This window comes from Perognathus longimembris, chromosome 12 (genome assembly GCF_023159225.1).
Source record: "Perognathus longimembris pacificus isolate PPM17 chromosome 12, ASM2315922v1, whole genome shotgun sequence".
Lineage (NCBI taxonomy): Eukaryota > Metazoa > Chordata > Mammalia > Rodentia > Heteromyidae > Perognathus > Perognathus longimembris.
The window spans coordinates 46911271-46983359 of NC_063172.1; the positions used below are offsets into that span (position 1 = coordinate 46911271).

General features: G+C 35.6%; 1 long non-coding RNA gene and 1 other non-coding gene across 2 annotated transcripts; both read left to right on the forward strand.

The window, feature by feature from the left end:
• The first annotated feature begins 28069 nt into the window (after positions 1-28069).
• LOC125360689 lies at positions 28070-44083 on the forward strand. Its single transcript, XR_007212791.1, has 3 exons — positions 28070-28081; positions 42048-42052; positions 43238-44083. It is a non-coding gene; the product is annotated as an uncharacterized LOC125360689 (long non-coding RNA).
• Positions 44084-51989: 7906 nt separating this feature from the next.
• On the forward strand, positions 51990-52092 carry LOC125361108. Its single transcript, XR_007212895.1, has one exon. It is a non-coding gene; the product is annotated as a U6 spliceosomal RNA (small nuclear RNA).
• Positions 52093-72089: the final 19997 nt, after the last annotated feature.

The following is a 72089-nucleotide window of genomic DNA, read 5'->3' on the forward strand; positions in this document are numbered from 1 at the left end:
CTGTTACATCTATCCTGGACCTTTTTATGTTTGTTTGGTAATTGTTTGGTTTTACATACACAATGTAAACTCGCTGACCCAAACGTGGAAATACCATTCTAAAAGAAGTTTGTTATTTTGCAGACCTGGTCTCTACTGTTCCCCACCTCCCCCCAACAATTATATATCAAGGAGACCATGTGCCTTTGTTCTCCATACTTTATTTTTAAACTGTTCATGTCAATATCATTAAACAATCATTCCCTTATGCTGTTATAATATGATACTGCTTCTTGAAGCTCATTCTATTCCATTATGAATTTAACAGTCTCATATCTGTCATGATTTCCCCCATCCACCCAAACTCCTCACATTTGTTGAAAATACATGTATTTAGATAACAATTTCTCTACTCATAAGCATTCCTGCCAGCATCCTGGGGGATTTTAAAAGCCACACTGACAGTTTATCCCAATATTGATTTCTCAAATTTCTCAGCGTCTCACTTCTGGTGACTTAGTCTTTGGCCATTTGTTCTCCAAAACACAGGTTTATCCCTGACCCTTTTCCACATGATTGCAGTTATTTGAAGAATTCTGCTTCCTGTTGACTACCACTTTTGTTATTTTTATTACTATTTAACTACAGTAACTCTAAAACTCTAACAACTAAAAACACCATATTTTGATCCCTCTAATAGCTCCCTATGGTAAGTACCACTAGAACTTCACTTCCATTCTTACTCAGTTAAATTTGTATTGGACTTTGTTGAGTCCATTGCACCTAAATTATCTAACCAATGTTCTTCTTTGTGATTACATCTTATTCAATTAAAAGATAACAAAGTTGAGTGGGCCCAATTGTCGTTTCTCCTCAAACCTGAGTTCTAACACCTGGGTCTGCTGAAGATAAAAAGACACCAAGGACACCAAGAAACTTTTATGTAAGCTAATCATCAGTCTTCATAGGATGCCTAATATTTCTGGGCAATTGTATCATATTTTTCGTGAAGTAACTTTCTTGCTCTCCCCAAAATATATCATACCTTCTTCAAAGTCTTCAAGCCACCATCACACTCACAGAAATCTCATTCCCAGCATATTTGTTTCACTTCTGACTGCACTGAATAAAGGACATGGTGAGATGCTAACACCATCAATGATAGGAACAAAATTAAATGCATGAACGTACTGCTCTTGGTCTACTGTTCTTTTAATTTCTTGTTTAAGTAGGAGGCTTATTCTGCCTAAGTTAGACTCATTTCCCTCCAACTTTCTAAGATATCCCAAGGTCATTAACACGTCTCTAGTTTTAGCAATGTTCTAGAACATTATTCCAACTCCTAACTTGACAAACTTTTATCATCCTTTGTCTGGTCGTACGTTTCTTCCTCACTCAAGATACATCCCCTCCACAAAAATCTTTCCATTGTCATCTTTATTTTTTAATCAACTGAATTCCTTCATTCTCTATATTGCTTATCTTAATTATGAAACAAAATATATACATATATATAATTCTGTACATATAGTTTTATGTATATATATATATATAATATATACTAGGTTCTAAACTTTTGTATTATTAAATGAGTATTGAATTACTATGTATCCACAAAAATGGCTCTAGGTCACCATTACATCATACAGGAGCTCAATAAATCACTGAAAATGAGTAAATAAGAAAAGTATTATACTCCTATATAATATCTACATGTGCTAAGTACCACACTATTAATTCAATTCTGATAAGAATCTTATCTCCATTGTATAGAGGAGAAATCTCAGGTAACCTAGAAATTCACAGAGTTTGGTTCCAGAGTTCCTAAAGACTATACGCAATCATTGCAGAGTGAAAACTGAAGAATGTTATCAAAAACAGTTATTTCACCCAGAGAACTACGGAAAAGAAGGGGAGGGAGACTTCCCTGGACAAAGCCTTAGTCTCTTAAATCCAGGTCCCCAGGTCTCATTACAAAGATAGAGCAGATGTCGGGGCTGGGGATATATAGCCTAGTGGCAAGAGTGCCTGCCTCGGATACACGAGGCCCTAGGTTCGATTCCTCAGCACCACATATACAGAAAACGGCCAGAAGCGGCGCTGTGGCTCAAGTGGCAGAGTGCTAGCCTTGAGCGGGAAGAAGCCAGGGACAGTGCTCAGGCCCTGAGTCCAAGGCCCAGGACTGGCCAAAAAAAAAAAAAAAAAAAAAAAAGATAGAGCAGATGTCAATGGTACACAGGAGTGACTGACAGAAGACAAGCTAGAAAGAGACCCCCATAGTTTGGCTACTTCAGGACACAGAGGAGGTTCCAGTGGCTGCCATTCCCTTTCCTCTTTACACAACTGTAGATGAGTCCCCAAGGCTTCTGGCTAAAAATAATAACAAGGAACAGTATGGTGGACACTGATTTGGATGTTTTCTGTCAGTAACCTTGGGAGGCTGACATTATTGTTGCTATTCACCAGATAAGGCCTCTAGCCTGTGGGATTAGAGAAAGTGAGCATTTTAACAGCCTCTGGATTTATTTGTTCATAAAATATGGAGTTCTGAGAGATGTGTCTTAACAAATCATGTTTTGTTTTTATACTTATTTATTGTCAAAGTGATGTACAGAGAGGTTACAGTTTCATATGTTAGGCCTTGGATACATTTCTTGTACTGTTTGTTACCTTCTCCCTCCCCTGTCCCCCTTTCGCTCTCTCCCCATGAGTTGTTCAGTTGGTTTACACCAAATGGTTTTGCAAGTATTGCTTTTGGGGTCATTTGTCTTTTTATCCTTTGCCTCTCGATTTTGATATTCCCTTTCACTTCCCTAGTTCTAATATCAGTATATATAGTATCCGGTGTACTCAGATGAGATACAGTGATAGTGCGGGTACAACCACAGGAAGGGTATACAAAAGGATCATCAACAAAAGAAGCTACAGTTTCACATGGCATGTTGAAAGCAATTACAACAGTGATATAACACTCATTTCCATAACATGGAGTTGATTTCACTTAGCATAATATTATGCATTCATAAGAGCATAGTTATTAGGCTCTTGTGATCCTCTACTGTGACTAGCCTAAACCTGTGCTAATTATTCCCTATGAGGAAAACCAAGAATACAGGGTTTACAGGTGGTTTAAAATAGAATATCCGATTCCTCTGAAAGTGTTTCCTACTTTTGCGGTTAAAAGGCTCCGTTGAGCTAAAGAGAGACTTCACAGAAGAAGAGATAAAAACGGCAAAGAAATATATGAGTAAATGTTCAACATCCCTGGCAGTAAAGGATACGCAAATAAAAACAACCCTGAGATACCACCTCACTCCAGTTAGAATGGCCTATGCTCTGAACTCAGGCAACAACAAATACTGGATGGGATGCAAGGAAAGAGGAACCCTTCTCCACTGTTGGTGGTAGTGCAAACTAGTACAACCACTTTGGAGAACAGTATGGAGGTTCCTCAAACAGCTCAGCATAGAGATACCCCATGACCCTGCCATACCACTCCTAGGCCTCTATCCTGAACAATTGGTCTCAGGACACCATAAAGACATCGGCACATCCATGTTTATCACTGCACAATTCACAATAGTCAAAATACAGATACAGCCCAGATGCCCCACTACAGACGAATGGATCCAAAAATATGTGGTACCTGTACACAATGGAATACTACATAGTGATTAGAAATGATAAAATATTGGTATTCGCAGGGAAATGGTCAGAGCTTAAACAAATAATGTTGAGTGCAGTCACTCATCATAAAACAGAAGCAAAATTGAGAATAATCCATAGGACAAAATATTATAACAGCTACAATGAGATTTAGACTATACTTTTATAATGCACAGTATAATTCTGAAATAAAACATTTAAGAACGTTTTAATTTTTTGATAGTTAGAAGTTGAATTGTGGAAATGGCTCTATATTCACCTAAATTAGATCCTTTAATTCGTCCTAGATCCTTCTAAACAGATACATGGCAATCTGAAGACAGATTGATATTAATGGTGAAAAAAGAAGAAAAAAGCAAATGTATTGTAGAATACAGGATATTAGTCTATTTGGAAATTATAGTGAATAATCTTTGGTTTAATATCTACTATGCTGAAACAAAGAAGATATGGGAATTCTGGTGGCTGACTCTCTCTATTGACTTCTAGAGAAGCTGGAAAGGAAGAATATCATCAAATCTGAGGTAGTGTGTTGGGGAACAGTTATATAGAGAAAAGTTAGTTAAATAACATCTGTCTTCCAATCCTAGCTTAGCCTCACTGCATTCTTTAGAACTGAATCTACATAGCCTTCAGAGTATAAGAAACACAGTCATTAAATTTCATTTTTAACCAACATGCTAAAGTACTGTAGAAGTTAATATAGTATCTAATTCAATAATCAATAGAAGAGGAAACAATTTTCAACAAAGCCATCCTCCATGGGAAAAGAAACACACTTGAGAAAGTATAAGAAGGCTTTCAACTCAGTGGGAAGGAAATGTGAAAGCACTTCATTGAAGCTCATTGTAGCCTGTGCACAGTTTGTTTGCCAAGAAGTTCTCATACAAAATAGAGAAGCAAATTCTCATTCACTAATAAACACAGTCAAATTCTAAGTTGCTTTAGCAAATCAAGCTCTACAAATATTTCCTAAGTGTCTTATGGTCTTAAAATAGTGTTTCTAAATTAGATTTCACAACTTTTAAACTTATTCTCTCTCTATATATATATAAAATATGTGTATATTTCAAATACATATACATAGTTCAAATATATATATATATGTACATATATATGTGTTTCAGATGTTCTTGGAACAATCATATACCCCTTAACTTAATAAAATTTCAGGCAAGAAAATACTAATTCCCTATTCACTGAGATCCTTCAGTGTGGAATGCTTAATTTTGGAGGTTTTATTCATATGGATAAATGAGAAACAAGAAGATCAATTAGTAAACAGTGCTAGTCATCAGCACCCAATGCCCCTGTCAACCAAGGCTTAAGTGTAGTCTCTTGACTTGAACCTTGACCCAAGAGTCAGGAAAATAGCCCAGGGCTTATATTTTTCCAATAATGTACTGGAGACCTAGGACAAGTTCACAGCCAAGTAGTAAAGCACTCCTTAACTCACAGGACCATCAAACAGGATTAAGTGCTTTGAAATCTATGGATAACAGGTGCTCCAAGGACTGAAGAGCTCACCAGGTCTCCTCTTTCCCTCGGGGTCTCGCATCTTCTTGGCCCCACGTTAGGAGAATATTGATGAGAGGGTTCACAGAAGAGACCCATAGCAACCAAAAGGGAGGCAGGAAAAGCTATTAATTTCTCATATAGAGATGGGATACTATGAGGATAAAAAAATCCATAGTGATCTTTAAAAGCATTAATATGTTTAATCATTTTTACAATTTCCAAAATCCCAAGAAAATTCTCATTACACATATCCGGTTTTATGACGTATACCTTTTCTTTTTGCATGTTTACTTGTCGCTTCCAGTCACATGTCATTAACTACTGTTAGGAGGGTTTTTTTAATGGTTTGATGCAGAAGTGAAACAATCCAATAAGCACATTCAAATAAATACTTAAATACTGAACGTGACTTCAAAATAGTATTTCCACAAGTATATAAAAGTTAATTTGGACCTTAGTAAGTGAAATTTTAATTAATAGAATCCCTCTGATTCACAAAACTCAGAAATCCACAGTTATTCTGAAATAATCTAATTTTAATTTAAATATGATAACCAATATTTTAAATAAACCAAGGTCATAAGTTATAATTAAACATTCAGAAAATACTTTACTTATTTTAGAAATTCACACTCAATTTGGCATTGTGAAATGAAATGTATCTGTCATACAATGTATTTATCTTCTTATCTGCACGAGCTTCTAAGTCAATGGCTCTCCAAATTTCCCTTTTAATCCTATGTTTCTTACAGAATGTGTTTAGATGTACCTCTTCTCTGACTGCCTCTACAATCCCCAAAGTGTGGATTCAAATCTCAACACCACAAAGTAACTATGCTGTGCTGACTTTTAACTCTTATTGTCTTAGTCTAGTAGTCTTAAGTTTGGGTGAAATATTGACTTATTGGATATTTGTTTTCCCCATAGGCACAATACAGGAGAAAGAGAAAATTAAAATGTTATATGCATGTGGGCTAACTTATTTCTTCTTAAACAAATGTAAAGATTTTACAATACAACAAAACAGCTTTCACAATGTTAGATTATTTTTAGGCATGTTAAAAATCATGGCAAATCTTTTCTTTAAATAGCATGTTGACCTTTCTATCTCATTATAAAATTAATTTATACTGTATGTATGGAAAAAAATGCAAGAGCAGAAATCACCTTAAAAAACATTTAACTTCAGGAATAAATATCTTTAAATGTTAGCCAAACTAATGTACATATTTTTCTCTGACTTTAGCTGAAAGGTAAATTATATAATTCCAAGTTGGCCTTGAAGCACGTATATAAGAAGCAATGGACAACTCTGAACTGATAAACTTTGATCTAAAAGGTATAGAAATGTTGTATCATATAGCAAGCATAACTGAAAGCTAAGGAGCTTCACATATGGACAGAACCAGGTTTTTCTGTTGCTGAATTTCATTTTCTTTGAATATTCGCTGGACTCTGGCCCATTAAGTTAAATACTCTTCAGCCTTTATGCATAAGCTTATAGAAAAGAAAGGGAGAAGCTCAGGTTTATTTTGCAGACTAGTCCAACTCTATCTTCAGTCATGACAACTGAAAATGCTAATGACAGAAAAAGCAATAATTTTAGTTCAAGTGACTATAGGAAATAGGGTGATTTAATATATAATTATGGAAATTATTTTTCTGAACATTTGGCCAAACTGATTTATATATTTTTTCTAAAAATGTATGTAAAATGCATATTCATTTATTTTACTATAAATCTGAGACATGATATAGAATGGGCAGTAAAAGCAAATTAAGAAGTCAGTGCCAAACAGACAAAGGAATAAAAGTCTACAATGACATTGAAACCATCAATCTTATCAAAATTAGAAAATCAACATATAGGAAAACATACAGAAAAAAGGAAAGAAAAATAAAACTTCATCTTGTTTTAAATGAAAAAACAAACTAACAAAGATCAAAATAAGATTTTGATTCCTAAAATCCCTTCAATCATTTTGTAACTGTTTTATGTTTATCTCTATACATATTGTATGACTGTCTAGTTCATTCTTAAAAAATAATAGATTGTATACAAAGAAATCTCATCTATTAAAAAATAACAACAACCTCTATTAAGAATACCCTCATAATGGCAGATAGAGAAAAATGCAGGGATAAAGTCTCAGATGACATTGAAAGTCTGACAACTAACATTTACAACAATGTTAATGATGCACACTTTGCAGTTTTACACCATCATGAGAGCCTCCAGTGATGCCACCCTCTGCATGATTTATATGCTGTCTTCCCTAGAATTGCAGACAAAAGTGGAACTTGAAATTGTTGGAAAAATGGGGAACACTTAGTTTAGCTAATCTCTTGTGAATGATCACTACTTATGAAAAATAAATAAACATCATATATAATATAAATATATATATGAATGTCCTCAATGGTACTTGTACTATAGATGCACAGGATTATGAGAAGGACTGAAATGGGCTATTATTTTCTCTTTATTTTTTTGCCAGTCCTGGGCCTTGTACTCAGGGGCTGAGCACTGTCCCTGGCTTCCTTTTGCTCAAGACTAGCACTCTGCCACTTGAGCCACAGCACCACTTCTGGCCATTTTCTGTATATGTGGTGCTGGGGAATCGAACACAGGGCTTCATGTATACGAGGCGAGTACTCTTGTCACTAGGCCATATCCCCAGCTCATCCTTCCATCCTTCTTTGCCCTCAACTAATGAAAACAATTTCTAAATAGATCTGCCTAAGGGTATATGGCTGATTCTATACCCCTCTTTCTCAAAGCACATTCACCAGACACTAGGCACTACCCTTCTAAGTTTGTATATATAAGCTACTTCACTCTTTATAAGAGTTCCAGCAGGTCACATTAGCACAGTTGACCCTCGTATGTGGAAAAAATATTTGCAATAGATATTTATACCAATTAGCCAATTAAGAAGATACTTATTCCAATTAACATCAGCTTAATATCTGAAATATGTTTTAAGGTTAAAATGCACACGCATAACCTATGAAACATTCATCTAAAACAACATAGCAAGTTATACATTATAGTAAAATAAAACAAATGAGCAAGTGGGATGAAATATTAATGATGATGGTAAAAGTAGTAGAGATTTATTTGCACCTGTTTTTAGCTTATTTTTGAATTACCATACATTTGAGGTTGTTTCCTTGTAATGTTCCTACATATCTAATTTATAATTTAAAAGTAAGCCTAATTAAAGGGAGAATCCAAATGCAAAATTCAGTAAAGAGATATGGAAAGACAGGGCTGAAAAAGTATTCAACAGATGTGAAGATCAAAAGGTGAAGCATGATCTTTACAATTCACCAGTAATGGCAAAACCAGTCTATAGTATTTTAAGATAGGAATGAGGAGAAAGAAAATGAAGATGAGTACTAGCTTTCTAAAAATAACATAAATAATCCATAATAAGAATAATATAATAGTAACTAAAGCTGGATACTGACTCAGTTGCACCAAGGTAAGGTTTATCCTTGAGCAAAAGAGTGACAAGAATGTCTTAATTATTAAACTAATAAGTGAAGGAGGATATTGGTCATGCATTATTTGAAGGTATTCAATAATATCAGAACAAAAATAAGAGGTAGTGTCTAACATTAGGTGAAGAAGAAGTTATCTACTTTGAGCTTTGTGACGATTTAGAAAATGTCGTCTGCACCCTTATTTCAGTCATGTACAGTTAAACATTATATAAGTAAATTAAACATTGCCATTGTGCCCTTAAATATTCATAGTCTACAAGGAAAATTGAAAATAGCTAAAGTACAATTTACCATTCCTTTTTCAACATTCACATATTATTATGCTGTTTTATTTTTTCATACTTTTAAGTACATACACTGTTCTAGAATCCAATTCTTGCTATTTCTCTAAATATTGGAAACATGAAAACAACAATATTTACCAAATATTAACACTAAGCTTAAGTTTCCTCTTACTATATAACACCAGGAATCTTAGCTACTTATCCAGACTGTGATACGGTTTGGACTAATGCATAAATATGGTCAGAAGAAGGATAAAACACTTACATCATTTTACTTTTCTTGTCATAATCAAATATACTTTACTTGACGGAAAAACACTATCCCTATTCAATAATGTGAAATTAATATTTGTCAAATAGTCAAAATATTTATAAATGGACAAATTTCAATCTTGATGATCATTTTTAAAAATACATTCTTTAAGTATATGATATTAAGATTATGACTATTATTTAGTTCAGAGGTTTGTTTGCTTATCTTTTGTTTGGTTGTCCTGTCCTTTGGTGAAAGCTGAGTATTAAAATCTCCTACTACTATTGTGCTTGGGTCTATCCTGTTTTGTAGGTCCAAAAGTATTTGTTTAACTTATTTAGGTGCTCCATTGTTTGGTGCATAGATATTGACCACTGTGATTTCCTTTTCATAGGCCTTTCCCTTTATTAATGTGTAATGCCCTCCCTTGTATCTTCATACTGAGTTTAATGAAAAGTCTATTTTATCAGATACCAATATAGCTAGTTCTGCCTTCCTGCAGGGTGCATTTTAATGGAATATTTTTTGCCATCCCTTCTCCTGGAGTATGGAAACAACCCACATGTTCCACAATTGGTGCGTGGATCCAGAAAATGCGGTACCTATATATGATGGAATTTTACACAGCTATTAGAAGGAATAAAATAATGTCATTTTCAGGGAAATGAATGGAACTAGAACAAATCATGTTAAATGAGGTAAGCCAAGATCAGAAGACAAGTGGTGCATGTTTTCAGAAATTAGATCTAAAAGGCACTGGGATATGACAAACTATATAGAATTCTAGATACCCACTTACTGTTGGACCAGAAGGGGATAGCCTTAGAAGAGAATCACAAAGGTACAATACCCAAGTGCCTCTCCACATGTATATAAAATTATACACATGTACATATGCTGAAACAAACAAAATTATCTATATGCATACATATAATATATATACATATATATATCCTGAAACAAACTCCAACGGTATGAAAACAAAGGATTTTTTTCTTAATGTGTTTCTTTTTTTGTTGCTGTTGGTTTTGTATTCTTTAACTTATATATAGTGTATTCACATCCACATGTAAGGGAGGGTAGGGGGAAGGGCACAGAAGTTAAAAAAAAAAGGAATTACAAACACACAGAACAACTGGCAGAACTCAGGAAAAAATAAAAATATTATTTTAGAATTAAAAACTAAACTAGAGTGAAAAATATGACTGAAGAAAGTGAACATTTGAGTCTTATATTCTTCAACTATGTGACTGGTTATTTTAATAAAAATACATTGGTTGCAAGTTACATTTTGAAATGTATTTGAAATACTCTAACAATCAATGGTAGATATTCAAGTAATAAATCAATACCAAACATAATTAGAAAAATGTGTATTTTTAGAAGGCAGCCATGTTTTTCAAGTAAATATAACACCAATTCCATGATTTTTTAATTTTAATTTATAGGACTAAAATCATTAGTCCAGGAGTCTTTAACTCACATTTGCTGTGTGAGGAGCAGGAATTACTGCTCTCTTTTCAGTTTCTCCCTACTTTAACTCTATTAAGCCAAAATAAATTCTTGCTAAAACTTTTTATAAAGGCTAAATTAATAAATCAGAATATTGTAACAAAATAATAGTTCCAGCCATCAAAGAAATTATAGTATATTTGAGGTTAATTTTAAACAATTGTTTCTATATTTTATTCTGTTTTCTTCTAGAGATTCAAGAATTGTTCCTTCCATTTTTATGAGAATGACTTCAATATGTTGTTCACATTTTCCCTTTCAAGCACTGTGGAAACAGAGAGTATGATACCTTCTACTTCTGGGCTTCTCAGTAACAAACAGTATAAACTCAGTTGGCTGCTCAAAATGACAACACTTTCTCTGAAACTAACAATTAACAAATCCACAACTATATAAATTAAAGTTATTTATAAAATACCAATGAACATTAGATACAGAAGTGAAGACCAAGAGGAAAAGTCAACCAAAGCCTTTTAATATTGAGACCCTGCTAACCTAGTCTCTTTAGAAAAATATTTGATTTGTATAATAACATCAATAGGCAGAGCTATGCTAACTGGCCAAGCTTCTAACAAAATAACCAACCTATGAGTACACACATTCTGGCAAGCAGTAGCAAGCCAAACCCAGTACCAATCTGTAGTCTTTGAATAAAAGTCTTATTAGACATCTTTTAAATGACTTTACCTTATTAATATTTAGTTTTCAGTCTCTTGTTTTCTCAAAAAATTTAAGGATACTGAAAAGCACCTTTACAATTATTTAATAGTTTGAATGCCAATAACTTTATACTAAAACAGAGAAAACTATAATGACCAGAAAAGTAAAGCCATCCACCTGGACAATAGCCCAAGTCAAACCATTTTGGCACTGTTTCATTAATAAGGATATAGATTCAGCAAAAAAATTCATGGCTTGAAATCATCTAATGGTAAATTTGACCCAAACACACTTAAAGTTCCTAGATTATTCAGGTGGACATTTTTATTAATTTATTCAAAACCAGTTAGAGCTACATTCTCTAGTCTTCATTTTTACCAAGAAAAAAGCAGCAGAATAATAAGAGTATATTGATAGCAAGTAGTGACTTAAATGGGAGGATGGAATTAATCAAAGTAAGAAAATTGAAGTAGCCATTTATTTATAGCTATCAATCATATGCCACTGTCAAGTATTGTCTGGAAATAAGGTTGAAACTGTTTTTCAATTGATGCTGTTCAGAGATAATGAGCTTTCTTCTTCACCTCAAGTACAGGAAAGGCCCCATTTTACTGTTCCTTAGAAGCTAAAGAAAATGAGAAAACTGCATTTATAATGCTTTCCTTTCCCTTGGTCTTTAGTTATAAGTATTTCTTTTAATTTCCTGTGCTCTTTATCATAAATAAGAGATGTGACATCTATTCTATAACCTCATGTGATTTGTAGTTATCTCAACAAGATAACCAACACACACACACACACACACACACACACACACACACACACACACACACACACACATTTCTTTAGTGGGTACCTAAAATTTTTGTTATCTTAGATGGGTGGGAAACATTATTTGTACTCAGAAAATTTGTACCTAATGGTAGTTTCCATTCCACATGCAGACTGAAAGAATTGAAAACTCACATGCTGGAAAATCCACAAATTAGATGTCAGTCTGTTTTTTAAAAATCAAGTAAGTGATCATCACAATTTCTAAACCATATTAGCATCATGCTAAGGCTTGTGGAAAAATATGAAACACAAAAAGTATAATGTCAATATACTGCAAATTAATTAGAAAATACATTTCTATTAAAACAAAATAATAATATTCTTCAAAAAGAATGAGTTATAAGCAGCAATTAGTGTTATAAACACACTACTACTGAAATACAGAGAAGGCAGGTTCAACAACAAATCATAGTCAAATAGTAGTAACAGTCTCAAAACCCAATCCATATGCACTTAGCCAGAGCCTGTATTTTATCAAATATTCACAACTTGTGATTTACATACATATTCAAGTTTGAGATATTTTAAAAGTTATCCTAATCTTAGAAGTTATACTGATGAGTAGGCCAAAAATGGTAGAGACAAAGTGGTCAGAGAATTCTAGAAAATTAGACAGGAAGGAGTAAACGCATAGAGGTCCTAAACCATATTCCAGGAAGAATTTTGGTTTCCAGATTAAATAGGGAAAATATTTTTTCAGGAAAGGGCAAAAATCATGGAAACATAGAAGGAGTTTAGGTGAGATAAATTTAGTTGATTAAGTTGAAGGGAACCACAGAAAACTGCTTCTGTAATATATATGATAGGATGTTCAAATTCCTCCCACTTTGAAGCTTAAAAATTTACTTACTAGCTGTTGACAGCAATATATTAGAGAGTCAATAGAGTCTGTCTCTAAGAATTGCTTCAGTCAGTTTCATCTCTTCTTTTCCACATCCAGAGATGAAATGATACAGGGTTAAAAAGCCTTGGCTTCCTGGCCTTAGTGAGAGACTCAAAATAATCCAGCCAGTCCAGCTTCAGAGTTCCTTGTGGCACCCCAGAACTCAGAGAAGTTCCTTTCCTGTTTTGTTTTGTTTCTGTTTTTACTAAATCTTTCCCTTTTCTTTCTTTCACAGTGTTCTTCCATGAGGGTGTCTCAATTAATTTCCTGTGCCAATTCTCTGAGTCTATTTTCAGAAAACCTGACCCAATACCACTTTCCACTCTTACTAAAAAATGTTAAAAATGGGTTCAATGTATGATTTTGTTATTATCAATACCTTGGCTTCATGGACTCAAATACATACATTCTTTAAGGTAGAGAATATATCATATTTTTAAAAAATATCTCACTAACACAAATACAGATTTAAGTATATTATAAACATTTAACTCATGCTACCTGAATTGAAATTATTTTTGAAGTTAAACCACATTAAAATTTATCTAATGTATATGAAGAGGAAAAGTACACCCTACAGGAACCATTTATAAACTAAAAAATAACAATATCAACTACATCAACTCAACTACATATCCCTGTTACAGCACTTAAAACATAGTAGATACTCAATAAATGTCAGCTGACAATGAAAAAATTCAATCACAGCACCTAAATCGTATTGGCATCTCACAAAGTATTTACATAGACCTCTTATTTAATCTTCCTCTTAGCTTTCAACAAATGAGGCATAAGTTTTAAGTGGGAGCTACACATATACAAAAATACCTAAGTCCTCATTAGAATGTGAGGAGGAATTGGATTATATCAGGCTTCTTCTCTGTAGTGCCTAGAGGGCTTTGGGCCTGCATTTCCCAAGGACAGGTTCAGCTATGATATTCATGTAATCTTGAGTCCTGAATCAGAATCTCTGCACTTTCATTTTCTCAAACTTAAATTTGTATTATCTTCTAACAGATTCCCATATGATGATGATAATAAATGGTCCAGTGTAGCAATTATTCATTGTATAATTCATGCTGTTACAAAGATTCTAAGAACATTCTAATGTGCTGTTGCTCAATTTTTTCTTTCTTTCTTTTTTTTTTTCTCAAAATTTGCTCAGGTTCTACTCCCAATGAGTTACAGGAGGGCAAAGTTTGCTTACTGACATTTTTCTAACATGTAGTCAGGATTGAGACTTCTGTTACCAGATAATGTTCAGGAATCCAATAATGTAGCCGAATTAGGACTACAGAAGGATAATTGAGCACCCATGTATCTTTCTCAAACCCATGGTACCTCCTTGGGGACAAAATGTCTTGTCTAAATTTCTTCATTACAACCCAAATTAGGTTGGACACTAGCAATCATCTGAAATACACGAGGACCATCACCTATGTTTCTAAAACTTGTGTAGTTAAGAACAGATGTTTGAATCAGAAAATATAAGTGGATAAACCTGAGGTTTTATCTCTTAGGATTCACTAGTATTATTCTGGAGTTGTTGACATATCATTCTCCTGGAGATTCTAGAAAGTTCTTCCACATCTTCTTTGAGCAACCATCTCCTCATGTCTGGAAGCTGCATCTTTTCAACTTCCTTCTGAATTTGGAGTATAAATGATAACCCAACTGTGCAACAAAATTATTGAATAGGAATACTAGTAAAATAACTCCTGTACTACACTCTTATGCCATTTGGGAACCAAAACCTATAAATACTTTTCTGAAAAATTATGGACACCCATCATGAGGAGTGATAAATATTGGCATCGTTAGCCACATGTGCATAACATTAGTTTTTCAACGTCACATATCAGGCTATAAAGCGCACAAATTTCATCTGAGGTGATTGCCACTAGATGCCGCTGATGTGTCTGGAGGCCTAGAAACTGAATTCTACAGAACTATAAAGGCATACATCTTGGAAAATAAAATGCTGTTACTATGGCGACCAGCTGAGATTATGGATAATGAGAGTACCATGTTTAACACTCTCTGAGGAGCTATTGTTCTCCACATATTGCTCTGTGCTGAACATTACTGACCTTCAAAATGTACCAAAATCATTGGTATTTTCCTTTATAAAATAAAGGCTATTTCATTCAGTACTTTGGGTGAGTGAGAAGTTGTACATATCAGTTATTCACACATACATACAACATGGAAAGAAACCACCAAATGATTCAGCTTTGTTATTTTGGTGCAGAAAAGTGATTGATGACCTTAACAACTCATGAGGTCATAGTTTCTACAAATCCATAGGATTCACCAGTTTTAAAGTTCTCCCTCTTTCAAGATAGAAGAAATGGTTTAAAAAAAGTTCCATGTATTTCATTTGCATGATAGTATTATACATATTTATATACATTTTATATTTATTATAACATGTTATATATGGTATGAATTATAGCTATATTTCACAGATACATATTATATTTATATACAAATGATTGTGTCTAATTAATAATTGCCCAAAAGTGTGTTTTCATTAAGAAAAGGCTACAAAAATTTCCAATTGAGTTAAAGAAAATCATGAAATAAGCAAATGTACTTTTGTCTAGAGCTAACAGTGGAAATTATTTTTAATCCAAATGGAAATAGAAATATTTTACATTGAAAAGTTTAGAACAATGAAGATGAGAAATGTATATTATATATACTTATTCAAATTTCATAATGATGCCCATTATAAATACCTTAGGATAGGTGCTAAAAATGCTAGAAAAATAAAAATACGGTATATTTATTTTTTATCATCTAGTTGTTAACTTTCAATGAATTTTTAATTTATCATATTCACAAGAAAACTGCAGAAGTAAGGTTCATACTTTTATGTTTATAAAAATTAAATGTATTGATAATTTGCAAAAGATATAGTGATGTTCCACAAGATTAAACCACAAAAAAATTCCCTGAAAATAATTTCTTGAACTTGCATAGCACAATAAAAATAAGTTAATATATCTCAAACTTCAAGCAAGACAAAAATTAATGAACAGATTTTTCATGCCAAAAGACCTTATATAATAACAAATGAGTAATGAACGTGCCACTTTTAATAATATATGATGGGTGTTTATTATCCTGGAAGGGTAGACCTAGTCCTACCTTTCAAAACCTATGAATGAGATGAGGCCTTACCAAAACAAAACCGCAAAGAACCAATATCCCCCTCATCAAGTGGGCTAAAGACTTACAAAGAAACTTCTCTGATGAGGAAATGAGAATGGCCAAGAGACATATGAAAAAATGCTCTACATCACTGGCCATAAAGGAAATGCAAATCAAAACAACATTGAGATTCCATCTCACCCCAGCAAGAATGTCATATATCAAGAAAACTAATAATAACAACTGTTGGAGGGGATGTGGCCAAAAGGGAACCCTATTTCATTGTTGGTGGGAATGTAAACTGGTTCAGCCACTCTGGCAAGGAGTATGGAGATTCCTCAGAAGGCTCAATGTAGAACTCCCCTATGACCCAGCAGCCCCACTTTTGGGTATCTATCCAAAAGCCCACAAACAAAATCACAGTAATGCCACCAGCACAACAATGTTCATCGCAGCACAATTTGTCATAGCGAGAAGCTGGAACCAACCCAGATGCCCCTCCATAGACGAATGGATCAGGAAAATATGGTACATATACACAATGGAATTTTATGCCTCTATCAGAAAGAATAACATTGTTCCATTTGTAAGGAAATGGAAGGACTTGGAAAAAGTTATACTAAGTGAAGTGAGCCAGACCCAAAGAAACATGGACTCTATGGCGTCCCTTATTGGGAATAATTAGTACAGGTTTAGGCAAGCCATAGCAGAGCATCACAAGGCCCAATAGCTATACCCTTATGAACACATAAGATGATGCTAAGTGAAATGAACTCCATGTTATGGAAACAATTGTTATATCACAGTTGTAACTACTTTCAACGTCCTATGTGTATGTGTAGTTTCTATTATTGATGATGTTCTTGTATCACCTTCCTGTGGTTGTACCTACACTATCTCTGTAATCTTATCTGAGTATATTGGAAACCGTGTTTACTGGTATTGGAAGTAGGAAATTGAAAGGGAATACCAAAATTGAGAGACACAGGGTAAAAAAAGAGAAACAACTACAAAAGCAATACTTGCAAAACTGTTTGGTGTAAGTGAACTGAACACCTCGGGGTGGGGGGGGGAAAGGAAAAGGGAGGAGAGAGGGGGGCATGAGGGACAAGGTAACAAACAGTACAAGAAATGTATCCAATGCCTAACGTATGAAACTGTAACCTCTCTGTACATCAGTTTGACAATAAAAATTTGAAAAAAAAACCTATGAATGATCTATTAAAATCTAAAATAAAATTGACCTACAATCTCTTTGAGCCTTGTATTAAACGATTCACAGATAAACTAGGCACTCACAGATAAGCTAGGCTCACACCACTCATCCTAGCTACTTGGGAAATTGATATGTGAGAATTGTGATTCAAAGCCAACCAGAGCAGAGAAATCCCTGAAACACGTATCCCCAGTTAATCACCCAAAATGTCAGAAGTTGAACCATGTCTCAAGTAGTAGCAGACTGCTAGCTTTTAGTAAAAAAGATGAAGGACAATGCTCAGGCCCAGAGTTCAAGACCCAGGACTGGAACAAAAAAAAAAAAAGATTTAAGGTGTCATTAGATATCATGACATGCTTCTTAACAGTAGATACACTTTTTCAAACAACAAAATGACAAGAATATATGGAAATAAGGGATATCATTAACATAGTAACCTATTATTTGTGACATAGGTTTCACACTACAAGACATTCTAAAAGTAGAAATCTGTGGCTATCCCTACTTAGCTATCACACTCATAAAAATGTAACGAAGACATCCAGGAACTATAAACACTGGTGTTACATACTCCTACAGTGTGTTCTACTCTCTACTTTCTATAACTGTGGTTACAAAGTACCACAAACTAGAATGCTCAAAGGAGCAGAAATATATTGTTCCAGAGTTTAAGAGGCTAGGGATCTGAGATCAAGTATCAGCAAGGCCAAGGTTTCTTTAATTCCTACTGTGAAATTTCTTCTTCTATTTTGGTAACTTTTGATAGTTTTATGGCAATCTTTGACCCAACTGGGTTTGCAATGTAGCTCTTATACTTAACCCCATTATCATATTCTTCTTGTGTACATCTGCCTTTACATGGATATTTGTAAGGACAACAAACAAGAGTGTACTGAAGGACCTTCTTTCTTCAGTACAACCTCATCCTAACCATTTATATCTACAAATAATTTTGATTTTCTAATTTTGCTAGAAATGAAGCTAATAAACTTATACCATTCCTCTGTATATACATATATAGAGAAATAGCTATAGCTTTATGCATATATACACACCTATGTATATATTACATACACACAAACACACATACACACAGACAGAAATGTTCAGATTAAACATAGAAGCCTCTAGTAAATATGCTACCTAACCAAAGTTATTGTAAATGGAGTTAAGCAATGTAATTTTCTCAAGTTTTCAGCATATATTTCTAGCATTTTCTTCCCAAACTACATCAAAGATGAAACACTAATGACCTTCAACATTTCCAAAGTTCAAAGATTTTTTTCACTCATTAATTCATTCATTCTTCATCCTAAGCTTCGTTTCATTGCTAGGTCTGGGTTGTAAATCAAGCACCCATCACAAGATTTTGAATTCAGTAGGCCTTTATAGATGGAGGTTGACCTGCTCCATCCTAACTAGATATTGAGGTAGACCAAATAGTTATTGAATATAAAAGACCCATTTTATTAAAGTTTATAAAGAATGCAAAGGGCATTGAAAAATACATCGTTTGAAAATTACATTTTGATTAGTTCTCCCAACCCTGATATTAATGCAACCCTTTCATCAGTTTTTCAAGGTAAGCTTTGGATTGCCATTACAGATGTTTATATAAAGAAACAACTGTGCAGCCACATCTCTAGCAGCCTATTGGCAATCGCTCATGTCTTGCCAAACCACAGTTAAACATATCCAACACTAAACAGCTTATCATCTTTATTCTCTTACAATACTTTGGATACTTTGTATGCTACGGATTTATCTTGTCTAAACCATTGCTTTTCCATCACCCTGGCTCAAAAATCAATCTTTTCTCCTTTTTTTGAAACATTTCTTTTGTGAGGCTTCTCATTTACTCATTTTTAACTCCATGACATTTTTCTATCTATTCCCTACTCTTTATTCCCACAGAAACCAGTCTGATTACCATTCTTAGAACATTTGCTTTCTAAACAGTATCCTGAATTGCTTTTCCAGCATATTTATTTTATTGAAGCACAAATCTGATCATGATATACCCTTAAATTAAAATCTTGTCTTTCTATGCATGAGCTAGAGAATAAAGCTCTTTGTTTAGAATTCAAGGTCTTTCATTGGTCTATTATCTCCATTTCCTATCTTCCTAATGCCCATCACAAACAGAACACTATTTTCCAACTAAAATAACTGCTGTTCAACTGAGTATTCCCAATCCTCAATGTCATTTTATTTGAATCTTAAGAAAAAAACCCTTTATCTCCCAGATAAACTCTATTATTCAGTCATAATAATTACTGTTTCTACTGGTTACATGAAAGAAGCAACTGAATTGACTTACTGCAATTAAATTATATAGTTTGAAATTTTTCAAAATTCATACCAGTACTACATCCCAGATGTTAAGATACATACAGTCTTTTTCCATAAACTCAGTGATTATTGGAATATTTAATGCCTGTATTATTTATGACTTAGGTTTTGTTGTGAAGGTGATATACAGAGGAGTTACAGTTACATAAGTCAGGTATTGAGTAGAATTCTTTTTGAACAATGTCACCTTCTCCTTTATTTTGTACCAGTTTTTCCCCCCAACCCTCAACTTCTCAAGTTGTATAGTTCATTTCTAACATAGTGTCTCATGAGTATCACTACTGAATTGGTTCACACTTTGTCCAACTGATTCTGTGCTTTCCCCTCCCCATCCCAAATCAGATAAACATACACAACACAAAGAGATTCCTCCATTATTAGAGAAAAGTATGAATATAAACTTTAATATTTTTAAAACTAAGTATTCCTTCTCATATAAGATAAATTATAAAGTTTCATAATACTGCTTGCTATTTTGAAGTATTTCATGACAGAATTCATTTAAAAAAATATAGCCAAAAGTAAACAACATCTGCTTAACAATCAGATTTCCAGTTATTTTTCTAACCGAACTTTATGAAGTATACATAATATTTTCATATTTACTATAGTTATTGGATTACAAAAGGAATATGTGTTCTATGTGAAGCAACAGAAAAAATAAACTTCCAGTTATATACTCTTAAGAAATATTATGCTTTAGCTTGAATACAAACATAATTTTTGCTATTCAAAAATATTTTACAAGGGGAGACTTCCGGGAAGACCACAGAGGAGCAGCAGATCGCTAGCTAAGCTTCCTTCTATATCCCAGTTTTACCACTCCAGAGAAACTTTTACCCATAGAAATACAGCCCAAGTAAATTATAACAGTATAGGGATTCTGACCAGAAAGAAAAAATCCACTTTGCTGGCCTGAAAACAGATTTGAGTTCCAGGGGGTTTCAGCCACCACACCAGTGCCGGTGATAGCACAGTACCTGGCTCTCCATGCACTTAAAGCACACAGTGGTGACCAGGAAGAAATCCTCCAGACGGCAGCACACAGACACAGATTGCAAGCAGAGCACAGATAAACCAAAATTGCAGAGAAAGCATGAATGCCAAAGAAAAGACATTCTCACTGGCACCCACAGAGCAGCATCTAGAAGGTAGCCCTTCCCCAACCACCAGAGTGAAGTGGCAGTTTTGATTCTGGCATAGACCTAGCGAGAGCAGACTGGAAATAAAGCAGTAAACCAGGCCCGAGGCCTCCCCGCACTGTTGAGTTTACAGCCTACTCAGAGGCAGGTGTTAAAGGCAGTGGCCCCACAACAGATGGGAGGAGCCACAGTTCCTGAGACCATTCAATGTCCCCCAACTACAGAAAACACCCAACTCCTAACTGCAAGCAGTGCGAACCACAAAGCTCCAGGATTTATCTAATAGGGAGGAGTGTCAGCACCCTCCAAGCTGATCCACCCCCTCCAAGCTGAAAGCAAATCAAACCAGCCAAGCAGAGGACAGTAGACTGTACACCATCGCAAGGAAACCAGAGACTGGAAAGAGCCTACCCAAACAAGGAAGACTCCCTTTCACTTCACATGTTTGTCTGTTCTTGTTTCTTATCCATTTTTTGAAACTTTTTTATTTTTGATCTTTCATTTTTGAGTTGTTGTTTTGTTTTTGGTTATATTTTTGTATTGTTTTATGTGTTTGTCTTTCTGTATTTTTTCTTTGTTTCTCTGTTCACATTTTTTTCTTTAAAATTGCTTTCCTTTGACTAATACCTTTACTCTTTTCTGCTGACTCTCCATTGTTTATCATTTTATTCTTGTTCTTTCTACTGATTGTACTCTTTTTCATCTTTCCAATTCACTGAAACTAAACCAAAATCATCATTCCCCCACTCCTGTTACTCCATTCTCTTCACTACTCCTAACTTATCCTCTTGAATTTACTTCCAAGACCTACAGACTCCATTGACCCCTAGTTATCAGCAGACTAGATAGAAGGTATCCCTGTTCAATCTGAGAAAGTCAAAGGGGTTCACAGAGAAATCCCACCAGTTGAAAAAGAAAAAAATGTAAGAGCAAATTTGCTGATAAGTTTATAATGGTAAATAAGTAACTACTGAATACAGGGCTCAGGGTTGATTGTTCTATTAAAATTTTATTCTGAGGGGACACCAAATCTGCTTTCATGTATAAAGAAGACAGGGAACGTATCTGTATATGATTGTGAACTTCTAAGATTTATACAACAGGGCTTGGTAAGGTCTGCTTTGGGTCTTCAGTGGTGCTCACAGGTGCTTGTAGATTAACATTTCCAATCCAAATGGGCAGAAGAAGCACAAGAACGAAGTCAAGTCAAGGAATCCCATCTCACACTCAAAATAAGCAGTAAGCAGAGCAATCAAAGATCTAGAAGAGAACCCTCAAAATGCTCTACAAACTCTACTGATAAAAATGTTAAATGAAAAGTTTGAATCTCTTCAGACAACTATTCTAGAGTGTGAGGAGGTGAGCCAAAGATTAATACATCAATCTGCCCATAAATGAATAGAGGATTTCATAGCCTCCACAAATAGAAAGATAAATGAATTTCAAGAGTCCAGTGAGAAGACAGATACCCAGCTAAAAGATTTTAGAGACAGCACTCAAAACCAAATTAATGAATTAAAGAAGTCCATACAGGACCTATGAGAAAATTATAGCAAAGACATGGAAGCCATCAAGAAAGACCAGTGAGAAGGAAGAGAGATACGAAATCATGTAGCGAAATCATGTAGCTACCTACAGAGCAGATTAGATAACGCAGAGGATCGAATCTCAGGAACTGAAGATTCCTTAAACTCTATGGAGAAAAAACAAAACAAAACAAATCCAAACAGCAAAACAGATTACTTCAGGAGCTCCAAGATACACACAGGAAGCCCAATTTAAGGCTAATAGGTCTCGAGGAAAACCTAGAGAAAGAAGTTAATGGAATAGGCAATATGTTCAACAGAATAATAGCAGAGAACGTCTCAAATATCCAGAAGGATAGGCCTATCCAGATACAAGAAGCATTTAGAACCCCAAACAGACCAGACCAGAGTAGGACATCCCACCAACACATTGTGATCAAAACAGGATCAATAGAGACCAAGAAAAGGATCCTTAGATCCGCTAGGGAGAAGAAAACAATCACATATAAGAGAAAAACAATCAGAATGACTCCAGACTTCTCAGCAGAGAGCATGAAAGCAAGAAGAGCCTGGAATGAGGTATTCCACACCCTAAAGAAAAATAACTACCAACCAAGAATACTGTATCCAGCTAAACTGTCTTTCATAGCCAAAGGTCAAATAAAAGTCTTCCACAGTAAGGAAAAACTGAAACAATACATCTCCACCAAACCAGCATTACAGAAAATCTTCAAGGATGTCCTACACAGGTTAAAAAAAAAAAAAAAAAAAAAAAAAGATTACAAGACAGACATAGAAATGAATCCTAAATAGAAAACTAGGATATTGGGACAAGAATAGGGAAGACACAGTCTTTAAAAAGATAGCTATAATGAAAGGAATAAATGATCGTCTATCAATCCTCTCAAATTAATGGATTTAACTCTCCAATTAAACTACATAGACTCATAAGTTGGATCAAAAATCAAGAGACAACTTTCTGCTGCCTCCAAGAGACACATCTACCCAGAAAAAGCAAATATTTTCTAAAAGTGAATAACATCTACAAAGCAAATGGTCCCTATAAGGAGGCTGGAGTTGCAATCCTAATATCAGATAAAATTGACTTCAAATTAAAAATGGTAAGAAGTGACAAAGAAAGTTACTACATACTAATAAAGGGATCTGTTCTAAAGGAGGATATAACCATTCTAAATATCTACACCCCAAATACAGGAGCATTGACTTTCATCAAACAAACACTACTGACTCTAAAAACACACATAGATCCAAACACATTGGTAATTGGTGACTTTAACACTCCTCTGGACAGACCAACACATGAAAAAATGATCAAAGAAACCTCAGAACTAAACAACTGCATAGACCAACTAGACCTTACTGACATCTACAGAATATTCCATCCAGCAACAACCAGAATATATATTCTCTTCTGCAGCACATGGAACATTCTCCAAAATAGATCACATCTCAGGGCACAAAGCAAGTCTGTACAAATTCAGAAGTATCAAAATCATTCCCTGTATTCTCTCAGACCACAATGAAATAAAATTAGAGCACAACTCAAAAAGCCACCACAGAAAACCCTACAACTCATGTCAACTAAACAACACATTGTTGAACCACCAGTGGGTCACTGAAGAAATTAGAACAGAAATTCAAATGTTTATGGACAAGATGAGAACACAAAGTATCAGCTCCCTTGGACACAGCAAAGGCAGTACTCAGAGGAAAATTTGTAACTCTAAATGCCTACATCAAAAAAACTGGAGAAACAGCAATTCAACAACTCAAAGAAGAATCTTAATCTCCTTGAAAGAGAACAACAAGACAAACCCCAAGCCAATAGACGGAAGCAAATAATTAAAATTAAATCAGAATTAAATGACTTAGAGTCAAAAAAAGAAAAAAAGTCCATAGAAAGAATCAACAAAATGAAGAGTTGGTTCTTTGTAAAAATTAACAAGATAGAGAGACCCCTAACAAATCTGACAAAAAACAATGGTAGCACACCCAAATAAACAAGAACAGAGATGAAACAGGTAACATCACCATAGAAACAACCAAAATTAAGAACACAATAAGGGAATATTTTGCAAACCTTAACACCAACAAATTCGAGAAGCTGAAAGAAATGGATGAATTCCTAGTCAAAATTGATATGCTCAAACTTAACTATGAAGATTTAAACATTCTAAAGAGACCCATATCCAGCACTTAAATAGAACCAAAATAAGAGGTCTCCCATGCAAGAAAAGCCCAGGTCCAGATGGATTCACAGCAGAATTCTACTAGGCCTTCAAAACAGAACTCACACCAATATTTCTCAAACTCTTCAATGAAATTGTATGTGAAAGACCACTATCAAACATATTCTATAATGCCAGTCTATTCCTTATCCCAAAACCAGGTAGGGACTCATCAAGCAAAGAGAAATATAGACTAATTTCACTGATGAACATCGATGCAATAATTCTCAACAAAATTCTGGCCAATAGACTTCAACAGGTAATCAAAAAAATAATACACTATGACCAAACTGGATTCATCTCCAGTATGCAGAGCTGGTTCAATATAAGCAATTCAATCAACATAATCCAGCACATCAACAGGAGCAAGGTCAAGAATCACATGATTATATCACTAGATGGGGAAAAAACATTTGATAAAATCCAGCACCCATTTTTGATAAAAAACTTTGGAGAAACTACGATTACAGGGAACATTCCTGAATATAATTAAGACTGTCTACAACAAACCCACAGCAAACATTACTCTTAATGAGGAAAAGTTAAAACCATTTCCTCTACAATCAGAAGCAAGACAAGGTTGTCTACCCTCCCCTCTCCTCTTCAACATAGTACTAGAATTCCTAGCCAGAGCAGTAAGGCAAGAGGAAGACATAAAGGGGATCCAAATAGGAAAAGAAGTCAAACTCTCTTTGCAGATGACATGATCCTGTATCTAAAGAGCCCCGTAGAATTTACTCCCAAGTTAATTGAGCTGATCCAAAACTTTGCCAAAGTAGCAGGATATAAAATAAACCCTCAAAATTCAATGGCCTTTCTATATGCCAACGACCTGAAGACTGAGGCCGAAATCAGGAAAGCAACTCATCTTGCAATACCCTCAAAAAACATAAAAAACCTAGGAATAACCTTAACCAAAGAAGTGAAAGACCTCTATGATGAGAACTTTAAAAACATGAAAAATGAAATTAATGCAGAAGTAAGGTAATGGAAAAACCTCTCATGCTCCTGGATTGGGAGGATTAATATAGTCAAAAATGGCAATATTGCCAAAGGCTATCTACAAATTCAATGCGATTCCCATTATTATCCCAACACCATTTTTTAATAAAATAGGGGAAGCAATCCAGAAATTCATATGGAACAATAAAAACCCAGAATAGCAAAAACAATCCTAAGCAGAAGAACAGTGCTGGAGGAATTACAATAACAAACTTCAAGCTGTATTATAAAACTATAGAAATAAAAACAGCCTGGTATTGGCACCGGAACAGGCCTGAAGACCAATGGAACAGAATTGAAGACCCAGAATTGTACCTAAAGAACTATGCCCACTTAATCTTTGATAAAGGAGCTAAAAAAAATAGGATGGAAGAAAGATAGCCTCTTTAACAAATGGTGCTGGCAAAACTGGTTTAAGACCTGCAACAAATTAAAAGTAGATCCTTATATATCACCCTGCACCAAATCAATTCCAAATGGATCAAAGACCTCGAAATAAAAGATATCCTGACACTCTACAAGAAGGAGTAGGAAAAAACCTTGGGTCCTTGGCACAGGACGAAACTTCCTGAACAAAGACCCAGAAAAGCAACAAATCAAAGAATGGTTGGAAAAATGGGACTGCATCAAACTGCAGAGTTTCTGCAGGGCAAAGCACATAGCTTGCAAATTAAACAGAAAGCTCATAGATTGAGAGAAGATCTTTACAGGCCATACAACGTAAAAAGGCCTCATATCCAAAATATATGCAGAACTAAAAACGATTAAATTCCTTCAAAACATAACCCCAAAGAACCAACAGCCCCCTCAACAAGTGGGCTAAAGACCTAAAACTCTGAAGAGGAAATGAGAATGGCCAAGGAACAAATGAACATCACTGGCCAAAAAAAAATGCAAATCAATACAACATTGAGATTCTACCTCTCCAGTAAGAATGTCCATTATCAGGAAAACTAACAATAACAAAGGCTGGAGGGGATGTGGCCAAAAAGGAACCCTACTTCATTGTTGGGGGGAATGTAAACTTGTTCAGCCATTCTGGAAAGAGTTATGGAGATTCCTCAGAAGGCTAAACATTGAGCTCCCCTGCGACTCAGCAGCCCCACCCTTGGGCATCTACTCAAAAGTCTACAAACAAGAAAACACTAAAGCCACCAGCACAACAATGTTCATCACAGTGCAATTTGTCCTTGCTAAAATATGGAACCAACCCAGATGCCCCACAGTAGACGAATGGATGAGGAAAATGTGGTACATATACACATGGAATTTTATGCCTGTATCAGAAAGAATGACATTCCCCCATTTGTAAGGAAATGGATGGACTTGGAAAAAAATTATACTAAGTGAAATGAGGCAGAGCCAAAGAAACATGGACGTTATGGTTTCCCTCATATGGAATAATTAGCACAGGTTTAGGCTAGTCACAGTAGAGGATCACAAGAGCCCAATAGCTATGCCCTTATGAACACATAAAATGATGCTAAGTGAAATGAACTCCATGTTATGGAAATGAGTGTTATATTACCATTGTAATTACTTTCAACATGCCATGTAAAACCGTAGCTTTTTTTTTGTTATGATCCTTTTGTATACCCTTCCTGTGGTTGTCCCTGTGCTATCAGTATATCTCATCTGAGTACTCTGGATACTGTATATACTGTATATACTGGTATTAGAACTAGGGAAGGGAAAGGGAATATCAAAATCGTCAGACAAAGGATAAAAAGACAAGTGACTCCAAAAGCAATACTTACAAAATCATTTGGTGTAAACCAACTGATCCATTCATCGGGGTAGAGAGACAGGGATGAGGGAAGAGGGGAAATGAGGGAGGAGGTAACAAATTGTACAAGAAATGTACCCACTGCCTTAGGTATGTAACTGCAACCCCTCTGTACATTACTTTGACAATAAATAACTATTTTTTTTTAAAAAAGGAAGATTCTTGGGTATGTCTAACTCTCTAACCTCTCAATACCTTATAAGAATTTAGATTTTCCTCTTCAACTCAGAAGGACAGCTGAACAAATTTATATTATCTATGAATGTTATATTTGTGTTTATACAAAAATATAAAATTGTCTAATGATCATCAAATAGTGCAGACTAATTCTTCCCTTGAGGGCAGAAAACTATGATGCAAACAGTCACACCACGGTGCCTTCAGTAGGCTTCATTTTACTAGGTAATGGTGTAAAGTGGCGTTTGGGGAGGGAATGGGACTTTCTTTTTTCTTTCTTTTTTATTTTTAAGGATTCCTTAACAGGACTAAAGATTTAAGTGTGAACAACCATGGACGTGTACAATATATTTGAGCAGTGACCTTTCCAGTATATGTCCTTTTCTCCCCTCTTCTTCTTCTTTTTAAAACAAGACTTTGGAAATTCATTATGTACTCTTAACCCTCTGAATAAATAACTGAGAGAAAAGTGTTAAATTCTATCAAAATTGCAATTTTATTAAGAATATTACAAATACTGGTTTCTCACCTCAGCATCCAAACAGTGGCCCTTGATTTTACAAACAATTAAATTTCCTATTCTAAACAAGTAGTTTAAAATTCAATTCACTTTGAAAACTGCTGACTCTTGACTACTTTGTCCTTTAATATAGTTTAAATACATAAGAATATAATAAAATAGCCTATAATAAATAAAGAGTAGGCTGGGAATATGGCCTAGTGGTAAAAGTGCTTGCCTCATATACATGAAGCTCTGGGTGTGATTCCTCACCACTACATATATAGAAAAAGCAAGAACTGGTTCTGTGGCTCAAGTAGTAGAGTGCTATCCTTGAGCAAAATAAGCCAAGTACAGTGCCCAGGCCCTGAGTTCAAGCCCCAGGACTGACAATCAATCAAACAATCAAAAAAATGTAATTATATGACAAATATACAATGGTGTAGAACTCTCAGTTCCTTTGTAAAAAAAATTTGCTCCTCTTTATAATCCTTAACTGTGGCTCTCCTATGCCAAATCATCTATGTTCTATATTTTTAATTCCAACAAACTCTTCCAGCTGTGGCCTTCTCTTCAATCTTCCATTTGTCATTGGGCCTAAGAAAATGATGCCCAGTGTCCTCTCCCAAGTTTCCTTGAAGAGGATGGGGTTCCAAGAGAATGCCCTTGTATGGCATAAGATCGGCTCCCATCGTTTTAGTAATCATGAGAAACTTGTCAGCTGACACAAAAAGAATATGGGAGCTATTCTTGAAAATAGCACACCCTAATCGTCATCTCCAGCACCATTTGACCAAAAAATGGTATGCACGCTATTGAAGGGAGGAGTGCTTAGCCACATTAAGCTCTCACCTGGCCAGTAGGCCATTCAGTTCTCTCTCACCTGGCCTTTTTCATGGAAAATGCCATGAGGCGCGAGAGGGTAGGGAATAAAAATGTGGCCCAATTGTTCATGGCCTGAGTGCTTCTAAATTGTGAATAGGTCCCTGGAACAAACAGAAGAAGCTGATCACTGCACAATGATTTTGTGACCCTGACTCTTCTTCATAACAGCAGTAAATAAAGCCAGTCTCACTTCCTGCCAAGATGACACAGGTTCTGTTTATGCTACACAAAGAGTCAGATCTGCTGCTGTAGAGGTCCTAGGGGAACTAGGAATGAATGGCAATACAGTAGCAGAAACAGGGGTGGAAAAATTGGGGGTGACAGGTCTGTGATGGGGCACAGCCACAGCCCTCTTTTTCCAAGGTTATTTAATCATATTTTTAGATGACCAAGATATCTATCTGGTCACCATTAACAGCTGGTTAGAAAAAAAGATACACAGTGGCTTTCCAAGCATGAATGATCCTCTTGTGTTTTTTGGAAAACAGGCAACATTGTCTAAGTTCAATGTGCAGTGGGGTTTTTGCGGCATCAAGCCACCCACATCCCTCCTCATGGATGGTTCTTACCTTTATTCAAGTTTATTATTTTCAAATTCATGCACACAGCCAGGCTCAGATTTCTGGGGGAGTCTTAGGGACTGAGGTTGGCTCTACAGTTGTGCTCTGAGAGGCTGCGTGGAACTTTTCCCTGCTCTTGAAAAAGCTGTAAAAGTAATTACTGCAGCTTCAGCCCCATCCTTTCTGTATGCTTTTACAGCTGAGTGATGTATTCTTCCTTTGCTCTCTGTTGCTCTTTCATTATCGACATGTACAGTCATCACTAACTGTTCACTTGTCCTGCATGAACAGTATTTCAGGGTCTTCCACTTTGTCCTTCAAAAATATTTTAACCTGCAGTTCCTTATTGAAGAGCATTTGCAGTTTCTTAATAGATTCCATATTTGCTTGTAAAAGTCGAGCCATTTAATTCTTCAAAGTACAAAAAGATTGACTAGTTGGTTCAAAAGGCAAGATCCAACTAAATGTTGTCTACAAGAGACATATAACTAACAAAATGAAAATATTAAAAAATACAAATATCTCCTCAAGGTGAAAGGCTAGAATAAAGTTTTCAGAGAAAATGATCCTCAGAAACATGCTGGAGATTAATTCTAATATCTAATAACACAGTTTTCTAATTGAAATTACTTAGAAGACACAAAGAAAGTCATTTCCTGTTGATAAGGGAAACTCTACTTGTAAGACCTATCAATTTTAACATCTGTACACCACATACTGGAGGATCCAACTTTGTGAAACACCAGTAGAGACCTTGAAAACACAAATATATCCAAGCATAATGATTTTGCAAGACTTCAACAAACTATTGTTACCAATGAATAGATCATCCAGTCAAAAACTTAGCAAAGAAACCTAAGAGTGAAACTAACAGATTTCTGTAGTATATTTTACCCAGCAATACTATAATGTACATTGGTGTTGGAAGCCCATGAAACACTGTCCAAAATCGATTATACACTAGATTATAAAGCATATTCCAGCAAATTTATAAGAACTGAAATTACCCCATGTAGCCTATCATATAATACCATAATAAATTTGGAGTATAACAGCTAAAGAACCCACAGAAAATATCCAAACTCATGGAGAATAAAACATTACTGAATAATCAGTGGGCCCAAGAAAAAGGAAGGAAAACCTAAAAGTTCCTAGAACATGGTGTACATAAACATAGAACTTAAAAGAAACTTTTGGACATGTATAAGACAGTACTAAGAAAATTTGTTGCTATCAGTGCCTACATCAAAAATTAGTGAAATCTCAAATTATGTTTTTTCTTATTTATTGTCAAAGTGGTGTACAGAGAGGTTACAGTTTCATATATTAAGCCTTGGGTACATTTCTTGAACTGTTTGTTACCTCCTCCTTCATTCCCCCTCCCCCCTCCCCTTTTCCCTCTCCCCCCATGAGTTGTTCACTGGTTTACACCAAACTGTTTTGCAAGTATTGCTTTTGTAGTCATTTGTCTTTTTATCCTTTGTCTCTCGATTTTGATATTCCCTGTCATGTCCCTAGTTCTAATATAAGTATATATAGTATCTAATGTATTCAGATGATACAGTGATACTGCAGGTACAATCACAGGAAGGGATTCAAGAGGATCATTAACAAAAGAAGCTACAGTTTCACATAGCATGTTGAAAGTAATTACAACAGTGATATAACACTTGTTTCCATAGCATGGAGTTCATGAAATCTCAAATTATTAGTCCAATACTATGCCTCAATCTCTTAGACAAGAAAAAGCCAAACCCCAAACAAGGTGATGAAAGAAATAATAAAGATTAGATCATAGATAAATTGGAGACTAAATGAAGTATATGAAGAATCAGATAGAAGTAAAAAGTTGTTCTCATAAAACATAAAATTGATAAGCCCTTAGTAAATATGACCAAAACAAGAAGCAAAGTATTCAAATACATAAAATAGAGATGAAAGGAGGAATATCACAATAGTAAAATTAAGAGTGTTATTAGGCCATTCTCATTTTCTCATCACAGAAGTCTCTTTCTAAGGCTTCAGCCCACTTGTTGAGGGGGCAATTACTTCTTTGCACTTTTGTTGCCAGAATGTAATTTTTTCAGTTTTGAATATATATTGGATATGAGACCGTTGTCCGTTTTATGGCTGGTAAAGAACTTTATCCAATTTGTAGGCTTTCTGTTTATCTTGCAAGCTATGTCCTTTGCCCTGCAGAAACTCTGCAGTTTGATGCATTCCCATTTGTCCATCCTTTCTATGATTTGTAGCATTTCTGGGTCTTGGTTAAGGAAGTTTCATCCCGTGCCAAGGAGCCCAAGTGTTTCTCCTACTACTTCACTTAGAATTTTCAGGGTATCTGTTTTAATTTCGAGGTCTTTGATCCATTTGGAAATGATTTTGGGGCAGGGTGATATGTATGGATCTAGTGTTAGTTTGTTGGATGTGTTTAACCAGTTTTGCCAGCACCATTTGTTAAAAAGGCAATCTTTCTTACATCCTATTTTTTAGGTCCTTTATCAAAGATTTAGTAGGCATAGTTGTGTGGGTCCACCATCTTTGTTTAAAGAAGTGAACTCGCCTGTTTTAGGTTGGGTGGGTCACCTAGCCTGCCTTAAACCATCCTCGGGATCTTTTTCAGAGCAACGCTGAAGGCCCTGTAATAGGTTGGTCAGAATGAGACCCCCTCGTACCCTTCTCTGGCTGTGGTTCCTCTCAGGGGAAAATTCATTCACGTGGAACTTGACCTTATGCAGCTGGCAGGCTAACCTCATGAAAGAGTTTTGCAATATGCATACAATCCAAGGAAGGCATAGAAAAACCATCAGCAAAAGTATCTCTGGGCCGAGCAATGTCATTAGCAGCCCCTTAACAATAGTCAAGGAAGGGATATACTGTTGAAGTTGTTCAAACAGTTCTTTTGCTGTTTCTGCCACTTCAGAGTCCAGAGGCGGAGCTTGTTCTAGTCCAGCTATTTGCCTAGGGAGTTGAAAGTGATCTAAGGACAAATTATTATGTTGCCAAATACCATCAAGATGTGCTACAACTTGTTCCCAAGGATAGCTCAACCCATTATATTTATGGAGGGTGACACAGATAAAGTCAAACCCAGCATGACAGTGCACCAGTTGCAAAGTTTGTAAAGCATGAATTTGTTCTCTGAGAGACAACACAGATTCATACAATGCTTCTAATTTTTGTTCTACCTTATCATCAATCCTGCCTTGAAAGTGCAGGGCTTGCATAGTATTATGAGCAAGCAGATTGACATAATGAGTTGGCTGCACACTTTGTGCTAAAGCCACAGTAGCTGCTGTAGAAGAGGTAGAGAAAGAAATAAAGGCTACAATGCCTGCTATCAATAGCCCTATAAATCGTCTATGGCGCATGAGCTCTTTTAAATGTTTTAACACTTGAATACCTGTTTCTTCATAACAAGCTTCAGATATGTTCACAGGAAGCATGACAAATGGAGGCTGCTTAATAACAATTACATATGAAAATTTTCCCTAAATCACTGGCCATAAAAGAAATGCAAATCAAAACAACATTGAGATTCCATCTCATACCTGTAAGAATGTCCTACTACAAGAAAACTAACAATAACAAATGTTGGAAGGGATATGGCTAAAAGGGAACCCTACTTCATTGTTGGTGGGAATGTAAACTGGTTCAGCCACTCTGGGAAGTGGTATGGAAATTCTTCAGAAGGCTAAGCAAAGAGCTCCCCTATGACCCAGCTGCCCCATTTTGAGGCATCTACCCAAAAGACCACAAACAAGAACACACTAAAGCCACCAGTACAACAATGTTTATCACAGCACAATTTGTCATAGCTAAAATATGGAACAAAACCAGATGCCCCTCAGTAAAATCACGATCAGGAAAATGTGGTACATATACACAATGGAATTTTATGCCTCTATCAGAATGAATGAAATTGCCCCATTCGTAAGGAAATGGAAGGACTTGAAAAAAATTATACTAAGTGAAATCAGCCAGATGAAAAGAAATTTGGACTCTATGATCTTCCTCATAGGGAGTAATTAGCACAGGTTTAGGCTAGTCACAGCGGAGGATTACAAGATCCCAGTAGTTATACCCTGATGAACACATAAGATGAAGCTCAGTGAAATAAACTCCGTGTTATGGAAATGAGTGTTATATCACTGTTGTAATTATTTTCAACATGCCATAGGAAACCATAGCTTCCATTGTTGATTATCCTCTTGTATCTCCTTCCTGTGGATGTACCTGCACTACCACTGTATCTTATCTGAGTACATTGGAAACTGTGTATACTGGTATTAGAACTAGGAAAGTGAAAGTGAATACTAAAATCAAGAGACACAATATAAAAGGACAAACGACTGCAAAAGCAATGCTTGCCCAACTGGTGTAAACCAACTGAACACTCATGAGGGAGAGGGAAAGAGGAAGAGGGGAGAGGGGAAGGAGGGAGGAGGTAACAAACTGTACAAGAAATGTATCCAATGCCTAACGTATGAAGTTGTAGCCACTCTGTACATCATTTTGACAATAAAAAAATTTTTTTAAAAAGAGTGTTATTAGGGAATATAAAATTTCATGCCAACAAACTAAATAAGTTTATAGAAAAGGATGCATTCATAGATAAAATCCATGTACCCAAACCAAGTGAAAAAGATATAAATCACTTAAACAGAGTCATAGCAGGTAGTGAAATTAAAATAGTAATGAAAGACCTCCCAACCGAGAAAATCCGGGTTCTGATGGTATCAAAACTGAGTTCTGTATGGCTTTTAAGGTAGAACTAACATCAACACTTCTTCAATTCTTTGGTGAGGACAAAGAAAGGATCACTACAAAAATATATTTTATGAAGACAGCATTATACTTATCTCAAAACCAAACAGGGACTCAACAAAAAGTGAAATATAGACCAAGCTCTTTGATAAACATAGATACAGAATTCCTTAAAAAAATTCATGCCAACAAAATTCAATAACTAATAAAAAATCGTATTCTACACGCAATCAGGATTTATCCTAGAGATGTAAAACTGATTCAATACACATATATCAATAAATATGATATAACAGATATTAAGAGAACCAAAGCATATATGATCATCTCAATAAATGCAGAAAATGACTTTGAAAATGAATGCAACATCCTCTTATGGTAAAAGCACTGGAGATCTTCAGAACTATTAGAACATTCCAAAACATAATGAAGACTTTTTAAGAAAAATCTACAGTCAACATTATACTCAATGGTCAAAATTAAAATCATTTCTTCTTAATCGGGAATAAGAAAGGATTTGTACTTTCTCTGCTCCACTTCAATATAGTACTGGAATTCTTAACCAGAACAAGACAAGAGAGAAACAAATGGAATTCAAGTAGGAAAAGAAGTAACACCAGGGAAAGGATGATGGTGCTAACACAATAGGGGGCACCCCAACTTGCTCCAACCAAATAGTGAGCTGGGAACTCCAACAACTAATGCCCCATCAAGAGAGCGGCAAACTCAACAACCAGAACAAACAGAGAAACACAGGAAACAAAAAAGAACAACAAAAAAAAAGAAAAGTCTATAATCTGCACGGAGCCAGAAAATTTGGGGGGTACCCCTCCACCATAGCCTGAACAGGGCCAGGCTGGGAAAGCGGCTCGGTCGCTGGCAAATGGGACCACAGATCATCAGCGACCACAGAAGCAACAGAGGAAAAGTCCACTGCGAGTGCAGAAACCAGACAGTAGGAGCTCCACGGGACACAGACCATGCACAGACCGGACCAAGCCAGATGGCAGCGTGGGTCTGGCCATGTGTGACCAAATGGCTGGGACCAGACAACAGCAAGGGAGCCTGGTGCCACAGACATGGAGAGCCGGGGCTGGCGCTGCCACCAAATGATTGCCACACCCTAGCCCGGAAAATCCCACAGTATTGTGGGACACACACACAATCCAGGACCAGTAAGTTCCCCATTGCTGCCCCTCCCCCAATGGGAGATTAGCTCTGACAGAGGCCCAAAACCTGACATAGAGCTCATCACAAGGGGTCAAAGAAACTAGAGCTCCTTCCTTCCCCCTCTCTGCCCCGAGGGAACAAAGAACCCCATATCTGGCGGCTTTAGGACCCTATAGCTCTTGGGAGAACACAGGAGCTAGCAGCAAGCGGAGCACCTCCAAACAAAGTGGCCAAGAGACACCTTAGGTCAGTGTCCCCCAAACCCCCAGCTAGGGAGCCTGAGTCTGCATGCACCAGTCCCACCAGCAGGGACCCAGGGACTGGTAGGCATTTTACCTCAACTTGAGGCACCCTGGTTTGTGCAGACCTTTTGAACAACAGCTGCAGGCTTGCTGGTGTGCAATACCAGCCCAGCAGGGGCACGTGGGCCTGAGCACATGGTCCCCTCACAGCAGAGGCGTAGAGAGGCCATGGGCACCAACCCACACCCAGACATTTGAACCTGCTAGGAGCCACGCATACTGCCCTCACAGCAGGTTCACAAGAGGGCACAAGCACCCTCCAACAAATCCAGGGCAGCACACGCCCCAAAAGAAACACAAGAGCTCACAGCTATGTGCCCCCCAGAGAGCCCATGTGGGTCAGCGTTCTATCCCTCCAGCAGGAGGGTCCTACACTCATTCCCCTGCGGGAAAGCACAGGAGGGAAAGTGCCCCCCCCCCCCCGCGGTAACACCCGCTCTGGTATGCACACTCTGCACAGGTGGCTGGGCCACCCCTCAACAGCAATAGCTATTCTGACAGGAGCACTCCACAGAGGTGGCTGGGCCACCCATCAGTGGCAATATTCAGACTGAGAGGCGAGCTCTCTTGACCCACAGAAACTAGTGGAAAAGGAATTTTAAAAAGAGAAAAGTCTCCACACCACGCTGAATCAGCAACCTGCAAACCTCCAACAGGGACCTACAAGGGACAGCACAGTACAGTGGCAGAGCAAAGTCCCACAGAGAAAGCCACAGAACGAACCCACCCCTAACTGCTGTGAGGATAAGCACATTGGCAACAACCAAGATAGTCACACTCACCCATAGGGCATAAGGTTCAAAAGCTGAACTCAAACCCAGAGCCATGATACAAACAAATCCCTGCTGGTGAACCAGCAGGAACCAGCACAAAGCCAAGCCAAGGCAGCCACATACCAGTCCCCAAAACGAAGTGAAGGAATTAATCCATAACTGATTCACTCCAAATGTGTAAATCACAAAGAAATATTACAAATTTTATGAAAGGTCAAGCCAACTACAAAAAGCAGTACTACCGAAGAGGAGATGGAGAATAAAGAAAACAACTGAGGGTAAGACAGCAGAAATGATCGAATGCCTCAGGAACAAATTAAAAAAACAAATCCAGGAATGTAGAATGGAAGTCTCAAAGGATCTTCAGGAAGTCAAGAAAGAAATGGAAGCAAAAATAGATACAGTCTACTCCTCCGTTAAGGAAAAGCTTAGAATCATGAGAAACAAAATGCATGAAAAAATATATTCAAAATACAACTCATTAAAAGAAGAAATTACCACAATGAGAGCTGATGTGGCAACCATAAACAGCTCACTTGCAAACCACACTCGAAGCCACATCACAGAGAATTGATCTTTTTTTTTTTTTTTTTTTTTTTTGGCCAGTCCTGGGGCTTGGACTCTGGGCCTGAGCACTGTCCCTGGCTTCTTTTTGCTCAAGGCTAGCACTCTTCCACTTGAGCCACAGCACCACTTCTGGCCATTTTCTATATATGTGGTGCTGGGTAATCGAACCCAGGGCCTCATGTACATGAGGCAGACACTCTTGCCACTAGGCCATATCCCCAGCCCAGAATTGATCATCTTGAATCTCAAGTTTCTCTTTTGGATGATAAGGATCAGATGATTATCGCACCCCAAGAAACTGTCAAACTCCAGGGCAAACTAATCCAGGAGATAGTGGACAGGGAAAAAAGATATAATTTGCATATTATCAGAATAGATGAAGGAGAGGAGTACCAGAGCAGAGGTATACAGCACATATTCAATAGAATTATTAAAGAGAATTTCCCCAATATCAAAATGGAAAACCTCACCCAAATAACAGAAGCATATAGAATACCTAGGAGACCGAACCATGGAAGAAACATCCTCAGACACATCATAGGCAAGCCCTCAGATTTCAACAAGAAGGAACACATTCAGAATGCAGTCAAAACAAAGAAAGAACTATACTACACAGAAAAAAAGACCAGAATCATGGCAGACATCTCCACAAAAACTTACAATGCACAAAGAACACCATCCAAGTCCTGCAGTCCAACAATTGCCAATCCAGACTTAGAGACCCAGCAAAATTAAAATTTACTTTGGAGGGAAAAGCCAGAACTTTCCATAGCAAAGGCAAACTAAAGGAATATGTGAATAAAACCCAGCCTTACAATGAATTCAAAGAGGGGAGCCCCACCCAACAGAAAACGTACAGGACCTCCAGACAGAAACAGAAAGAAACTACAATAGCCAGAGCCCAACAGGAAGAGCAGCCCAAAAAAGACAAGAAAGAAGAGAGATGAAACACAGCCTAACAGGAAAATGGAAGGGGAAAAAAAAAACCTATCCATGATCTCTATGAATATTAATGGATTAAATTCCTCAATAAAGAGGAGACGACTAGCACAGTGGATGTGCAAGCAAAATATTGCTATCTGTTTTCTTCAAGAGACCCATCTTACAGCAAGGGACAAAAACAGGCTCCGAATGAAAGGATCCAGCAAGATCTTCCAAGAAAACGCACCTACCAAAATGACAGGGGTAGCCATCATGATTTCAGACAAGCTATACATCTCATTAAAATCAGTTCAAAAATATAAAGGAGGACACTGCATTTTAATATAAGGAAAAATCCAGAACCAAGATATCATCGTGGTAAATTTATACTCATCAAACAAAAGAGGCCCTAAATATGTCAAACAAATTCTTTCAGAACTACCGAACTAGATAGACCCAAATACAATCATAGTGGGAGATTTTAATACTCCACTCTCTCCAAGAGACAGATCCAACACACAGTGGATTAGCAAAACATCCAAAGACCTAAGTAAGACCATATCCCACATGGATCTGATAGATCTGTACAGAGTGTTTCACCCTACAGACACCCAAAATACATTCTTCTCAGCAGCCCATGGAAAATCTCCAAAATTAATCATGTCATAGTCCACACAAAGTATCTCAGCAAATACAAGAGTCTTGACATTATTCCATGTATTCTATCTGATCACAGTGGAATCAAGGTAGCCCTCAACAACAAAGGATACCACAGAAACTACACAAATACTTGGAGGCTAAACCCCTCACTGTTATCTAATACTTGGGTAACAGAGAAAATTAAGGACGAAATCAACAAGTTCATAAGCCACCACAACAATGAAAATACATCACAAAGAAACCTATGGGACACAGCAAAAGCATTAAAAGAATAGAATCAGAACAGGTAAATAATCTCATGATGCAGTTAAAACGATTGGAGGAACAAGAAAAATTTGAATCTAAAACGACTAGGGGGAGCAAGACCACAAAGATCAAAGGAGAGATAAATCTAACGGAGAATTGAAAGATCATTAAACAAATAAATAAAACTAAAGGCTGGTTCTTTGAGAAAATAAATAAAATTGACAGACCCCTCGCAAGACTTACAAAAAAAAAAAAAAAAGACTCATATCCGTAAAATCAGGGACTCCACCGGAAAAATTACAACAAATACAAACGATATTCAAACAATCATAAGGAACTATTTCCAGAACCTCTACTCACTAAAGAACAAAAATTTTACAGAAATCGATCAATTCTTAGAGAAGTATAAACTTCCCAAACTGAATCAAGAAGAAATAAATCAACTAAATAAACCAATAACTTACAGCGAGATACAGGGGGTAATCAAGAGCGTCCCAACAAAGAAAAGCCCAGGCCCAGATGGATTCATCAATGAATTCCATAAAACCTTTAGTGAGGAGCTAATACCAATGCTCCTCAAACTCTTCCCCAAAATAGAAACAGAGGGAGAAATCCCAAACTCATTCTATGAAGCTAATATTATACTCATCCCCAAACCAGGCAAAGACCCAACAAAAAAAAAGAGAACTACAGACCAATATCACTAATGAACACAGACGCAAAGCTCCTCAATAAAATATTAGCTAACAGGATCCAGAAACTGATCAAGAAAATTATACATCATGATCAAGTAGGCTTCATCCCACAGTCACAAGGATGGTTCAACATCCTTTAATCAATTAATGTAATTCACCACATAAACAGAACTAAAATCTTTTTATCTTTGTCGATGCCCAAAAAGCCTTTGACAAAATACAACATCCATACTTATTAAAAGCTCTGGAGAGAACAGTTATAGATGGAAAATTCCTTAAAACAATAAAAGCCATGTATAAGAGACCAACTGTTAATATCGTATTAAATGGAGAGAAACTAAAATCATTCCCCCTAAACTCAGGAACAAGGCAAGGATGCCCAATCTCCTCACGTCTTTTCAACATAGTGCTGGAATCCCTAGCCATACCAATAAGGCAAGAGGAGGACATCAAAGAGATCCACATTGGCAAAGAAGAAATCAAACTATCCCTATTCACAGATGACATGATCTTGTATCTGAAGGACCCAAAAAACTCAGTCCCCAAACTCCTATACCTAATAAACCATTTTGGCAAAGTAGCAGGATACAAAATCAATCCACAAAAGTATGCAGCTTTTCTGTACACCAGCAATGTACAAGCAGAAAAGGAAATTATGGAAATAATACCATTTACAATAGCCAAAAAAAGAATAAAGTACCTAGGGATCAACCAAACCAATGTAATGAGAACCTATTTAATGAGAACTACAAAAATCTAATAAGGGAAATCAAAGAAGACACAAGGAGTTGGAAAGACCTCCCATGCTCATGGGTAGGCAGAATCAATATAGTGAAAATGGCCATATTGCCCAAATTGTTACACAAATCCAATGCAATCCCCATCAAGATCCCAGCTACATTCCTCACTGAAATAGAGAAAACAACCCATAAATTCATATGGAACAGCAAAAGACCTAGAAGAGCCAAAGCAATCTTAGGCACAAGAAGCAGTGCAGGAGGAATCACAATACCACACTTCAAGCTCTATTATAGCAGCATCATAACAAAAAAAAAAAGGAAAACAACCTGGTATTGGTATAAAAACAGACTTGAAGACCAATGGAATAGAATAGATGACCCAGAAATAAAGCCGCGTTCTTACAGTCAGCTGATACTTGACAAAGGAGCTAAAAACATTCAATGGGAAAAACATAGCCTCTTCAACTACTGGTGCTGGAAAAACTGGGCAGCCACATATAGAAAACTCTAAGTAGACCCTAGCTTATCATTATGCACCAAGATCAACTCAAAATGGATTAAGGACCTCAACATCAGACCTGAATCCTTGAAACTATTGAAGGACAGAGTAGGAGAAATGCAAGAACTTATAGGCACAGGTAAGACCTTCCTGACCATAGTCCTAGGGGCACAACAGATAGGGGAGAGTCTCGACAAATGGGACTACTACAAAATAAAAAATTCCTGCACAGCTAAAGACAGAGCCACCAAACTAGAAAGACAGCCAACCATATGGGAAAGAATCTTCACCAACAAAGCAACAGACAAAGGCCTAATATCCATCATCTACAGAGAACTCAAAAAACTAATCCCTCCAAACCCAGTAAACCAATTAAATGGGCAAAGAAGCTAAAGAGCGACTTCACAGGAGAAGAGATAAAAATGGTAAAGAAACATATGAGGAAATATCCAACATCCCTGGCAGTAAAGGAAATGCAAATAAATACAACCCTGAGATAACACCTCACTCCAGTTAGAATGGCCTATACTCTGAACTCAGGCAACAACAAATGCTGGAGGGGGTGCGGGGAAAGAGGAACCCTTCTCCACTATTGGTGGGAGTGCAAATAGTACAACTACTTTTGGAGAACAGTATGGAGGTTCCTCAAAATGCTCAGCATAGACATACCCTATGACCCACCCATACCAATCCCAGGCATCTATCCTGAACAAAAGGTCTCAGGATATCATAAAGACATCTATACATCCATGATTATCGCTGCACAATTCACAATAGCCAAAATATGGAAACAACCCAAATGCCCCACTACAGATGAATGGATACAAAATATGTGGTACCTGTACACAAATGAATAATACATAGCGATTAGAAATGATAAAATATTGGTATTTTCAGGGAAATGATCAGAACTTGAACAAATAATGTTGAGCGAGACAAGGCTAAAATACAGAAAACAAAGGGGCATGGTCTTCTTGATATATGACTGCTGTGGGGAGGGATCAGTATAGACCAGGTCTGCAAACCAACAAACTTATTTCAAATGGCATTTCCACAAGTTCAGGTCAGTGATCTTACATTATGTATCTAACACCAAAAAACTACTAAACATAAAAAGGTCTAGAATAGACCTATCAGTGGATCACAATAGCTCAACATCTATGTGCACATGATTATATAAGTTGAGGATAAGCAAAAACAACTCCAAGATAAGGACACAGGAGGATTCAATTGTTGTCGTTACGTTTAATGTTCTAAGTGAATGTCCTTTGGTGTACCCTTAAGTGGTTAGTGTATATGAGTTTGGTACACTGGATATTGCATATATGCCTATCTGATCTAAGGAAGGGAAAGAAAAATGAGAGTGTAAGATATCACAAGAAATGTACTCACTGCCTTATTATGTAACTGTACCCCTTTTGCACAACACCTTGTCAACAAAATTTAATCAATATTTTAAAAAAGAAGTACAACCATCCCTTGCAGACTATATGATATTATATCTAAAGTATCCCCTAGTCACCTCCAAACTCTGAGATATGATAAATAATTTTGGTAAAGTAGTAGACTAGATAATCAATCTACAAATTTCAATAGCCTTTCTACATATCAACAATGAGATCTAGAATAAACTCAGGAAAGCAAATTAATTCGCAATTATTTCAGAAGAAAACAAAAGAAAATATCCTTGGAGCCAACTTAGCCAAGGCAACAAAGGACCTCTACAATAAATTGTTGAACATAGACATTGTAGAAGACATTAAGAAGTGGAAATGACTACCATGTTCCTCAATTGGAAGGATCAACATTGTGAAAACAGCAATATGGCCTATAGGAATCTACAAATGAAATGCAATACCCATCAAAACACCAATGTCGTTTTCCCCTGGAATAACGAAGAACATACAAAAATAAATCATATGGAACCACTAAAAATCTTCCATAGCAAAAACAATCCTGTTCAAAATAAGTGTTACTGGAAGTATAACAATTCTAGAATTCAAACTCTACTGTAGGAATATAGTAATAGAAACAGCTTGGTACTGGCAAAAAGAAAAGTAAAAGCCCAAGACTAATAAATCAGATCTTAAAATTAACCCAGAAACTTATTACATATGATAAAAATAAGACAACCTCTTCAATAAATGGTGTTGAGAAAACTGGATAACCACACACAGAAAACAAACTTCATCCCTATCTATTACCCTGCACTAATATCAATTCAAAATAGATCAATGAAGTAATTGAGGATAACACTGGATAATGGCTTTTTGAAATTGAAAAAAAAATTTTGGAGCAACTGTAAACAGAAATGCCAAATTATTGATGGTTATTTTTGCTGCTTCATATAGGTATAAAATTAATGCATAAGGAAGCCCATTCTTTCATGTTAAACATGGGGTGGAGGAGGGGAGAAAGGGAACTTTTTCTTAAAATGACAATAATTACTTCTATTTTAAAATTTCCTGATGATTGAATGTGAGGCCCTTCTAACATGATTTGAGAAGCTGTAAAAGTATAGGCAAGTTATTTTCCTGTTTATATTTCTTGTTTGTTTGGAGAACAATTGGTAGGTGTCTAATGACTGTTTACTTCATTGTTATATTGCAGTAAAAGATTTAAAACAACCATTGTATGTTTGCTTTTGATGTAACCCTTTGTGAAATTAGCACTTTGGGGGCCAATGAAGAAATGCAGTGTTCACTCTCTTCCTCTCTGCCTTTCCTTAGCAGAAATGTGCTTATTAGCAAGCTATAAGTCAAACTGCTGCCTTTAAAGAAAAAATTCACAAAACTGAGTTCAAAATTAAAGCAAGTGTTCCAAAACTTGGTCTCTGATATTTGTAAAACTTTTTCTTCCTCTATTAAATAAGAATATGTTACCATTAAAGTCGTTAGTATTATATTGTTTTCAGAAAGACACAATGGACAACTATAATCCAGCATCTTAATGCATTGAAACTTTTTAGAAGGGTTGGGAAATGTGGCTGGAAAGGTTCTTTGGAAAATATATAATCAAGGTACTTCATGGCATTTTAAAAAAGGAACGTCTTAATAACAGTGTTGACCTCTATTTGGATATTTTGATCCTAGTTTTTTCTTCAGAATCTCCTTTATTGGAATTGTTATTTGATCATAAAAAGAGGAGGTGTTGATATCTACTTGTTGAGTTTATAAGATGTTTTCCTGGATATAAACAAGACTATTTAAAGAAAAATATTTTTTCTACCATCTGGTACTAAAAATATGAATTTTTACAGATTCCCCTGCGTAATCTCTTGAAATATCCTTGGCAGAGTTTGATGATGACTCCTAAGCTTTTTCGTCATGCACTCATAATCTGTCTCATAAAAATAAATGAAACCATGATTTTCCTCCACAATGTACCATGTCTAATTTCCATGGGTTTATTCCATCAATGGATAGATATTTGGACTTTGTATTGCTTGTATGTTTTATATTGGATCATCCATAATGTCTCCGGAGAATAAAATAAGGATTGTTAAGTACATCTTTCAAGGCAGAGCATTGAGTTGGGAAGGGGGGGGATGACATTTCAGGTCAGAAAATGGCAATATTCTATTTGGTACCTTAATGCTCAGAACATAGTGAAAACTGGAAATAGAGGGAACAAGTAGATAGCACTGTTCTTTTTCTCTGGACAGTGGCAGCACAAGTTGGTGGTATGGAGCTTTACTTCTAGGACAGCAAAACTGCAGATAATAGGATGGATAATTATCAGAAGACAGCTCAGGCGAAGGTCTGATCATTCTTTAATAATACTTTGTTACTTGAATTAAGGATCGGAGACATCATAAATGGGATGGATTTCTGTGCCTTTTGCTGTTATTGTTTAAGTTACAAATAGTTCTGGTACATCTCTTAATGTAAGTGGCTATTTGACTTTGGAATTTTGCATTTGAGCTATACCGTCATCTATTTCTTTTGTTTAGCTGCTCTAGAAAATGAGGTAGCCTGAATTTACATTTGTATAATTCTTTACCACCTCTAGTTAAATATTTCCTTTCATTGTTTAAAAATAATTGATGTGTTCCACCATATACTTTTTTCATATATTAGATGGTTAGAATTCTAGAGAATTGATTATAAAATATTTTCAATACAAATAAAATAGATCAATGACCTCAATGTAAGATCTGAAACCTTGAAACTTCTATAGGAAGGAGCAGGAGAAACATTTAACTTTTCATCACAGGCGGAAACTTCCTAAGAAATGTTTCAGAGGCTCAACAAATAAAAAAGAAAATTTATAAATTAGACTGCAAACTAAGTTGTTTCTGATAGATAACAAGATACAAAGACAGCTTGAAGGGTGGGTAAAAATCTTTGCCAGCTGTATTTCAAACAATGGTCTTTTATGCAGAATATACAAACAGCTCAAGAAACTAAACTATTTAAGAATCAACAACTCAATTTAAAAAATGTGCAAATAAACTAGAGACTTATGAAAAGAAACATAAATGGCTGACACATGAAAAAATGCTCAATATCTCTGGTCATAAAGAAAGGACAAATGAAAACGACACTAAGATTCTACCCCACCTTCAGTTAAAATCATCAAGAATACAAACAATAACAGATGCTGATGAGGACATAGGTAAAGGAACCATAATACACTGTGGGTGGGAATGTGAACTTGTTCAACCACTCTAGAAAGGAGTTTGAATATTTCTCAAAAACCTAAACATAGGACTCACCTATGATCCATCACACCACTCTTGGACATATATTCAAAGATTACAAATCAGTATGGAGTAAAACAAAAACTACTTGCACAATTATTTTCATTGTGCACTAGTCACCATTGCTAAGGTATGTAAACTAGTCACCATTGCCAAGGTATGAAAAGAGCTCAGAGACCCCACAATAAATGAATGGATAAAATATGTGGTATAAATATATGATGGAATTTTAACTCATACATTAGGAAAAATGATACTCTGTCATTTGCAAATAAAGAATGGATGTGAATAAATTATATTAAGTAAGTCAGGCCCAGAGAAATAGATTGCGTATTTTCTCTCATATGTTTAAGTTGGATCTAGTCTCTAAATGTACAAGTTAACAAAGATGAGGTTGTACTAACTGAAGCATGGAATTGTTAGGAGAGAATTCACGTGGTGTAATTCCTTAGAAAACTGTCCAACAAAGTGAATACAGGAAACTGTCATTTGAAAGCTGTGAGTAGTGAGGTCAAGCAGAATAGAAGAAGGGAGGATGCAGTCACAATATTCAATGCATATCTAATGAAACTAGGAAACTTGAGGAGAATGGTTGAGATTGGAAGGATAGTGGATAATGTTTAAAAGGATGATAACAATCAAGGTGCATTGTACTTACAAAACTGATTTGTTGAATGGTATCTCTTTTGTATAACTACTTAAAGATAATAAAATATTATTTAAAAAAGTAACTACAGGTAATATGCTTCTATATGAATTGCAACTATATTTACACCTGTTACTTGTTTAAAAGCATCATATAATTAGCTAATATTAGCAGAAAGTTGATTATGAATTCTTTTTTATATTTATTTATTTTATTGTCAAGTGATGTACAGAGGAGTTACAGTTTCATGCGTAATAGAGTGAGTACATTTCATATCCAACTTGTTTTCTTCCTCATTTCCCCCTCAACTCCCCTCTCCCCATTTCCCTCTCCCTCCATGAGTTGTACAGTTGGTTAACACCATAAGGTTTTATAAGTATTGTTGTTGCATTGGTTGTTACAGTGCTGTCAGGGATAAAGCCACATGAAGGGAATACAGAAAAGGAGGGGGGAAGGGGAGTGGGAGGGGGAGGGGGAGGGGGAGAGGGAGAGGGGAGGGGGGGAAGAGGAGGAGGAGGAGGAGGAGGTGGAGGAGGAGGAGGAGGAGGAGGAGGAGGAAGAGGAGGAAAGAAGGGCACAGTTTCACGTGGCATGTTGAGAATAACTCCAACAGTAACATACACTTGTTTTTATAACTTTAAGTTCATTTCGCTTACCATCATCTTATGTGTTCATACTGGTATAGCTCTTAAGCTATTGTACTCTTCTGCTAGGACTATTCTAGGTGTGTAATAATTATTCCCTATGAGGGGAACCATAGAGTCCATGTTTCTTTGGGTCTCAGAGACATAGCAACATGTAGACATCAATATGCTGTATCAGAAATTTAGGCTGAGGTTTCCAATGTAGTAAAAAATATTTTAGTAATATCTCAATAAGAATAATTATATAGCTCTCTCTCCCTTCTCTCCGGCCATGGATCATCTCAGCCACAGGCCAGCAGTTCGGTAATAAACTTTCTTTCCTGCCTGAATATGGTGTGGTGTTCTCTTTTACCGGCTACCTACTTTTTTTTTTTTTTTTTTTTTTTTTTTTTGGCCAGTCCTGGGCCTTGGACTCGGCCTGAGCACTGTCCCTGGCTTCTTCCCGCTCAAGGCTAGCACCCTGCCACTTGAGCCACAGCGCCGCTTCTGGCCGTTTTCTGTATATGTGGTGCTGGGGAATCGAACCTAGGGCCTCGTGTATCCGAGGCAGGCACTCTTGCCACTAGGCTATATCCCCAGCCCCCCGGCTACCTACTTTAAAAACCTAACACATATGGTGCCGTGACTTGGATGGGGCTTAAGAGTCAGGACAGGCTGAATTCCCATCTATTTTTCTTCTTTTTCTGGGAGTATCCCCAGTCCTGACAGCCCTTTTTCCGCGAACCGAACTGCTGCAAGTCGCCACGCGGCACTTTTCACTAATACCATTGCTGGCCTCCACATCCACCTCCACTTCCACACCACTTGTCTACCCTGGTGAGTGAAACTGCTGCTGCTCCAGTTCTCTGCTGCTCCATCTGCCACTTCTGCCACTTCTGCCCTCTGCCGCTTCTGCCCGGTAAGCTCTCATCCACTCACCAGGCGCCTCCCTCCCATGCTTTTTGGGTTTTGCATCACAGTCACACCCAAGCCGGGAAACTGCCAGCACACCTCTTGACAGTGCAATGAGGCCTGCTTGAAATACTTGCACAGATACAGTTTTTGCCACTGCAATGCTAAATGGTCAGAAGTCACTTATATTCAAGCTCTCTTTCTCTCTTTTCCTCTCTTTCTCTTTCTTTTTCTCCCACTCTCTCATCTTCCTGCTTACTTGCTTACTTTATAAAATTCCCAAGTTGTACCACCGTTGTGTGCCTTGCTCACAAAGCTGCCTCTTTTCACAGACCTCTGAAACTGAGGCTTGACCACCAATGTGCTTTATCAGCAAAGATATCTAAAAGTTCTTTTCTCTAGCATTGACCAAGTGGTGGATATTGGGTTTAACAGGCACAAGCTCAGGCGCCATTATGCCACATGTTCTCTATTAGTGTGTTTGTGTCCTCCTGCCACCCCCCTCAACATGGCATCCCACTAGAGTTTATCAAAATATGGTTTCTCCATTTTATAATCTGAAAATTGTTGTTTGTTAGCAAAATTGTTTTTCTAACCGACCACGTGGTTCTAAAATATTGGACAAAAAATGTCATTTACTATTGGAATTCCAAAAGAGTCTATGGCTGAAATTCATTTTTGCATGCTGTAAAACCTATGTGCACAGTGTGTATGTGTGTTCCATGTGTGTATGTATGTGTAAACATCATTTGTTAGTATGTGCATCTAGCTATATATCTGTGCTAAAACTCATCACATCTACTGATTTGTCATTGCAGAATTCTGGCAAGTATTTGGTCAGTTCTTGACAAGGTACAGGTAAGCTCTAGTCCCCGTGGTCTCCTTGTTGTTTTAATTGGAAATAAAAAAGGGCTTTTGTGGCAAAGATGCCTTGGATTGCAGTTCGAAGCCAGCCCGGGCAGAAAATCTCTCAAACTCTATCTCCCAACTAACCAGCAAAGAGCCAGGCTGGAAGCATGGCTGAAGAGACTTATCTCTTACCAGACAAATGCTGGAAGTGGAGTTCAAGTGGTAGAGTACTAGCCTCGAGCAGAAGTGCTCAGGGACAGTGCCCAGGCCCTGAGTTCAAATCCTGTGAATGCCAACGGGGGCAAGCCATCCCAGCAACAAGCACCTAGACCACTGGGACTCAGCCAGTTCCAGGAACAAATATCATGGAGTGGAGTAAGAGGAAAATGATCACATCCAAAATGGAGTCACTTTGTCTCACCCTTTCAAAATTAATCAGAGCCGGGGGATCAAGAGATAGTAGCTTGTCCATCTAATGTCCATACCTGAGTATAAGAACTAGCCAAGTCACCCAATTTTTAATTTTGTGCCCTAAGCCCTTCCTTTTGCCTTAATATTTTTTTTGTCCAGCCCCTGCCTCATGAGACTTCTTCTAGGCTTCATTCAAGGACTGGCATCTACCACCAAGGGACCCTACTGCTCGCCTTCTCCAGGAGAGGCCACATTTCTGCCTTTTACCCCTAATGCCGACGCCCCTTGCCAGCAGGAAGCAGCCAGAGAGAGTCTTCATCCTTTTTCATAACTATTAAAAGGCAGGAATGTTAGGTCCTCTCCCTGAGGGCTCCATGTAGATGCCCCCACCTCATTAATTCTCCACCCAGTTACCTGGGTAACCTGCAAACCTGGAGGCAGTTACCTCCCCTTTCCCTGAGGTCACATCCTAATCCACCTGGCCCCACCCCTTGCCCCTGCCCTAGATATAAGGCAGGGCTGGGTGGGGGGCTCTCTCTCTCTCCCTTCTCTCCGGCCATGGATCATCTTGGCCACAGGCCAGCAGTTTAGTAATAAACTTTCTCTCTTGCCTGAAAAAAAAAAGAATAATTATATATCCTTTGGTTAGGGAAGTTTTGCTACACTCAATATTTAGAAAAAAAATATGATGCTGCTTTTTTTTCTGAAATACAGGTGTCATTCAAAATGAACACATTCAATTACCATTTATTGACTGTCTTCTATGTGTCATATTAGTGGGTGCTAGTTATCCGTGTATATTCAACCCAGAAAGGACTTCCAGACCCAAGAGATCAAATATGGCATTTAACATACAAAGTTTAGGGGCTGACATTTAACATACAAAGTTTAGGGGCTGGGAATATGGCCTAGTGGCAAGAGTGCTCCTTGTATACATGAGGCCCTGGGTTCAATTCCTCACCACCATATATACAGAAAACAGCCAGAAGTGGCGCTGTGGTGCAAGTGGCAGAGTGCTAGCCTTGAGCAAAGAAAAAGAAAGAAAGAAAGAAAGAAAGAAAGAAAGAAAGAAAGAAAGAAAGAAAGAAAGAAAGAAAGAAAGAGAAAAGAAAAACATACAAAGTTTACACAGCATGCCCATTTTGCTGCAACTTGTGAATTAGAACTGAAATTATACTGCAGATCTGTCAGAAACCAACCTACTGTGTTTTATTTTCAAAAAAATTCTTTCAAAAAGTGAGTTGATTTTGGCTAAAAGATGTTCTTTCTTCAGATTTTAATTTGTGAGGGACAATCCAAATTGTTTTACCTGTATAATTTCTGAAGGAAAGGAGAAGATATTCTTCATGTAAAGGAAGAACTCTTCAAAATAATTACTGAATGGAATCTGATGTCTAGAAGACCTGTGGTACTTTCCAACAGAAATATGTCATTCTTTCCAGTCTCCAATGGAATTGTCAGAAAACATATAAACCCTCTTGCTAGTTAATTTTATTATAAAAGCTTTTTTTTTTCTCTTGGATAGTCACTATATACGAATCATGAACTTAAGCTTGTGTAGTATTATAATCTCAGAGAAGAAACCAGGGAATGGAGTCAGATGGACATAGATCCAATCCCTAATTTTTTCACTGATGAAATGGAGTACAAGACACTATTCTTGAATCATTCCAGATTGAATTCACCTCATCATTTATGAAGTCAGGAAATTATTAGGGGTGGAGAATTGAAATAAGTAATATGTGAAAAGAATTATGACAATTATGGTGAATATTAAAATAGATAATATATGAAAAGAGCTTAGAGTTTAAGCAATCTTGGCCTGATACAGTATTTAAAATAAGAATTTTATTTATGCTTACATTTTGAAAATTTGAACATAGGTCAAAAATTTTATTCCACCCACCAGAAATGGATACTGTAAGACATTAGGATGCATTTGGTTTTGTGTACAGTGAGATCATGTTGAGCATCTTATTCTACACCTACCTTATTTCACTTAGCATAAAGTAAGTATGGATAAATAAATATAACTGCAGTGAACATGTCAAACAGCTGGAAGAAAGTATTCTGGAATTTTTAACAGGAATAATAAATGTTTAAGGAGATGAATGTGTTTAAATTCACATAAACATTACCTATACATGTGTATAAAATCACATTATGACACCTCATTACCAGGCACATTTTCATATTTCAATACATTGCTTAAAAGTAAATTTTAAAATAAGACCAGTTCAAAATATAATTTGAAAATCTGTCATAGATATTACCTGTCAAAAATACTGAAATGACTTGCTCATAATTACAAACTAATAAGCAGAAATTTTCAAAATATTATGCTTTGAATGTTTGACAATAAAATGCCATATTTGGGGTTATATTTTCCTAAGAGGGAACCATTTGTTTCACTACAGGATAAAATTTGTCTTGCTTTAGACTAAAATCATTTGGCATGGCCATTAGTTTTCTACCAATTCCTTCCTCTACTCGATTGTAAAACAGCTTAGTCAATAGAAAGTTAATCAAATGTGCACATCCCTTTACAATCAAATAATCACAGACATACCATTAGACAATGCCTAGGCCTCCAGTGAAAATCTCTTTTTGTGCCTTCCCAAATCTTCTACATGCTATGAAAGCATAAACCTTTGATTTCTAATCCTGTCTATCAGTTCTGAACAATCACAAGATTCATTCTTCTACATACTTCATTTTAACATTTTAAGTAACCTATATACATTTATTTGGGAAAATATTTTATTGTATTTATATTTTCCTTTAGTCTATGTTTTTCTGATTGTTTTGATAGACATATCACTGTGATTCAAACCATCTCTCAAAGTACTTATTTTTGGTGCTCACTTCGGCAGCATATATACTAAAATTGAAACCAGAGAAGATTAGCATGGCCCATGTGCAAGGATGACACATAAATTCGTGAAGCATTCCATATTTTTTTTAAAGTACTTACTTTTGATTAATTAGCAAGGTGCATGATGATGGCTAAATTACACTTGTTCTCTATGCCCATTTGCTCCTATGAAAAATTAAGAATAAAAAAGTATCTACTATATTGAATTGTCAAGAGAATTAAATTCAGAACGACTTGTGGAACAATATAATCATTTGCTAAGTGGTTAGGGTATTATTTTTGTTGTTTTTGTTTTGGTGACAGTCTTGGGGTTTGAATTCAGGGCCTCTACACTATATTTGAACTTTTGTGCTCAAGGCTAGCATGCTACCTACCACTTGAACTCAAAACACCCCTTCTGACTTTTCGGGGTTTAATTCAAGACAAATATCTCACAGACTTTCTTGGCTGGCTTCAAACCATGATCTCAGCTTCCTGAGAAGCTAGAATTACAGGCATGAGCCACCAGCACAGAGCCACTAAATGCTTTTATTTCATTGTAGTTAGGAGTACTGATAGGAACAACAGTCATTCAGTCTTAAGCTCTAGGACAGCTACCAGAAAAAAGTAGGAAAAAAGTAAATGATAAAGTTTCTGTAAATAGATAATAATGATTAATACAATGCTAGAACAAATAAGACTAGCTCAAAAGTCAAAAGGAGACATATTTAGCAGAGCTGGAAATGTAATTCAGTGGTAGAATGTTTGTCTAGTATATGCAATGTTTTGCATTTAATACTAGTATTGAAAAAATGCACAGTTACTGATGTTAGGTTAGCAATTTCTTTCTTTAATTAAGTAGTTTCACATATTTACAAGACTTAGTTATAAATAGACTTAAAACAAAGAACTATGTCACAATGACACACACCAAACATTATTAGCTATTTTCTATTGTCAAATTCTTATAAAAAATACAGACATAGGCTATGTTTGGAACTCATTAATTTATGAACTCAAAAAAGGTAATTCTAACTTCAGTACCTAAAGTTTGCTTTTATTAATTTCTTTAGTAAGAAACATGATGTTTACAACCTCACAATCATTATGTCTTAAAAAAAATGGAAAACGCTAAAAACAGACTATTAACAGTTACATAAGTCAGGAAAAGAGTAAAATTATAACTTTTCAACTACAAACATACAGAGTTGTGTGGATCTAGACACAAACTGACCAAAGGATGATATTACTTATGAGAAGAAGTGGAAAGGTGTAACTAATCTAAACTACTAATGAACTGTTTAATCAAATGAATACCTGGAAGTGGAAACATATTTGGGTAGAAAGGTCAAAGTGGGCCACACAAATGGAGGAAGGAAAAGTGAGCAAATAGTCCTTCTGCTTAATGTACATTATATAAAAAATTGAACTAAGAAACTCAAAGGTAGAAATGGGAGTGGGAAAATAGAGGAATATGATGAAAGAAGTGATGTTGATTAAGATGTGTTGGACTTATAAATTGACTTAGGGAACTTAAAACTCTTGGTACAACTACTTAATAATATTTTTTGGAAAGAAAGAAACATGACTTTTACTCCTTAACGATCCAAATCTAGAATGATCCAATTTAAGATTATTTCCTTGAGGAGAGTCAGATTTATACAGTATCCCATATAAATGAGAATGATAAGAAAGACTGTCAAAATAGATTATATGGCTATTACTATTTCTATGGCCTGGAAGCACTCCTTGCTACACATAAAAGACATATAGAACCCATGGACAATCAGTCCAGTCAAACGTTGGGATTATAATTGTTTTTTTTTATTTATTTTCAATCTTTATCTTTTGGTGCTTGAAAGGTTAAAACTGCTAGTTAAGGATAATAAAAATAAATTTAAAAAATAGTCATTATTATCATGTATGTTGTATCTGAGTGTTTTGATTAATACATAATCAAACTGAAAATATAAAGATTTATACAATTTCATGGTTTGAAATTTAATCACCATCAGGAAAGATTTTTGTGCTATATGTCATATAACCAGTTACATTTTATTTTGGAAAGTAGTTGTGTTTAAGGGGAAAGTTATGAGGTGAACTAAACATGGGGGAAATTTGAACTTTGAGCTCTTTGTAAAGCCAGTTTAGAATTTTTTTTTCAAATTTTTATTATCAAACTGATGTACAGAGAGGTTACAGTTTCATACATTAGGCATTGGATACATTACTTGTAGTTTAGAAATTTTTAAGTATATAAGACAATAAAAAAATCACAATTCACAAAAAATAAATTTGAACTTTGTATTCTAATTTAGCAGGAAAGCTATTAAATTCATTTTTTCCAACACATTGATTCACTCTACAGCTTTTTGGACTCTTAAAGAATGTAGTGTAAAAGCCAAGCTGGCTCCTAACTTGAAATGAGTGAATATCCAATCACCAAATAGAGCAACAACTATGGCCTAACAAACTGAAAAAGAAATCAAAACTATGATGAAGCTTATCATACAACTTTTTAACTGTCAACTTCTGAAGTTACATTTTATAAAACTTTGTCTTCTCTAAGCTCCCATAAAAAGATTTCAAACAGCATTCTAACCTAAGTATAAAAATGTAACACTTCCTTGAAATTTCTTAATATTGTCTATTAAGAAGATGGAACACTAAGTTCAGTGACTCTTTATGTACTATAGACCCTCTTTCTTTATCCAAACCACACTAAAAATAGGTCTTTATATAACGAAAATGTTGAGACATTAAATGGTAGCAATGTGAATGAGCACCACTATAATAAGGTTTTCTCACCAACTGTTGGTTTATATTATATTAACACATGAAAAAGCTACTCAAACATTAAAATTAATGCATCATAAAACAATAGCAATGCTTCACACAAAATATACTTTTATTTGAATCACAACTATTCACAATAGCTATGAATATCTCCATTCAAATTGCTATCATGAATATTGTATAAAATGAGAAGAATAAACTAAAGCAAAATTAGAATACTGCTTTATAAATTATAATATGTCAACCTAACAAATGGTAGACTTGTCATATTGAGCAACTAAATGTCTAAATGATCATTCAGCACTCATAGTGTAGGAAGAAAAAAACAGTGACTTTGTTGCCTCTAAAGCAGTTGCTCGATTTTTCATACTGTCATTCTACTCTATTAGCAAAGCCTAACACAATTAGGTATGAATATGCAGTAATAACATGCAAATTGTTCCCTCACAATTGCCCTAAGGCAGCAGTCTCAGCCTTTCTAAGCTTGATTCCTTCTACATCATTACAGGTTTGGCATAATTCATCAGGAAGGAAAAAAAAAAAAAACCAACCTCAGTCTTATTGCAAGTTGCCAGCTAGTAGTAAAATCATTGGTAGCTGTTAACCACTTTCCCTCAATGGGTTTGTTAGCATTGCTGTCCCCAGCTCCCTGCCACTCCTGAACTTGTACATGTTTCCCTTGGGTAATGTTAGACACTACATTTGAGCCTGCCAGAACAATTAACCCTACTGTTAATTAGAATGAAATGTCAGGCACACAGATGGTACAAGCTGGCACCCTGCCATCCCGCCAACTGCTGCTGAATGCAGCTACCCTACTGCTGACAGCTGCTCAGCCATGTCCCAAAACAGCAGATGTCAAAACTTTCCAGCTGAGGAAGGTTAAGAAAAGCAAAGAGGAGGGGTTTCTCATCCAAGCAATGACGATGAGTGTTTTAGTGCTATTGTATCTATTACCTGTTGTCATACTCTACCAATCAAGAGCACGTCTGCAAGCAGGGAGACACAAATTTTAAATAATGATGCTAATAATCATAACATAAATAAACACAATATGCCTATAATTCCAGAAAAGTATAAAAGCAGCACTGGCAGCCACAAAAATCACTGAACATTTCCTCTGAGTTCTCCGTGCATGAGTGGCATATTTTAATATATGCTTTCAAAGACAATGCAAGACTCTTAATTCTACTGAATCAGGATCGTAAGGAGACAAATAAAATGTCCACATAATCTTTAAACAAAATACTTTTTTCCAGAAGTAACACAGAGATAAAATTATTTTACTTGATATATTTTATAACTTATAAATATAATTTATGAGATGTAAATTATGACTATTAGCCTTTTACAAATGTATTTGATTACCAAAAGAGATAAAGAAGTGCTGTCTATCAAAAAACAAGATAATATAAAATTAAAGCCTAATATAAGTAAATAATATAAAGCCTAATCAGAAAATAAAATTACAAGAAATACTATTTTAGCTGAAGTCAACTTTAGAATTCTGACTCAGATGTGTAAATCTTGTAGCTAAACAAAATATTAATTATCTCATTTTGAACTAGTTGGAAATTTTAGCTATTTCTAAGCATGTGAGTAGACACATCCACACACATATACACAATTTGGATCATAAATATTTAGTACTTATTCTTTATTTTAGAAATCAGTTTTATGCTTGAAAGTCATTAAACATTGAATTGTAGAAGTGTGAAAATAATCTCACCTCAATTATGCTTTTTGAGACATTCTCTTTAACAGTGTGAATACATACAGATATTATAACCTAAATGACACAGGAAACCTTGCCATGAATTCTCAAGATAATGTTTCTGACTTTTCTTTTTTAATCAGACACCATTTATTGATAAATTATTCATTAGCTATTATGTAAGTATGCACACATATAAAATTTTTCTCAATCTAAAACTCTTATTCAAAATGAGTTTAAAATCAAACCCACACATACATACACATACAAATCTTCACTCAAGGTAAAAAGGAATACAATACTAATAGATAAATGTACCACACCATAGTGATTATCTGCCATGCATAACCAATATTAACTCTCCTAAGGGAAGATTTAGTGGAAATGTGCAAAATGATGTACAACATTTTTTAAACTGAAGGATTGATTTGGAAAGTCTATGGCAGATTAAGGAATTACTGTCATTTCTCCAATTTTTTTCTATTTAATTTTCTTGGAATTAAATGACAGAAACTAGCCTCAAAGAATCCAATCATTTAGCCATATTGTCCTCTATGTGTCTCAGCAACTTGGATTTAAAAAAAAAAAAAGTCCATTAGATAATTTGTGGAAACGAACCCAATATTTTTGTAAACAGTTGTGAAAATATGCATAATGGCAAGTCCTTAAATGTTTAAGCAGAATAATATAGATTTTTCTTCCCTGCCGATGTAATAGAGAAAATGCATGGTAAATTTACTATAAGAACACATATTGAGATTGAAAAATAATCCAATTTAGAAAAGTGTAATGTGCATTATCTTATAAAGTCTGATATCTTACTTATACCTCTTCTCACTCTATCCTAGGACCTCAGAGGAGACTAGAAAGAGGAGGAAGGCAAAAGAGAGAACTAGATCACAGCAAATGAGAGAAAACCAGATACAGAATAACAGGCATGAGAAAGGGGAATTTTAGGGAACTTATGAAGACAAATAAATAATGTAAATGAGCAAGAACATAGGAAGAATGTTTTATTTGATTCTGAAATCCATTCTAGTCATTAGGCAGAACTCTTCTGCCTATATCAGGACCCCTGTAGCAAAACATGGATTCTTCTAAATACCTGAGTTTTCTTACTTCATTTATGGTAGTCCATTGCAGGATTACATTTTGTTAGGGGGAGAAGGAGTAGTTGCTTTTAAATTGAGTAATTTTTTAAGTTATGAAAATGCTTTTAGTAATTTACATATTTCTAAAACATTTAAAAGTACTAGTAGTAGAATAATACAAGATCACAGGGGAAGCAAACCTTATTAATTAGCTCAAAACTTTGTATTTCAAAACAAAAGAAGGCTGAGAACTTCAAAGTTCAAGGTACTTACTTCAATTTTGGGACAATGCTGAAGTTCTGTAATAACAGCTATGTGGGAGGCCAAGGATAACAAGATCATTTTCTGAGGTTGTTCCAGTCCTAAAACATAAGACTACATCTAAAAAAACACTTTTTTTTTTTTTTTTGCCAGTCTTGGGGCTTGGACTCAGGGCCTGAGCACTGTCCCTGGCTTCTTTTTGCTCAAGGCTAGTACTCTACCACTTGAGCCACAGCGCCATTTCCAGCCTTTTCTGAATATGTGGTGCTGAGGAATCGAACCCAGGACTTCATGCATGCTAGGCAAGCACTCTACCAGTAGGCCACAGTTTCAGCCCCAAAAAATAACTTTTGAAAGGCAAAAAAGAAAATATCTCAAGCGCTAGGGCATTGCCAAGCAAGTGTAAGACCTGAGTTTAAAACGTCATACTATACAAAAAATATCTTTAAAATCACAAAACTCAAAAATGTCAAAACCGGTGATTCTGGTCTCATGAGTGTCCACGTGGGGAGAAACGACAACAGCAACTATAATAAACAGCCATCTGAGGTCCACTCCAGCACAGCCAGTGATAAAAATTGACACACGACATTCACTAGTGCTACCTGTAAAGGTTTCTTCACCTGTGCTGAACAGAGGAATAAGGGGCCTGAAATATCAAAATTCAGAGACAAAGGACAAAAAACACCCAAACCATTCCAAAAGCATTTGGTGTAAATCAACTGCACAACTCCGGGGAGAAGATGGGAAGGGAGAAGGGAAGATGGGGGAAAAATAAGGGAGGAGGTAACAAGTTGAACAAGAAATGTACTCATTGCCTTACATATGAATCTGTAACCCCTCTGTACCACACTTTGACAATAAAGAAAAAAGTTTAAAAAAAAAAAAAAAGAAAGAAAAAAGAAACGGAGGTGGGCTGGGAATATGGCCTAGTGGTAGAGTGCTTGTGTCACATACATGAAGCCATGGGATCGATTCCCCAGTACCACATATATAGGAAAAAACAGAAGTTGCTCTGTGTCTTAAGAGCTAGAGTGCTAGCCTTGAGTAAAAAGATGCCAGGGACAGTTTTCAGGCCCTGAGTTCAAGCCCCAGGAATGACAAAAAAATAAAGAAAGAAGGGCGGGAGGGAGGGAGGGAGAGGGGTAGGGAGGGAGGGAGGAAGGGAGGAAGGAAGGGAGGAAGGAGAAAGAAAGAAAGAAAGAAAGAAAGAAAGAAAGAAAGAAAGAAAGAAAGAAAGAAAGAAAGAAAGAAAGAAAGAAAGAAAGAAAGAAAGAAAGAAGAAAGAAAGAAAGAAAAAGAAAGAAAGAAGAAAGAAAGAAAGAAAGAAAGAAAGAAAGAAAGAAAGAAAGAAAGAAAGAAAGAAAGAAAGAAAGAAAGAAAGAAAGAAAGAAAGAAAGAAAGAAAGAAAGGAAAGAAAGAAAGAAAAGAAATGGAGGTGAGAGGGGAGTGGTTGATTCTAGTTTTTGGGAGAAAGCCTCCATACTTAATTACATGCCGCGGGATTTGGGCTAGGACTTGACAACATTTTTTGCAATCTTCTTTTAACATAATCTTCTTTTAACATATCTGTCAATGGTTTATTTCTACTCACCACTACCAAAAAACTTTAGTAAACTGTGCTTTCCTTATAAAATAAGATATTGGTATGACTCAAAACCAAAGTTGCGTAATGCTTTCATTGTCCATTAGCAGTTCTTTCGTAGCAACCTGAAATTTTACATGAACTTCATTTTCTGAAATCACTTAGATTCTCCATTTGCTATTAGTTTGTTTAGAAAGTTCAGTACTTGTAAACAATTCTCTAACATTCATATTTTTGTTCATTTAGACTTTTGTCCCCCGCCCCCTAAAGCTGGGTTCCATTATAGTCATTTACTTTAAAAAAAAATAGGCAATCCATGATCCCTTTCATTTTCTCCAGTGATAATTTCCTGTCACAGACTGACAAAATTCACTTTGAATTCCATCTCCATTGCGAATCTTTCCAAAACCTCACTGCTTGAAGTCATCAGCTGATTTTGATAAATTTCTATTACAATTGGAGACTCTTTCTAAGATCTATCACATAGTATGATGTATTAAAACTATTTATACATGTCTTATTTTCCTTCCTAGATGAGAAATGACTTGGGATCTGCTGCATCAAGGAATTTAGCATTGTGCCTTGTATAAATTCTCAATTATTACTTAAATATTTTGGAATGAATGATGAGCTGATACATAAAATGGAAACAGAATCAGAAGAGACAAGTTTCTGACTGAGCTAGAGTAAATGCCCTGAAATTACCTGTTTGTTTTCTCACAGACCTTTAAAGAGCATTGGCAGAGGTAAGCCAAGTGCCCATGGTATTTGGAACATTAAAAGACATAGGTAATGGAAAATTGTCAGGGAATATTTTTTCTAGTCTTAAAGATATAAGATGTTATTTCTATGTGTCAGAAAGAAAGTAAAAAATGAGAAATCTTTGATCTGTAATACAATGAATAAGCACCAAATTCCACTTTAGCAACCTCCTTTGCATCAAAAATTTTCACAGGCTCTCACAGGAAATAAACATGGAAGACAGAATCCAGGTTCTGTAGAGAAAATATGTTCACCTTACTTAAAACTTTTTAGCTACTCAGTGACTTATGTATGTTATTCACTCTCCACTGAAATAATTCATAGTTTGCTTAGACTTTAGAAATAACCTCATGTATGTAAGCATATATATTATCAGTGAGCTACACCCTTCTCCTGAGGTACATAAATTTAAAAGAAAATTCTAGTATGAAATGAAAGTATAATAATGAAATCTTTTACGTTGTACAATTAACACACAAATAAAAATGGAATATAACATTTGGGAAAAGGTAAAACCATCTTTTTGTTTTCAGCACTTACGACACTGTGCTGGCTCTAACAGAAAGAAATCAGAGGTATATCCTTGTAGAGTTTCACTTTAGAAACCAAATTACCACTAATTAGTCCATCACATAATATAAGAAATTTTAAAATAATTTAAGTGTTAGTAAATAACAGAAAAGAGAAACATGTAGTGAGTATTTAAGTGAAGAATCTTTTATAATCTCAGGCAAAGTTTCTTCAAAAACTGACAAAGATACTTGGCATAGAGGAATGGATCAATCAGTGTCCTGAAATTACCATTCATAATATAAAGATTTCTAAAAGAAGCATTGGATGATTTAAAGTTGATTGTGCATTTTTTAAAATTTACCTATGTTCTCATATGTGTCTCAATCTGACAGAAAGTAGATCAATTGTTGGAAGATGCATATCAAATTTAATATATATGTATTTCTTTATTACAGTTGTAGGCTAATTGAATGGTTATATTTTGTGCAAAGCTATTTATGAAGAAATTCAGAGCACTAGAACTGGCATTTAAACAAAATAATTTTGTTCTGATGTTCTGATATATTAAGAAGAGTTTAAGGTGTCATATAACTACATGTGTAAGTACACCCTTATTGTTGACCTTACAATGCATTTAGTGTCTTATACTTCACTAATGCTGTCTCTACTACCACAAGCAATTTATTCTGCCTCATGTTCCTCAAGTGCTCATAAATCAACATTAGATCCTTTTTACTGAGTTGCTGATTTTAAGCCTGCACAGTAAGAGTGAGCATTTGGATTCAAAGTATAATATTGGCACACATATTGATTTTAATTAGTCTAATTAGTTCATTACACTAAAAATCACATAGATCATTTATTACATCAAACCTAATGGCATATGATCAAGAATTTAATATGATAATGAAGTAGATCAATTATCGCTCATAAAGGAAGTCATTAAAAAGTGTAAACATTGTCAAGCTGAATACCATGAAAAATTATGAAGTCAGCAAAGAGAATTTGCATATTCACACTAATTTTATTTTACAATCAATCTTCTCTTTTTAAAAATGAACAATTTTTGTTCTTAATTTTCCTTTTATGCTTCTGAAAATATTATTTTGAGCAAGGCACATGCTGGTTAACATAGATTATAGACTTATATGCATGTGACTCTGCCTGGGAAATACCTAGGAGAATATTGCACACAAAAAAGTAGTACCATTGGATGAAATGAGGAATATTTAGAATTCCAACTTTACTTTGAAAAGTAAGCATTTATTCACTTTGCCAGTTTAGTGGTTTTGGTTTGTATAACAACAAAAACATATTACAAATGTGGATCCTTGAGGTATATGTGAAACTAGAGATATCATACTGACTGGTAGGATTTTCTTTATCTCTCACTAAATAATATTAGCAATGTATAATTACATTCAGTAGGAACAAAGATATCTGCAAAAGAATTCATATTATAGCAATACATACTAACTTATTAATGCTTCTTTGCAGCTTTAACATTACCAAGACACCTTAAATAAAAGCAGCCAACTGTGCACCCTGCTTCTAACTCAATGCTTTGCCATTCATCATTATTATTGGTATCATTACCCTTTGCTTAGGGTCCCTTCACTCTGTTCTAAATCCATTTGACAGTAGTGTGCATTCAAGCCATTCAAAATTTATTTTTCGGGTAGGAACTTGTAGGGTGGTATATAAAATATTTCTTAGATCTAGATAGAATATGATCAAATCGTTATTTCTTAACTGTTAAATATCCACAAAAAATTCAGTCTCATTTGTTTTCCTAAACCTCTTCAGAGATTTCTCCAGACAAAATATTACACCTTCATATTAATATTGATATATATTTAATGTAAATATTCATTATACATGCATGATAAACTTTAATAGCTTTAAAATGTGCAATCAAATAAAATACCTTCCTCAAAGACAGATCTTCATTTTGTTGGCAAGATGGTAAATCTGGAAACTACATTTAATGGACTCTTCATGATTCTTCTGTTTCATTTTGAATTCCTCATAAGCTTGTTGAATGGATAAAATGAGTTAGTACTTATAAAGAACTTAAACTAAGGATAGGTACCCAGGGATGCCAGCTAACTTAGATGTAAACTATCATAAACCTCAAGAGGCAAGTGCTGGTCTCTCAGATGTCTGAGAATTTCCTGCTTTACCAGCTTGCCACAGCCAACTGCAGTATGATGAAAATATACCTTTGTCCTTAGTGACTAACTTCCTGTGCCTACTATAGAATATGCCTCAATCACATGGTTTCTTAATGACAATTTTATTTGTATCAGAACCGTTCAACTCAGAATAACTTTCTTGTTACTACTTTCTGGAACTAAAATTTGTGAAGAGAATAAATGTGAGTTCAAACTCCTTATTATGACATTTTTCAGTCTCCCTCTTCCTGCCCAGGACATTTCTCCTGTAGCCACAGCAGATTCTGCTTGAATCTTGAAGCTTCCTTGTTCTTCACATCCTAGGTTTGCATTCTTATGAAATCTTCCTCTTGCTCCCTGATAAATCTCTAATGACTTCTCAAAATCCTTCCCTGAGTCCCTTCCATTCTTCAGGATGAGCTACAGTCTCTGTGAAAAGTATTTAATCCCATTGAGCTTTAAATTCAGTGAAATGGATCAATAGTAGTATCATCTACTCCAGCTTGTTTCTTAGATTAGACATATTTTGCATTGAGTATTCAGCATGTAATAGCTGCTGAAGGCATTATGTTAATTATAATAATTATTAATAATAGTATTTCATCTAAAATGCAAGACTTTTTCAGACTCAATTAGCATGTATACTGGGATCAAAGCATTTAAACCTTTAGTTAACAAGTCCACAAATCCTAAAAAATGTGATGCCAACTGTGACACTACTAGTGATGAATATAGAGATAGGAACTTAAAACTCAGTAGTCAAAAATATGCAGTTGCCTTAGGAGACAGTTTGAAATCATAAATAGGTAATTAACATATTCTAGAAAAGCAACAATTATTTCAAAGATCATATTGTAAAAAGAGAAAGAAACTTTTAAAAATGATTTTAGGGAACATTTAAATACAGCAAAATCTGGTGATAAGCTGTAAATAACATGTCATGTCCTTGTTTTATGAAGCAAAAGCAATGAACTTGCAGATTCATTTCCTCCCTACTCCTCAGAAATAAATAGAGAAAGAACACCTCTATTTCCTTTCATAATCTGTCATGCAAGAGCTGTGCTTTCTCTGTCAAGATCACAAGCTTTGGTGAGTCAATCATGGCATGCTTTGTTTTTAATTTAGATAAGCAGATTGTTTGCTTTTGAATGAAGTACACAGACCTGTACCATGTTGAGAGGTGGCCTCCAGTGAATACACAGAGGACTACAGTGGAACCCCAGCCAAAAGCAGCACACAAACCGCTCTCCAGATTCCATTGCTTGCATGCACACACTGCTTTAATTAATCCATCATTAGCATCAGAGCAGAGCACCTCCCGCCCACCACACCTGGCTTGACAGCTGGATTGAAAGTACCATTGACAGCTGGTGCTTATGCACTTGCTTGAAGTGTGGGGGCTGATGATGGGCTTGCTTGGGGAGCCAGAGTCTTGCTGAGAGGTTATGTTTGATGAAGGTAATAGCAGTTAATGAGAATATTTTTGCAAGAGTTTGGGGACTGATGTAACAACATTATAATAAAATGCATATAGTTGGCAATTCAATAGCTAGTACTGCTAAATACTGAAAAGCCATGTAAATGTTAACAAATGTCTCATGTGTTAAGAAATAAGCTCCCACAGAGCAGTATTTTTAAACATTAGATGGCAAAATAGAACAGTGCAGGTATTCCTTGACCAGGTATGTGAAGGGTAAAACATCCCATAACCACCGAGGTAGTTCTCTTTAATCCTGGGGCATGCTCTATCATTACCCTCTAGCCACTGCAGGACAGAGTCTTAAGATTAACCCTGAATGGTTATCTTTTATACATCACTGATGGACATCTATATTTTAGGTCCTTCTTCAGCGAACTTCATCCTTTAACTACAGTTAAGAATGATTAAGTGGCTTAGAGTACTGTGATGGTTCCTTCTATTGCATTCAGTGTATCTCTGCTCAATTGTAAATAAAAACCCAAAAGATTCTGTCCCTTGTGTCTCCAGGTTCAATAGGCTGAAAAGATGCATATATTGTTTTCTTTTAAACTATTCTTTATTCATCAGGCAGATACCATTATTCATCAGGCACAGGAACAGCACCTTCACAATGCATATAGAACTAAGGTTAAAGGTATAATTTGGATCTGGACACCAGTGGCTATAATACTACCTATTCAGGAGGCTGAGATGTCAGAACTAGAGTTCAAAGCTAGTCCAGGCAGTCTGGGAGACTCCAATTAACCACAAGAAAACTGAAAGTGGTGCTGGCTCAAAGTGGTAAAGTGCTAGCCTTGAGCAAAACAGCTCAGGGACAGTGCTCAGGCCCTGAGATCAAGACACATGACCAACTCCTCCACCAGATGTGTGTGTGTGTGTGTGTCTGTCTGTCTGTCTGTCTGTCTGTATCTGTGTGTCTGTGTGAGCCTTCCTGACAAGACATCCACTGATCATTCATCCTTACCCTATCTTTGCAGACTCTAAGGCAACATAACTTGAATTTTTTAGGGCTTTTCTGAAAATACACTGTACTTTTAAATTTTCTTTTCCTTTGTGTCTCAGTACCTTCATTCACATTGTCCCAATTTGTTTCATGAAGATAATAATCATGATAAAATGTGCTTCTTTGGACATATGAAGAAGAATGTAAGAGGCCTGACTCAATAACTGAAATTTTTAGTTACAAGAAAATCTGTCATATTTAACTATTAACATTCATTTTTGGATAAATATACAAAGAAAGAAGAGAACTGGCTTCACCTTATACTATTTTTTCTCCCCTTCCTGTCTTATGTTATTCTTCTGCTTTGAACCAAGGAATATATTTCAGTTATCAAGTTTTTCTTATTTAATCTATCCCTTGAGTTACAAGTTGTTTATGTACCTCTTATAATGTCAGCTACAAATTTTTTAAGTCTATTGAGCACAATACATTTAAAAATTGTTACAATTGACAAATGACATGTTCTCAGTCATTTGAATAAGTAAAAAACTTATGAACTACAACTTGTAACTCAAAGAAATGCAGGGAATTTTCTAATGGTCATAATGAAAATATGGTAAGGATAGATTTTTATAATGTGAACCTCTACTGAGGAGATGTTATGTATTAGAAACTGTCTCAGGCTCTTTAAGTCAGCTTATTCAACTTCCCTGAGAAGCTGTTAATAATAAAAGTTTCAACAATTTAGAAACAAAGGAATATGGGGAAAAAGGTATACTGAATGAGAGTCATTAGTGGGACTTAGATATGAATTCAAGCAGTTCAGTACTAACTCAACCACTGTGTTATAGCCATCTCAGCATCTCCAACATTGAGCTCAAACATTTAGGAGTTATATGACATTGCCTCAGATGGAATATTCACATACCTATGCTGTTCAGTATACCTGAGTGTGCCTGCCTTACCGCCTTGAGAACATAGAAATTGCTTTATCACGGTAAACAATAGTCATCTAACTTAATCTTTATAGAGCAGGTATTCAAGAAGTATCAGCGGTATTACACTTAAGTATATTGCCTTAGTTTATCAGAAAAGTATGAAGGAACAAATCTCTGTGAGTCTCTCACATTTGCATAATTTAAAAATGCATGGAAAGCCATTCGTTCCAGATTATCTTCTTAGAGATATTTGTATTCTGAAGAGTCTTGAAAACCAGAGAGTTTAGAGAGTCTCTCGCTAAAAAGCTAGTATGGTCTACGGCCATACTACCCTGAACACGCCTGATCTCATCTAAAAAGCGAGTATACTTGCGACCCAAGAGCACTGGTGTAAAAGTCTCCTTTAAGGCAAAGTACATTAGAAACCCACCTTCCCTAAACTCAAAATTTTGTTTCTGTAAAACACTAATTGTTTATCTCAACATTTATCTGAGCTCTGTGTGGGACTTGGAAAGAAAGAGAACAGAGTCAAATAGACCCATGCTACTTGCTGACCATGAGAACAGAAGTTCTTCTCTATCCCAGATGTCCAGGCCCTCTGGTAGCATACTAAGAATTGTGAGAGGATGACCTGATCACTTGAAAATGGAATAAAATATTAGATCTGATAAAGCTTTTGTATAAAACAGCTAATGCTAGGGTAACATATTTGCATGAGCTCTTTAAATAAATATTTCTAAAGTTTAGTTTTAAAATTATAGATTTATATTTTTGTATATTAACATTCCTGCATTGTTCATTTCTTCATTTTTGAGTATTCAGACAGCCATAGTTAAAGATTATTTTTAAAACTCTCATCTCCTAAACACAGAAATTTTTGTTATTTTTTCCTAAAAAATATACTGTATTTTATAATACTATAATGTTTATCTAATATTTACAGTGTATTAGGCATTGTAAGTAATTCAGCTATGATTTAAAGTATACACAGGAAATATATAGATCTGAAAATACTTAAGTATCAATAGATTTTTGTATTCATAGCTATCCTGAACTCAATCCCTTGTGACTACAAATGGATGTCTATATTTATCTCCAACTGAGGAAATTTATTATTCAAAAATATTTATTTTAAAAGACCTTACTTAATTTCTAAGTTAATAAAATGCAATCCGAAATAAAATGCAAATCAGAAAAAAATATATAAATAAATAAACTATCACTGATGGCCTACTACAAATGGTTAAGTTTTTGTACTTGGTGGTAATGGTGGTCATGGGGCTTGGACTCTGAGCCTGGGCACTGTACCCAAATTCTTCAGCACAAAATTAGTGCTCTACCACTTGAACCATACTCCACTTCTGGTTTTCTGGTGGTTAATTGGAAATAAGAGCCTCACAAACTTTCCTGCGTGGGCTGGCTTTGAACCATGGCTCTCAGTAGCTTCCTGAGTAGCTAGGATTACAGGTGTGAGACAGCAGAGCCTGGCTTAAGTAGTTTTTAATCAAAACATTTCTTAAAAGCTATGATTACACTGTTGGTGGGATTGTAAATTTGTTCAACCACTCTGGAAAGCACTGTGAAGGGTCCTCAAAAGGCTAAACAAAGAACTCCCACTTACAGGCATTTGCCCCCAAGAATCATAAACAAGGCCATACTAAAACTGCCAGCATGACCATGTTCAAAGCAGCATTATTTACCATATCTAAAATATGGAACCAACCCAATTGCCCTTCAGTAGATGAATGGATCAAGAAATTGTAGTATGTACACACAATGGAATTCTATGCTTCTATCAGAAAGAATGGCATTGCCCCGTTCATAAAAATATGAAAAGACTTAGAAAAAAATCATACTAAGTGAAGTAAGCCAGACCCAAAGAAACATAAACTTTATGGTCTCCCTTATTGGTAATAACTAGTATGTGTCTAGGATAGTCCTAGAAGATGATTGTAGTAGCTCAATATCTATGTATATATGATCACAGAAGATGATTCTAAGAGAAATGACCTCTGAAATATACAAGCCAAGTGGCTTATCATTGATGTTGTTATTTTCAACATACTATGTGTAATATTTTTTTTCTTCTATCCACCTTCCTTATGATTTAGCCCTTGTGTCACTGTACTTGATACTGGTACCCTGGGTATTTTATATATGTCTATCTGAATTAGGGAAGGGAAGTGGAACATTAAAATGGTGAGACAAAGGATAAAAGCCAATCCAATGCAACAGCAATACTTACAAGACAATATGTTGTAAACTAACTGTACAACTCATGGGAGAGAGGGATTGGGGAGAAGGGAAGATGAAAGAAAAAGAAGGGAGGGTATAACAAGTTGGACAAGAAATGTATTCACCACCTAGCATATGCAACTGTAACCTCTCTGTACTTTACCTTGACAATAAATATGTGTGTGTGTGTCTGTGTCTGTGTGTGTATAAAACTATGATTCTGTGGATAGCTATCTGTATAATTTCCTTGTTCTTTCTCCTCAACGGCCAAGAAGACTGTGGGCCCCTTGCATTCGGTTTTTATTTTTATTTTATTTCATTTTTTGTTGGTCAAGGGGCATCAACTCTGGGCCCAGGCACTGTCCCTGAGCTCTTCAGCTCAAGGCTAGCACTCGTCCACTTGAGCCACACATTGGAGATAAGTCTCACGAACTTTCTTACCCAGGCTGGCTTTGAACCATGATCCTCAGATCTCGGCCTCCAGAATAGCTAGGATTACAGGCATGAGCCACTGGAGCCTGGCTCCCATTGCATTTTGTATACAGGAACTGTGACTGAAAGATTTAACTTTGTAACAAAATCAGTCTGACACTGAATTCATTCATTCATTCATTCATTCAACAAATATACTTGACCCTGAGAGACTATACTAAGTACTGGGATGTTAAACCAAATAAGATTTTATTTAGTAAGGAAATGATGATGCATATCCTAAACCAACTCTGCAATATACATTTGGCAGATGAAAATCCTGAAATTAAGAAATGATAAATAAATACAGATTTTAGCAAAATTGATGCTTTAACAAGTTCATTTGATGTCAAATTTATTATATTCAATACTAGAACAGCCTAGAAATAGATTCATAATTAAGAACTTTCTAAAACTGCAAATAATTATCTATCACTACCTCTCAAATTTTAGATTTTGCCTTGGTTGAACTTTCATGTTATAGTGGGAGGGTCAGGGTCATAACAGTGATTTCTGTTATGTAACACAAATTAAAGCAACCAAAAAAATCGCCAACAAAACCCAAAATACTGCAAGCAACATGCCAGAAAGAATAGAGGAGGAATAATTGAAAATGAAAAACATATTTTAGATAATTATTTTAATATAAACCAGCCCCATGAATGTTATTTGATCATTAGAAGCAAAGTTCTTAATTATGAAAATATTTATAGAGTGGAATTATCATGTCATCAGTACTTTCATACTGCATGCTTGAGATAAATACAGACTGCACAGAGACAGACAAAAGATGAGTAATATTCTTAAGAAACAGAGTAAGGCAAAATAGAGGAAGAAAATAAGTTAATAGAAAGTACCAAACCAATTAAATGCTATGAGTAAAATAAAATTTCTTAAGTACTGAAGTACATATTAAATTAAGATTATTGATTGGGAATTATATATTCTGTATAATAATCACAATATATTGTTATATTTACTTCATTATATTTTTGAGGGGCTGGGAATATGACCTAATGGTAGAGTGTTTGCCTCCCATGCATGAAGCCCTGGGTCTGATTCCTCAGTACCACATAAACAGAAAAAAGCCAGACCAGAAGTGGCGCTGTGGCTTAAGTGGTAGAGTCCTAGCCTTGAGCAAAAGAAGCTCAGGGACAATGCCGAGGCCCTGAGTTCAAGTCCAAGGACTGGCAATAAACAAAAAACCAATATATTTTTGATAAAAATTTTCTTAACATCAAAAATAAATGTAACTACCAAATTAGCAAAAGAAGAAATAAGTTGGGAAAAGGCATTGGGATTTTTATCACAAAGAGGAATTATATATTACATTACACATTTATTCACCCACAAATAAGTCCTTTTCATTTTATGATGCATTCCAGTTTTCCTTTATTTATTCATATTAAGTTTGCATTTACTGAGTACATAATATAGGGAAATGTTAAAACAAGACAGAGACTACATGGTAAAAGGGAATTTGGATACCCCCAAATATCTAAGGTAGTTTAATGTGATGTTTCACCATATAATTGCACCTACTCAAGTAGTGGAGACAAAACAATATACAGTTAGTTCAAAATGGGGCTCACTGGAGTAGTCCAGTGTAACTAGTATCTTGCCAAAAGGAGGACATTTGGACAATGACATTCACATTGGAAAGGTCATGTGAAAGGGATGTCAGAGTTCAGATATGTGTACAAGCTAAGGAACACCAAAGACTTGCAACAAAGACCAAAAGTTAGTGAGCAAAAGAACATATTCTCTTTTAAATACTCTAAATAAAAGTCAACACTGTGGACAACTTGACTCGAACCTCTGCTCTAGAAACATGAGATAATATATATCTTTCTTTTTGTTAGGGAGCCCTAGCAAATCCATACAATACATGTAACTTTATGGAACAATAAATGGGTACCTTGCTTTTAGATATTAGCAAAAATTATGCATCTGCTTACATATGAAAGCATAGAAAGGATAAGATAAATCGCAGTAGCATGGAAAGGAAAAACAGAATGGCCATATTAAAAGGCAGGAAAAATTAGCAACTTGATTAATAAGCAATGTAAAAAAAAGAAGAGTTTTATTCACTTTATTTGATGTGAGCAAAACAAACTCATTTCGCAAAAGAGAGATTTAAAAATTCAACTTATTTTATGTACAGGAAATAACCTATCATAAATATTAAAACTATTCATTAGTATTAGTTTGCATTTTTTCTTTTGATGAGAAAACTATTCCAGTAATAAATCATATGCATTGGCCATATTACTAATCTTAGTGGGACATGAGAGAAATAATGAAAGGTCATTTACACCAGTCTTCCCTTGTTCTGCCACTGTTAACCTTGGTAACTCATGTCAAAATGGAACAATCATGAGAAGTGAAACAGCCTGGATAATCTAGAGAACAAACGCAATTCAAATAAGTTTGAGAGCCAAAAGAAAACATTAGATTTAGTGAGAGCCTAAAATAAACTATCTTTAAGTTTTTAATGTCAGATCTAATAACTTCTTAGTGCAAAATAGCTGTTACTCTCCAGATTGATACATATAATAAAAACAGAGTTGTTTGAAAAGATTGGTAACAAAAATATGAACCAATGGATAAATCCAGAAAATACAAGTAAAATGGGAGCAAAAATAGACATATGAAAAGATGGATAAGAACATTCAAAACACCAAGTGGATAAATAGTGACAGTAAGTGTTGAGAAAAATCATAGTTCATGAAAAAGATCCCACGTTTTGAATAGATTCACACATTTAAATAATTATCATTATATAATTAAATGATTGTATAGTTGATATATAACATGGTAACAATATGATCATTTCATTATATTTAATTAATTGACTTAAAATACAATGAAGTTTTCAATAAGGTATATTATAATATAAATTTTATTATATTTCAAAACTTGATAGTACTAATAGACAAAAATGTAAGTAATATCATAGAAGAAACAAATAATACATGTTTAAGTAGGGCTACATACTCACATTTTCTTTGCCTAATTTAGACACATGTTTAAGGCTAAACATATTTTTTCTTTTCATTATTACCTTTAAGTAATTGTACAAAGGAGTTGCAATTTAACAAAGCAGTTTATGAATATAATATATCTTGACCAATTTCACT